The sequence below is a fragment of the Leuciscus leuciscus genome, assembly GCF_965113295.1.
Source record: "Leuciscus leuciscus genome assembly, chromosome: 4".
Classification (NCBI taxonomy): domain Eukaryota; kingdom Metazoa; phylum Chordata; class Actinopteri; order Cypriniformes; family Leuciscidae; genus Leuciscus; species Leuciscus leuciscus.
The window spans coordinates 22,866,603-22,927,550 of record NC_138728.1 but is presented as its reverse complement, the minus strand read 5'-3'; the positions used below and the strand labels follow the sequence as shown (position 1 = coordinate 22,927,550).

The 60,948-nt window shown below is 41.3% G+C and overlaps 3 long non-coding RNA genes across 3 annotated transcripts; 2 read left to right on the top strand and 1 right to left on the bottom strand.

The window, feature by feature from the left end:
• Positions 1–8,539: 8,539 nt before the first annotated feature.
• Positions 8,540–9,496, bottom strand: LOC309496517. Its single transcript, XR_014205146.1, has 3 exons — positions 9,348–9,496; positions 8,797–8,999; positions 8,540–8,627 (listed from the first exon to the last, which is right to left on the bottom strand). It is a non-coding gene; the product is annotated as an uncharacterized lncRNA (long non-coding RNA).
• A 16,450-nt stretch (positions 9,497–25,946) lies between these two features.
• Positions 25,947–29,247, top strand: LOC309496786. Its single transcript, XR_014205238.1, has 3 exons — positions 25,947–26,769; positions 28,525–28,545; positions 28,978–29,247. It is a non-coding gene; the product is annotated as an uncharacterized lncRNA (long non-coding RNA).
• A 2,710-nt stretch (positions 29,248–31,957) lies between these two features.
• LOC309496880 lies at positions 31,958–32,228 on the top strand. The gene is made up of 2 exons (XR_014205268.1): positions 31,958–32,039; positions 32,189–32,228. It is a non-coding gene; the product is annotated as an uncharacterized lncRNA (long non-coding RNA).
• The last annotated feature ends 28,720 nt before the right edge of the window (positions 32,229–60,948 follow it).

Below are 60,948 nucleotides of genomic sequence, written 5' to 3'. Positions count from 1 at the left end.
AGGTACTGAATACTGTTGCTCCGTAGACAGACTCCAAGATCTCTTGTATCTGAGGCATGGGAAAACCATCCAGTGGGGTTTTGGCATTCAGTGCTCGAAAATCCACACAGAAACGTATACCCCCATCCTTCTTGGGCACTAGCACTACTGGAGCTGCCCATGGGGAGACAGATGGTCGTATTATACCTTTATTCAGCATGGCTTTGACTTCCTCATCAATGAAGTTTTGCTTATTGATTGGAACGGGATATGCTCTTTTCCGTATTGGAACGGGGTCATTAGTTATAATCTGGTGCTTAATGATAGAAGTTTTACCTAATGTATCTGTACAGACAGTCGGCCAATTAAACAGCAACCCCTCTAAACGCCTCTTCTCTGTACGGGAGGCATCCGCAAGACCCACCAAATCCTTGATGGCAGCTGTGGTATCACTAGATACTTGCACTATCGGCAGTGCACAGTGTATGTTAACTGATGGTGGTTGGTCATAACAAGAGAAAGGATGTACTGTTTCTTTCTCTCCAGGCAATGAATATGTGGAGGAGTCAAAATCCAACTTGACTCTGCATGTTATCAGGAACTCAAGGCCTAATATGAGCTGAAAGGCTAAGTCCTCATCTCTCATGATGAATAGTCGCAACGGGTTTGTGCATCCTTGCAGGGCACACTCCCAAGTAACTTCACCCAATGCCCTCTGGATATGGCCATTGGCAAGGGTAAATGTCTGTCCCCGACTGGACTGCCAAGACTCCGTCTCATCCTTCCATCTCCTCCACAATGACTCCTGGATTAATGAGTAGGAGCTGCCTGTATCCAGGATGGCTTCACACGGTTGGCTACGCAAAGTTATAGTCAAGGTTAGAAGCTTGACATTACCTCTGGTCACTAATGCCATGCTGTGACTTCCAGGCTTACCTCTGCTGTGTACTTATCTTGGCCTCCTCTTCTGGAAGACTGTTCAGCCTGACGTTGCTTCCAGAAGGCCCTCTCCTCAGCAATGTCCCGCTCTACCAAAGCTCCTGTGCGCACCAAGTCATCAAAGGTAGTCACTGTTCCTCTCAAAATACTAGCAATACGGGGATTACAGTTTCTTAAGGCAGCCTGTAGAATCTCTCTCTCAGACATCGTTGGTTTCAGTCTAAGGCATAAGGCTCGATACTGGAAAGCGAATGTTCGAAGATCCTCATCAATCCCTTGTTTTCTCTCTCTTATCCTCCTTTCCGCTTCAACCTCATGATCATCGGGTAAAAAGGACCGCAAAAAGGCAGTTTTGAACTGACTCCATGTTTTAACTTGTGCTTTTTCAGCCACCCACCAATCCTTGGCGGTATGTGTCAGTACCGATGGCAGAGTTGCTAATATTTCAGCGTCACTCATGGGTCGGACAGCTAGATACTCTGCACATTTTTCCAGATAAGCTATCGGGTCTTCAGCTCCTGTGCTCCCAAACTTAGGGAATTCGATTTTAACGGCCATTCTATAAGGCAGCTGGTGTAGCATGGGAGTTGACTGTACATCTGGTGCTGAGGTGGTAGTTGGTGTGGAAGTAGCTCCAGGTGTAAGACAAAGCAAAGATTTAAGATAGTTATCTCTTCTTTTCATGCAATCCATCACAGCTTTACCCATCTCTTGTAGCTGGTTTTCTAGGGTTTTCTTCAGGCGGCCACTCTTTTCTTCTACTGAATCAACAAGCTCTTCCTCCAACTTCTTCAAACTTTGGTTAAGTGATGATTGAGTGGTCATTAGATTTATCAAGTCTGGCATCAGCCCCTCTATAGCAATCAAACGACGGTCATATTGCTGAAGATAATTCTGAACACGTTCTATACTCTCTTTCTCCATCTTCTCCATTCTGATTTCCAGTTGTCTCACCTTTGTCGCAATAGTAAGACTGATCAGACATCCTCCTCTTCAGGTGGTGGTGGAGGGGGTAGATAACTTGAGTCATTGTCTTCTTCTGGAACAGCCACTCCTCCTTCTGACTCTAAATACAAGCTGTCAAATGAACATATCAGCTCTCGAACTGGTTCACGTCGGGTTAAAAAAGGTTCAGAAGTATAGTCTGGATCCATTTTGGGACTAGACTCAACGTTGTCTCATGCCAGAGCCTCAGCCAAGTATTAAACCCAAATATGAGGAAGTTATCGGTCACAACCCGTTCATATATTCTTAAATAATTGCAACCAAGCACTTGGGTAAACACAAATGGGGGAAAAATAAGCTTATCTAAAGACAGCATATGTTTCAAAAAAGCATACTCTCATTTCAATCTTGAGGAAAATTGTTGGGATGGTGATTAAGGTCCCTGTTCGGGCGCCAAAATATGTAACACTAAAGTCAAGGGTCACATAAATAAATGAGGAGGGATCAATCACCATTTACCAACAGTTATATTTCCCTTAAGTACTGTATACATTTTTAGATCATACAAAATGTCTTGACAAAATTACATGAGGCAGAGCATTTGGAAGTAAAATCTTATAAATGTACACCCAATATTAAAGTCCAGAGTTACCACAAATGTCCTTGGTCCATCACACCATTGTAGATGTTTAAGATGTTAAAATAACATCATCCACATTTGTTCAATCAAGGGTTAATCCAAGGAAAAAGTGTCTCTTCGTTCAGGAGTTCGGATATACTTCCACGTTGAAGACAATAACACAAAGAACTTGAACCAGTTGAGAAGCCCTCAATATCAAGCAGATACCAAAACCCTATTGAGATATTGAACACAGATGTTCCTCAACAGGGTTTTCCAAACGAAAGCATGGAAAAAGCATGTGCTCTCAGCTAACAGGTATACCTAACTCACACTTCCCTCTTCCTTTAACTATCTGGCCTGGAGAGATCTCCCAGATAATGGCTCCCTATTGCCCTCTAATGGCAGGGAGTGAAATTACAACTTGCATTCAACATAGGAGACAGGTAACAGTTTACTAGAACTGTTACAAAGTGATAATAGGAAATGACCGTAAAAGATTGTTTAGGCTTTACAACAGCTCTAGGATAAAGTTATTGTCCAGCTAAAGTTAGTTTTGAGTGATTGATTCACTTCCGAAGATCATTAGTTATTAACTTAGGGGCCGCTAACACAACACTGTTCTAACAGGAAAACCCTTAACACGCTCCAGCCGCCCATCCGCACAAAACAGTGCCTGGTGTCTCGAGAACGCACTCCCTGAAATAGGTTAGAAGGTGCAAACGATTATCCGTTATCTCTGCGCAAACCTCAAAAATGCAAACATGCGAAAACGCAGACGTTGCGCAGATGCGCATTACGTGTTCAGTCCAAAGGTATGCGTGTTTGAATATATATGTGCGCAGGCGTGTAGTCCTTCTTTACAAATCAACCCTCAATAAACTACTTTTTTTTCCGCATCTGCGTAGCCACGCAAACCGGAATTATCCTGACAATATTTTATCTATACTGAGGTAAAGGGAAGGGAAGGAGGCCTTCACAGGGGAGGGACTGGTTGACACTTCAGGACTGTGCTGTCGTCGTGTCCAGGTGCAGGTCCTTCATCAGATCTGGATACGTCCTGGATCCGGCGGACTGCGGTAAACCTCCCATAAGCAGAGAGACTAATATTAGCGTAGACGCCATCCTTCTTATGATGTAACAAGTACATCAGGATTTATGGGGAGTGTTCCCGGTTCCGGCTGACCTAATCTATGCAGCCTAACATTGAATTATAGAAGTCTATAATGTGTTATGTGTATGCTTGGCCAAAGAGATGTGTTTTTAGTATAGATTTGTGTGTCTGCTATGTTAGGAAGATTGTTCCAAAGTTTTGGTGCTAAATGGGAAAAGGATCTACCGCCAGCAGTCGATTTTGATTTTCTAGGTGTAATCAACTGGCCGGAATTTTGAGATCACAATAGACATGAAGGACTATAATGCGTTAAGAGCTCGCTCAAGTACTGGGGAGCTAAACCATTTAGTGCTTTGTAAGTAATCAGCAATATTTAAAAATGTATACGATGTTTAATAGGGAGCCAATGCAGTGTTGACAGAACAGGGCTAATATGGTCATACTTCCTGGTTCTGGTAAGAACTCTAGCTGCTGCATTTTGGTCCAGCTGTACTGGACCATACTGAACTTTTGATCGATAAGACATCTCTTAATTTACTGCTACAAACTGATAACGGTCAGATAAGCATGATTTAAACCATGCTAATGCATTTCCACTAATGCCAACATAATTTTCGAGCCTATTTAAAAGAATGTTGTGGTCGATAGTGTCAAATGCAGCACGAAGATCGAGTAACACTACTAGAGAGGTACAACCACTGTAATGTATTTGAGTTGTTACAATACCTGAGGGCCACTAGAGGGCACCCCCGTGCTGTTGTTTGTTGTTGTTGCAGTGTGCCGAATAAATCAGTCGAAACAGTGCAGTCAGATCTCCGGTTTCCCTCGTGTGTATTCTGAAACACAAATAGAATAATATATGTTATTATAGCATATTGATGCATACATAACACAAATTGGCGACGAGAATAAAGTTCCCACTGCAAATATCGAGTCATCGGCCGAGTAAAAAAAAAAAAAAAGGATGGCTACTACGATCATCGGACAGATCGAGGCATTCGACGAGGCAAGAGAACAATGGCCTACGTATGTTGAACGTTTTGAACACTTTGTGGAGGCAAATGACATTAGTGAAGAGAAAAGAGTGTCAGTTTTTCTCAGTGTAATGGGGGCATCGACTTATGGACTGTTGCGTAGTCTAATTGCACCAGTTAAGCCCGGGACGATGGAATGAGGAGATTGTGAACACACTTCAAGCACATTTTACCCCCAGGCCCACACTTCAAGCACATTTTACCCCCAGGCCCATTGTGATTGCAGAGAGGTTCAAATTTCACAAACAAAATCAAGCAGAAGGGGAAAGTGTCGCACAATATGTGGCGGTGTTAAAGAAACTGGCGGAGCACTGTGAGTTTGGCGACAATCTAAATGACGCACTGCGAGACCGATTCGTGTGTGGGCTGAGTAGCGAATCAGTTCAAAGGAAGCTATTAACTGAATCGGAGCTCACGTATAAAAAGGCTGTGGATATAGCGATGTCAATGGAGGCTGTATCTAGAGAATCACAGCACTTGAGCAACTCATTGAAGGTAAATGCCATGTCTCTGTCGTCAGAATCGTCAAGGCAAAAATTTTATAGATGTGGAAAGCCCAACCATATCCAAAATGAGTGCTTTTACAAAGATCAAGTGTGTCACAAGTGTGGGAAGAAAGGCCACATTGCACGAATGTGTAAAGGTAATAAGACAGAGGAGAAAACATTTAAAGCTACAGTAAAGGGAAAAAGTGCAAAATGGAAGGGACAGACAAAGAAAAGACCAATTCACAGAGTGGATGCTAATATGGAAAAGAGTGAGGAAGAGACAAATTCGGACAAGGATACCGAACTGACTTTACACAAAGTAACAGCAACATCGCAAAATTCTCCACAGGTGAACAAAATGAAAAGTGAAACTGAGTTAGTGTCATCTGTAATAAAAGTGCAACCAAAAATTTAAGGATTGCCAGTCGATATGGAAGTGGATACTGGAGCGGCGGTCTCTATTATCTCAAGTGAACTGTACAGAGATAAACTGAGTCATGTTCGATTACGCCAGACGAACGTTGTCCTCAAGACGTATACAGGCGAGGTCATCCCACCAGAAGGCGTCATCAAAGTGCGTGTCAAGCTAAACAGACAAAACGTACGTTTACCTTTGTATGTTGTTGCAGGAAATGCAGCTCCTCTGTTGGGACGAGAATGGCTTCGCAGAATCCGTCTAGATTGGCATGAGATAAGAACTGTAAGAGCAGTGAATCAAGTTAACCCCTTAACTGTCACCGTCCCGTATACGGGACGCCTACGTTTACGTCACTATATTACAATTAAATCCTAATTTAATCATGACAAACTATATATTGTTGGAAAGGTCTAAGACTCCTTAATAGATATTTCAGCACTGTTTTTTGTTCCAATTTATGCAGGAACAGTAATAGATGAATTTATGACAAGAGTGCACCTCAAAAAAATCGACATCATAACTGGAGTTCTGGCGTTTGTCACAAAAAGTCGACGCACACACTTTTAATAATTGAAACTTTGGTTTTCATGCTAAAAGTTCATAATAAAACATTCAATCTAGTATTTGTCAATAAAAAAATATAAAATAATATTATTTTCTAAAAATTATGACATATATATTATCCTCTAAAATATTATATTATATTTTTTTATCGCCTTTTTTTATTACATTACATATTTTAGTAGTTATCATAAATTAGGTATCATTTGAAAGCTTACGATCTCAGAATTCATCCTGTGAAAACTGTTTTGAAATTGGACATTGTGTTACCATAGAAACGGTACTATAAATTATTTTACCAGGCTCCTCCCCTTTTGGGCATCATTATGTTTCATAATTTATGATAAAAATATTTCCTAATCTTGACAAAACACATATTGTCAGAAAGGTCTGAGTCTCAAGGTTCCATATTATGTGACAGAAGTGATATTTGGACAGAAATGTATTAATTTGTTATGTTAGAATGCATACAGTTAAATTCAATGGAATTCAATGACACCCGGTGGCTATTTTTGGTAATACGCCTAAACAAAATCTCATGGGAACTTACATTTTTGTGATATCAACTTCAAATTTGGAACACAACTTGGTTAGATATATGGCTTTCATTTTATAGTATTTTTTTTGTAAAACATATTTTGTAAAATATATATTTTATATAAAATAAAAATATTAAATAAATTATATTTGATTTAATGTAAATTTAAACTTCCATAACTTTTTCATTCTTTAATTTTTTGAAGTGCTTTCACTTCAGCAATAATCTGCTATTTTTCCCCTTTAAAACAAGACCAAACTTAGGTCTATACTCCAAAGCATTCTTGAATTACAACCATTTAAGCTTGAATAGTGCATTTTAATGTACATTTTCAAAAAGGGGGGTGAAGGAACATTTGAAAGTCTTCTAAAAAGGTATGCCAAAGTATTCAAAGAAGATTTAGGGACATTCAATGAGTATACAGCGACCTTGAGTCTAAAACCGGGAACCCAACCAAGATTCTTCCAAGCTCGGGTGGTACCGTACGCCATCAGACCCAAGGTGGAAGAAGAAATTGATCGCTTACTGAAGGAAGGAATCATTTCACCTGTGCGATTCAGTGAATGGGCAACCCCGATCGTACCTGTAATAAAAAAAGGTGGCAATGTTAGGATCTGTGGTGATTTCAAGATAACCGTGAATCCAGCTCTGTGTGCAGAACATTATCCATTACCCCGGATTGAAGATCTGTTCGCTTCACTGGCTGGAGGACAAAGATTTAGCAAACTAGACCTTTCACATGCCTACCTACAGATTCCTGTGCATGAAGATTCACGTAAATATCTCACCATCACGACCCACAAGGGGATGTTTGTGTACAACAGATTACCCTTCGGTATCACTTCAGCTCCATCGATATTTCAACGAGTCATGGAGCAAGTGCTACAAGGGCTACCGGGTGTACATTGTTTTTTGGATGATATCCTGATCACAGGAAAAGATAATGCTCATCACTTAGCTAACCTGGAAGCTGTGTTAAGTCGGCTGGAGAAATGCGGACTTCGTGTGAAAAGAGAGAAGAGTGAGTTTTTCAAAACTTCAGTGGAGTATTTGGGACACGTGATCGACACATCAGGACTTCACAAGTCTCCAGACAAACTGCGCGCCATCGCCGAAGCACCAGCTCCTGTTAATGTTAACCAACTACGATCTTTTTTGGGACTGGTTAATTATTATGCAAGATTTGTGCCAAATATGGCCACAGTTCTTCACCCCCTGAATGCAATGTTACACAAGGAAGTAAAATGGATGTGGTCGCCAGAGTGTGAGAAAGCGTTCCAAGATGCTAAAAATCAGCTGTTAACACCCAGTGTACTCACACATTATGATCCAAGACTCCCAGTTCGTTTAGCCTGTGATGCTTCACCATACGGGGTGGGAGCCGTACTTTCCCACATGATGCCGGATGGGCGGGAAAGGCCCATAGCCTTCGCGTCCCGAACTCTGAGTAAACCTGAGCAAAACTATGCGCAGCTAGAACGTGAAGCGCTAGGAATCATCTTTGGAGTAAGGAAGTTTCATACTTACCTATATGGACGTCACTTCACATTATTAACAGACCATCGTCCGCTTACTACCATACTCCATCCGAACAAAGCAACTCCATCCATGGCTGCTGCAAGACTTCAGAGGTGGGCTCTTCTGCTAGCTGCACACAACTACACCATTCAAAATAGAAGTGCTAATGACCATGGGAATGCTGATGGGTTATCGAGATTGCCACTGCCGGTACAGCACAGAGACAAGAAAGATGCAGTGGACACTTACCTCATAAATAAAATGGATGCACTTCCAGTGTGTAGCAGCGACATCAGTAAAGGAACCAGAGCAGATCCGATCCTCTGTCGGGTGAAAGAGATGGTATCCACTGGATCATTTCCATCAACAAAAGATTCAGAAAATGCACTGAGGCCATACCTCACAAGAAAGGAGGAACTCTCACTGATGCAGGACTGTCTGATGTGGGGACAGCGAGTTATCGTTCCATCAAATCTGAGACAACGAGTGTTAGAGGATTTACACACAGGACATCCAGGTGTAGTAAAAATGAAAGCTCTAGCACGTAGCTACATCTGGTGGCCAAATATTGACTCACAAATTGAAGAGAAATCAAAGACATGCATGTCCTGTCAACAAAATCAAAAATCTCCGTGTCTCTCACCTCTACATCCCTGGGCATGGCCAGAAGCTCCTTGGCAGCGAATTCACATCAATTTTGCTGGCCCATTTGAAGGGCGAATGTTTCTGGTAGTTGTGGACGCACACTCAAAATGGCCAGAGGTTCATGTGATGGATTCGACAACTTCCTCCAAGACAATTCAAGTGCTGCGTGGTCTATTTAGTCGCTACGGTATACCTGAAACACTAGTTAGCGACAATGGCCCACAATTTACTTCAGAGGAGTTTGGATGTTTTCTGAAATCAAATGGTGTTAAACACGTCCGCTCTGCACCATTCCACCCAGCCACCAACGGGCTAGCTGAGCGTTTCGTGCAGACTTTTAAACACTCACTTAAAGCATCTAAAGAACCAGTACCATTACAGCAGAGATTAGACTCTTTCTTGTTACAGTACAGGAATACACCACATAGCACAACAAAAGAAGTGCCTGCTATGTTATTCTTGCATCGCAGATTGAGGACACGGCTGGATCTACTGAAACCAAGTGTGAAAATGACTGTGGAGCAAGCACAAAAAGTACAATGTTCTCACCGTGCCCTCCATGCCAAACACAGAGACTTCAATGTGGGTGACTCAGTGCTGGTCAGAGATTATCGACGGGGAGAGGAGAAGTGGAAAACCGGTACGGTTTCTTCTCAGTCAGGACCAGTGTCGTACACCGTTCAGGTGGACAGTTCACGAAGCTGGAAAAGACATGCAGATTAAATATGTTAGACTGTCATCCAGAAATTACAAAGAGCACAGAACATTTGTCAGCTGAAAATAGTACATCACCAACACTGGATGTTAAGGGGCAAGAATTGTCTTTAACAGCTAATGATACTGAACCAAATGTTCCAGATCAACATGTAACCAAGCTTGTTGAGCCAGTTACTGTTTCTTCCCCAAATGTGAGAAGATTTCCCGTTAGAACCCGTAAACCACCTAACAGACTTGATCTGTAAAATGTGTAAATGTTCTATACACAGTTGTATTATGTTAAAAGTGTTACATACTTTTGAGTAAGTAGCGAAGTGAACATTGCAAATAATATTGCTTGAGGGTGGGCTACTAATTGTTGGGTCCTAACTGTTATTTCCTAAGAAATAGAGGTTCTTACTTTAAAAAGAAAAAACGGGGTAGACTGAAATAAGGAGGGAGAGATGTAATGTATTTGAGTTGTTACAATACCTGAGGGCCACTAGAGGGCACCCCCGTGCTGTTGTTTGTTGTTGTTGCAGTGTGCCGAATAAATCAGTCGAAACAGTGCAGTCAGATCTCCGGTTTCCCTCGTGTGTATTCTGAAACACAAATAGAATAATATATGTTATTATAGCATATTGATGCATACATAACAACCACGATCAGATGATAAGAGCAAATCGTTTGCGACTCTAATGAGAGCTGTCTCAGTACTATGGTACGGTCTAAATCCTGATTGAAAATCCTTGCAGATATCATTTCTTTCTAAAAAGGAACAAAGTTGTGAAGATACTGCCTTTTCTAGTATCTTTGACAGAAAAGGTAGATTCGAGATCGGCCTGTAACTGACTAATTCTGTAGAATCAAGTTGAGTTTTTTTTAACAAACGGTTTAAACATAGCCAGCTTAAAAGTTTTTGGTACATATCCTAATGACAAAGATGAATTAATGATATTAAGAAGAGGATCTATGACCTCTGGAAGCATCTCTTTCAGTAGCATTCTTCCTCTCCTAGCAATGAATCAATCAAATTTTTCCTTAGGGAGAAAACAATGCACTGCCTGATGCGATACTGTAGTAGATGGTTGCATATAATTTTCTCCCTGATATTATCAATCTTATAAGTGAAGAGGTTCATAAAGTCATTACTGCTATGCTGCTTGGAAACGTCTGGACTAGAAGCTTTATTTTTTCATTAGTTTAGCCACTGTTTCAAATAAATACCTAGGGTTTTGTTTATTTTCTTCTAACAGGGTTAAAAATAAGCAGATCTAGCAGCTTTTAAGGCCTCTCTGTATGCAATTGTGCTCTCTTTCCATGAAATGTGAAACGTCTCTAGTTTTGTTTTCTTCCAGTTGTGCTCCATTTTTCTGGCTGCTCTCTTAAGGGCCTGAGTGTGCTCGTTGTACCACGACGTTGGACTATTTTCTTTAAGCGCAAAGGAGCAACTGTGTCTAAAGTGCTGGAAAAGAGAGAGTTAAAAGTTTCTGTCGCAATATTGAGTTCTTCTAAGCTATCTGGGATGCTGAGATGATGAAACTGATCAGGAAGATTATTAATAAAGCAATCTTTAGTGGCAGAAGTGATAGGTCTAACATATTTGTAACGCGGAGTCGGCTTTGCAGCCATGGCTAAATGAAGTTTACACGAGACTAGATAATGATCTGAGATGATCTGAGATTATGATTACGACAATGAGTGGGTCCTGACACGTGTTGTCTAACTCCAATAGAGTTAAGAATGTCTTTAAATGCCAATCCCAATGCATCTTTTTCGTTATCTACATGTATATTAAAATCACCAACAATTAGGACTTTATCTACAACCAGTACTAACTCAGCAAATTCTTTGATAAAGTCTGTATGGTGCCCTGTATACAGTAGCCAGCACAAATCTCAAACGTGATTTATCATTTACACTATATATCAGGGGGTGCCCAATCCTGCTCCTGCCGTGACTGTCCTGCACTGTTTATCTCCATCCCTAATCAAACACACCTGAAGTAACCAATTAAGGTCTTCAGGATCACTTGAAAATTAAAGGCAGGTGTGTTTGATTAGGGTTGTAGATGAACTGTGCAGGACAGTCGATCAGCAGGAGCAGGATTGGGCACCCCTGATATATATTGTTACATTAAGCACCAACACTTCAAAAGAATTATATTTGAAACTAAACTTCTTAGTAATTCTGATAATATTACTATAAATTACAGCAACACCTCCCCCTTTGCCTTTCAGACGAGGTTTATGTTTATAACCGTAATCTTGGGGGGTGGACTCATTTAAAGTCATGTAATCGTTTGGTTTTAGCCAGGTTTCTGTCAAACACAGCACATCTAGATTATAGTCTGTAATCATATCATTAACTTCTGAAGTAAGGGATCGAATATTCAGCAACCCAAGCTTTATCATTTGCTCATTTGTATTATATTTGTTTTTTATTTGTTGAACATCAATTAAATGTTTACCCTTAGATGGGTTTGTTAGTTTTTTGTATTTCCTAATTCGGGGAACAGACACAGTCTCTATTTGATGATTTCTAGGTGAAAGAGTCTCTGTGTGATGGGATTTATCTGACCTCAGTGACGAGAGACAGCTAGCAGACGATCGGTTTAGCCAGTCTGTCTGCTTCCTGACCTGAGCCCCAAAACCTGAGCTTTTTGTTGTGGGAAAGTGTTCCTGGTTCCGGTTGACCTACTTTATGCAGCCTAACAATCCTTTAACAGATTTGAATGTATAGAAATGTGATAGTGTGTTATGTGTATGGTTGGTTAAAAAGATGTGCTTTTAATCTAGTTTTAAACTGACAGAGTGTGTCTGCCTCCTGAACAACGCTTGGAAGACTGTTCCAGAGTTTGGTCGCTAAATAGGAAAATTATCTACTGCCCGCAGACGATATTGATATTCTAGGTATAATCCACCCAGTAGAGCATTACAATAATCTAGCCTTGGGTTCATAAACACATGAACTAACTTTTCTGCATTTGTCATTGATAGTATATGTCTTAATTTAGATATATTTTTAAGATGGAAAAATGTGGTTTTACAAATGCAAGAAATTTGGCTTTAAAGTTAAAGATTGCCATCAAATAGCACACCCAGGTTTCTAACTGACGATTTAAAGCACATTAAAAACACCACATAGACAAATGAACAACATTAAAAACTTCATATTCACCACAGGGGGACTTTAACTGATTTGAATTATAGATTTTAACACCCCAGTACGAAACAGCATTGGGCTGAACTCTGGTGTGAGAATGATAAACCATAAGTAAAAAAAGTCAAATTAAATCAAGTCACCTTTATTTATATAGCAGTGAAAATAGGAAAATAATGCAACAAAGATCGTTTTGGCTTTACAGCAGCTCTAGAAGAAAATAGTGCCATTGTCCAGCTTAAGGAAGTTGCTTAAGGAAGTTGATTCATTTCAGTCGTAAAAATCATTAGTTATAAATTCAGTTAATTTATCTATACAGCAGCTCTGGAGAAAAAAGTGATGTCATCGTCCAGACAATGGTGTCAATGCAGTCATATCAATATAATTGTTGAATATTAAGTGTCCCCAACTAAGCAAACCAGAGGCGACAGTGGCAAGGAACCCAAACTCCATCAGTTGGCAGAATGGAGAAAAAAAACCTTGGGGGTAACCAGGCTCAGTCAGGGGGCCAGTTCTCCTTTGGCCAATGAACGAACAGTGTATGATTATGATTCAGGCAGCATTACAGGTCAGAAGTCAAATTGGGTTCGGAACATTCAATATATTTAATCCAGTTTCATCTAGTTGAAGATCAGATTCATCATGCTGGTATGGAGACAGGTCTTGTTGAAGATCTGTGATACTGGCTGTCGTGCCGATGAGGCCTTCACAGGGGAGAGTCTAGGTGACACAATCTCTGCACTTCTGGTCTGCGTTGTGGTCGTGTCTAGGCGCAGGTCCTCCATCTGATCTGGATACGGCCCAGATCCGGCTGACTACGGTAACCTCAGGATAAACAGAGATTATTTTTAGCGTAGATGCCATTCTTCTTATAATGTAACAAGCACATTGGGCGTTAAAGGAAGTGTTCCCGGTTCCGGGTGACCTAGTTTATGCAGTCTAACAAACATTTAAAGTCCCCCTATAATCAATAATTTTATCCCTTAAAACTCATCTTTGATCACCAAAATGACATATTTAAAAGTTTTTTCCTGTGAAAATTTTTCTTCATGCCTTAAAATAGCTTCAATGTAACTCTACATCCTTGCCTTATTTAGTATACACGGAGCCATGAATATGCTAATTAGCCCCACTTCCATTTACTCGTGCCAGCTCAGAGATCCACTCGGCCAACTTACTGAGGTAAACGCTGCACAATGGTATCGCTCTTTACAACGTCGGACACATATCGGAAATGAATATGATTAGCCTTTTGCTTGGTTAAGTTATCAAAGAGCAAATAATGTGTTGCTAATGTTACACAAGCCATGTTCCTATTTGCCATCTCAGAGTCAGACAGCTGCCTTCTAACAATCAACATCCTTAGAAAGGCTTTGAACAACTCAGAAAGTCAATGGAGAAAGGCATATAGTTCATCATAACATTGTGACATTCATCATGCAACCGCTATATTGCAAAATCTACCCAATTTTTCATATCAACAGAAAAAATACCAGGATAGCCTGGCTTCTCTTGAGATTTCCTTGCTTCACGGCATAGAAATTATGATACGATAAAGCCTGCCTGCACACTGACGTGATTGGTTACAAGGTAGCTTGTGACGTAAGAAACACCTGCGATTTCAAACCGCGTTTTTGAGGCAGTCTTTTTTTTCACTGCAGTTTTAAATCGCCAGCAGTTGCTTTTGATATTCTAGGCATTATCAACTGGCCAGAAATTTGAGACCGCAATAGACGTGAAGGACTATAATGCATTAAGAGCTCGCTCAAGTACTGGGGAGCTAAACCATTTAGTGCTTTGTAAGTAATCAGCAATATTTTAAAATGCATACGATGTTTAATAGGATAGTATCAAATGCAGCACTAAGATTCAGTAATAGAGAGATACAGTACAACCATGATCAGATGATAATAGCAAATCATTTTTAACTCTAATGAGAGCAGTCTCAGTACTATGATACGGTCTAAAGCACGGCTGGAAATCTTCGCAGAGACCATTTCTTTAAAAAAAGGAACATAGTTTGTGAGGGTACTGCTTTTTACAGATCAGCCTGTAATTTACTAATTATCTAGGATCAAGTTGCATTTTTTAATAAGAGGTTTAAAAATAGTCAGATTAAAAGTTTTCGGTACGTATCCTAATAAATGACAAAGATGAAATAATGATGTTAAGAAGAGGATCTATGACCTCTAAATCAATCATTGACAGAATTTCGATGCATCAACATTGATTCCTTGTGACAATATTAGATCTGGTCAATCAAAGCCAGCTGATTTCTGTGTGAATGAGGTTTGCTAAATGAAGGAAAAAGACAAGCATTTGGCTGAACTCATGTGTGACGTGTGCTTCATGTTTACTCTGGGAACTGCAGTTCTACCTGAAAGACTCGGAGAAATAATAATATAACAAAGTATAAATTTATTGACAGCTCAGTAAGCAATTATTTATAAAGTTCTTTGGCGTAGGCCCCGTCCGTAGTGCATAATCCGAGGGTAGCGGATCTTTCCTGCCTGAAGACGAAGGCAGGGGCGCAACCGACCCCCCGGTAGGTAAGGACAGGACCATCCTGGTGGTGTTGGGGAGGGTGGAGGTGATTGTTGCGTCAGCATCTGCAAACTCAACCATGTGTAAGTACCGATCTTTTACACAGCAAGTATAAGGAACATGATTGGATAGATGTGAAGGTAATAAGTGACGTAGTAATTAAGACTTCCTGGCAGAACTTCTGCTGAAGCTTCATTTCCGCTATTGCAGTTGACAACATTTTTTTTCCACTTGACATCTGCATTTTCAACTTCTCACCAACTGCAAGTGGCAAATCTCACCGATCGGTTACATCCAGCTAAAGTCGAATACGCCTAAAGACATGTATTCAGCTGAGCTGTGGTACAAGTGTGTTCACAAGAGACAAACAGAATGTGTAATACATGTTTTTTGACACCACCAGTATATTTAAAACTGATGAATAGCTACAGAAATAATGTTAAATTTCAGATTTTTCTTACAACCAAACTTAAATTATGACTAGTACAAACTATTATGGGCAGATATAGGGTGTGTCTTAATGCTGAAAAATGCTGCTTCTGTTGGCAGAATACAGCTGTAGGACATCCGAATCCAGTTATTGCAAGTAGTGCTCGTTGCATCCTGTGGTGGACATCCAACCCCGCCCACATCCAAGTGTGACGTCAGAAGCAACGCACGTATCCAATATGTCACCTTGTGACTCCCCTTCCCCGTTTCGCCCCGGAAACCCGATTTGTTGTATGTAGGTTTCAGATTTAAAGGGTTTTTAGGCATAAGGGTAGATTTTAAGTGGGTTTCTGGCATAAGGGTAGGTTTTAGGTGGGTTTCAGTATGTAGGTTACAGATTAAAATGTTTTTTTAGGCGTAAGGGTAGTTTTTGAGTGGGTTTCAGTGCGGTCTGTCATAAAAAGAGAAATATAAGAAGTAAATGAAAAAGATTTAGGTGTGAGGGTTAGGTCTTCTTGGTGCTTTTTCCTGTTTCAAAGTTAATGAGGAAGCGCATTCTAGTGACAGGATATAACATGGCATCTGAAAGTTGTGGTTAGTGGTCCACTCTGACGAAGAGTTCCTTTCAAGGGAACTCGAGCTGCGTCGAAACGCTGTGGGAACGCCGAAACGGCGTGACGAAACGTCATGTGACGTCATCGACCAGGAAACTATAAAGCACACCTTAACCAAACAGCTTGTCTTCAGCAAGCGTTCTATGTGAAATTGTGTCCCTGGTGTTTTTTGTCTGTCTTAGAATTTGCTAGGCAGGAATTTTCACCAATAAATATATTATATATATTATATATATATTATATATATATTCCCGTGGGGAAGACGGTTTTCACCTCATTATGTGGTGCCCATCTCCCCTCGGTGCCCTCAGGGGGCCGGTCTGCCAACCCCACCTTCATGCTTGCTGAGGTAGCGCGTAGATTATGGGTCAACAAAGAATCTACGGCTCGGATCTCCAGATCTTATGGGTCCGCAATATATTAATAAAGCGGAGGAAACGGAGCTCAATAAGGATTTCCCCTTTCTCTCTTTTTCCTATTATCACAACTAAAATGTGTGTTTGCAAGCTATGATTCTTTTGTATTCAAATATGGATATTCAGCCTGCAATTCAGACTATGAAATACTTCTGATTGTTATTGGCTGCATTTAAATTTGAGAAATTAAATTAAATATCTTTCTGGCCTTTTGCATAAAATACTTTGCACTTTCTAAAATCCATGTTTATGGTAAGGGCACGCGCTGAGTGCTTCGTGCCCTCTCTAAAATCTATGTTTATGGTTTTTTTTAATTTTGAGAAATTAGATGAAGTATCTTTCTGGCTTTTTAGCTGTATAAAATACTATGCACTTTCTAAATCAATGTTTATGATAAGAGCACGTGCCGAATGCTTCGTGCCCTTTCTAAAATCCATGCTTGTGGTAAGGGCACGTGGCAAGTGCCTTGTGCCCTTTCTAAAATCCGTATTTATGGTAAAACGGATCTGAGGATCGTTATTATCTATAAGTAGGCCAAGAAGCCCTGACGCCAGAGGTGTCGGGCTCCGTGGGGAAGACGGTTTTCACCTCATTATACAGTGCCCGTCTCCCCTCTGTGCCCTCAGGGGGCCGGTCTGCCAACCCCGCCTTCATTCCAGGGCGCAGAGGGTCCCAGCGAGTTTTTACCCGAGGGTTGCTCGCTCCCTATCAGCCTATCAGAAGCTGACACTTTTTGGTTAAGGTGTGCTTTATAGTTTACTGGTCGATTACGTCAAATGACGTTCTGTCACGCCTTTGGACTGGTTTAATACGTGCTTCATGACGCAATCACGCAGAGGCGTTCCCACAGCATTTCGACACAGCGTCTCGTTCCCTTTTCAGGGAAATGTAAGCTTAGCGTTAAGTTCTGCCAGGAAGACTCAATCAGCGCGTCATGAATTAACTTACTTCTAACCAATCATGTGTTAACACTCTCAGTATAAAAGAATGGTACTTACATCCGTCTGAGTTCGCAGATACTGACGGCGCCAATTACTCTCCCCATTCGGTTCGCAGAAACCGACACCGGAGTTCGCTCTCTCGCGTTTTTGATTCCAACCCCAACAACACAAGTCATATCGTTGATTAGATCTCAGCAACTTTCACGGTGCGCGAGTGCGACACACTTGTGTAGGAAACAAGAGCCTGGCACAGGGTGGGAATTATACCGCGGCCACGCGGCCATGGCCGCCATTGCCCTACACTTTGGCCTTCATGCCCCGTGAAAAAAAAATCATCGTACGGCCACAGTGGCCTGTGTGCCCTGGCCCTGTCCAAGTTCCATGTATAAAGCGCCAGTTCGGCATAGTGGGCTTGCTTTGAATTACAGCGAGCCACCCAAGTAGTCTCTGAACTTCAATTAGTTCGTGGATTCGCGCAGGTGCAGTGTAGGGCTGGGCTATATATCGATATAAAAAAAATTTGCGCTGTGATCCTTGCTCCCCGCGCCTCTTTTTCCACTCTGCGTGCGTGTTTAGAGCATATATGTTATGAGAGGCGAATCATGACTACTTCAGAAAACCCAGCACAATAGGAACTACCAGGCAGTGACATAAGTGTACGCTGAGATAAAGTTTTTCACCTCAGAAAAACTGACTTTCTTGTCCTGTCAGCCGTTATCCTGTTCTCGTAGCGCACACTCTTCAATTGCACGCGCAAATGCGACGGCGCGCGCGCTGTATCTCCTCACTGATCAAGTGCAAAAGAAACTACGAGCATGCAACGCCGTTACGTTGTAAATTACACGAAATAAAAGTAATTCAGGTATGATTTTCATTCTATTCTATTCACCAGGAGCAGTTTCCATGTTTCATTAACAGTTATTGTTAATATGTGTATTCACCATGGTAACTGTCCTTTCCATATTAACCCCAAAATGCCACTATTTTTTCTTTGTGTTATTTTTTATATTTTTAAATGACTGTAGTGGCTCATACCAACATTGTATTAACAAAAACTAGTTTGGGACTGCTATTTAATAACTTTAGCATAGGCCTAATGTTTATTTATTAGTACTAGTCTTTACTATTGTCATATTCTTACAATTTATGTTATATATATATATGTATATGTATGTATGTATATATATATATAGGCAAATTATAACATGTTTACACAAAATTTGTTTATAGCTTTTATAGCTTTATAGCTTATTTGTTTATAGTTTATAGCTTATTTGTTTATTTGTTATATTTGTTAAAAAAAAGTCATAATCCATGTCTTATTCCAAATTAGGATGTTATGGTATCAATCTGAATGGGAAAACCATCGAATTGTACTCAATGGCCTTTGTGCCCTGTCATATGGCCTTGGTGCCCCCCCAAAAAAAGAAAAGGTGGAGGCCAAATGGCCTTGCCCCTAAAATTACATAATTCCCACCCTGGCGTGGCAGCTTGAAATCCCATGAGAGACGATTTCCACACAGGGTTTTTTCAAGTTCAAGTTCTACATTCAAAGTTTTACGTTGAGCTTCAGCGGCCACTGTTTACATGTCCCCATTATTTACTATGATTAAACTTCATTCAGGTAAGTATATAACTTGCTACTCTACTGTTCCCTTCATCAGCGGTCAAGTTTAAATGGCGACTGGTGACGTGGTAGTTTTCATTATATATATATAAAATATATATATGGGTCAGTGACGTTTTAGAATTTCAAAACAGTAAAAAAATAAAAATGAAAAGACAAATTAAATATAGCATTTTTTGAGTAAATCTATGTGTATATTTTTTGTTTTTATTAGTGCCCTTTATAAAAAATAACAATATATGACATTTTAATGTGTTTCTTTGTATACAGTCCTTGAAAATGTCATACGGTAAAACGAAATGATTTTTAGAAATAAATTAAATTTGATATTCATGACACGGTTAAATACAACCAAGAATGTAATAGTTGATCTGTAAGTATTATAACAAGTTGCAAAATATAAACACCTACACCACAAATACTAGATATTTTGTTTTTTAACGACTACAGCATGTCATCTATGGACATTTGTTCAATTTTTTTGCTAGAAATTAGTCAAAAATGCCTTGAAGTTATATACATATATATATCATACTAGCTCTCCTCCATTATTTTCATGAACCATGTAAACAAACAAAGTATTTATTTTTATTTCTTTTAAAATTCAATGTTTTACCATATGACATATTTTGTTTTACCGTATGACATAGTACAATTTCAATGTTTCATTGCATTTTTTATGTAATAAATTGATGTAGGCCAATTCAGAATGATTTCAAAGAAACACAAGTGAACCTTTTATTAACAGTAGAATATATTTCCCAACACTTGAACATTTCTTTTAGCTCATATCAAAAGATTCATCACTTTTTTACGAAAAACGTATAACAAATAACAGTAACATTGTGAGAATGTGGGAAAACCTCTTTTCCGCGAGATATTGAAGCCAAAAATTATCCTTAATTTTGAATTGATGTAAAACGCGTTGCGGCAGCATGCAGACATAGGCGAGACGGCTCGCGCGCCCATTGGCTGCCCTGTCGCAACTGCAGCAGCCTATCGAGAGAGGCCCCTCGTGACGTCAGATCCAATGAGGGCGCTTCACGCCCACTGCGTCACATCCCGCCGAAACGGGCGTGCTTGGGCCTATAAATATAGCTCGACAGGCTGTAGAATCTGTTTTTTCATCGCCTAAGCGAACCAGAGCGTGTTGCATGCACGGCAAAGATACGCAGTACTCGTTCCCTCTTCTAGAGAGAACCGAGGTTACGTTAGTAACCGAGTACGTTCTCTTATGAGAGGTCTCGTACTGCGTAATATCTTGCGCTAGGGGAACACAGTGTAAAACGCTGTGCGTGCTGAGATCCAACACCAAAGTCCCAAGGGCAAGTGCCCAGGGATCATATAGTGCATGATCATCAGGGACTCGCAGAGAGTCCAGGAAAGAGGGGCTGGAACAGCATCATTCCTGTAATAAGTAGCGTCCTATAAGGAGCAAATTATATCACTAGTGTTTCACACAGTCAGGGCGAAAAACTCTGCCTGGTCTGATGAATATTATGCGTCTTACACACTGCCCATAAAGTTATTTAATTGATCAGCGAGCTGCGCTCGAGCAGTTTCAGTATTCTGAGTTGATAGCCTCGGGCAGACAGTACTGATTTTTAGATCGAAAGCAGCTTAGCCTACAAGGCGGGAACCTCTAGGTTATAAAACCTTATAAATGTAGACGGGGAGGCCCAGCCTGCCGCCATACAGATATCTTGCAAGGCAATCCCACTAGACCACGCCCACGACGAGGCCATGCCTCTTGTGGAGTGCGCTCTGACACCTAACGGGCACTGCAGGCCCTTAGAGGCGTAAGCCAGCGCTATAGCGTCAACTATCCACCTGGATAGACTGTTTCGAGGCAGCTAGTCCCTTAGAACGTCCGTTGAACGAAACAAAGAGCTGCTCTGTCTGTCTGAAAACAGTCGAGCGAGACACATAAGCCCTTAATGCCCTGACCGGGCAAAGAAAGCTTGCGTCCTTCTCCTCATTAGAGGCCGGCAGGGCCGACAGGGAAATCATCTGAGCCCTAAACGGTGTGTTGAGGGATTTAGGAACGTACCCGTGCCTTGGTTTGAGTATGACCCTCGAGTCATTTGGCCCAAATTCCATACACGTTGCGCTCACTGAGAGTCAAGTGAAAGACAAGTGTTTGAAATCTATTGATTGGATTGGCTCGAATGGGGCATCTTTCATGGCTTCCAAAACCGTAGAAAGGTCCCACATGAGAACTGAGGGAGGTCTGGAGGATTCAGCCTCTTAGCTCCTCTAAGGAAGCGAATGACCAGATTGTTTCTTCCAAGTGACTGGCCAAGCGTCGGTTTAGAAAACGCTGCTATGGCCGCCACGTAAACCTTGAGCGTGGATGGGGTTCTGCCCTTATCCAGTAGCTCTTGCAGGAAGGAAAGAACCTCCGTCACCCCACAGTCTGAGGATGAAAAGCCACGAGCTGTGCACCAGCTAGAGAACACAGACCATTTAGAGGAATAGAGCCGTCTAGTAGACGGGGCTCTAGCCTGCGTGATCGTCTTTAGCACTCCCACCGGGAGGTTAGCGGGTACCCGTTGATGGCCCACGCATGTAGGGACCAAAGCTCAGGGCGAGGATGCCAGATCGAGCCCTTGGCCTGAGAGAGGAGATCCCTCCTCACTGGTATCGGCCATGGGGCAGTGCTCGTCAGCTGCATCAGAACCGGGAACCAAGCTTGGTTCGTCCAGAACGGGGCCACGAGTAGCACTGAGCATCCGTTTTCCCTGATTCGCTCTAATACCTGAGGTAGGAGCGTGACGGGGGAAAAGCATAGAGCGGGCAGCGGGGCCAGATGTGGGCCAGACAGTGAGCGTGTGACAGTGAGCAAAAACTCCAGACAGTGAGCGTTTTCCTGAGACGCAAACAGGTCTACCTTCGCTCTGCCGAATGTCTTCCACAGCAGTTGGACTGTCTGTGGGTGTAGAGACCATTCCCCTGTCGGAACATTGTCCCTGGACAGTCTGTCTGGTCCCACATTCAGGTGGCCTGGCACGTGCGCTGCTCTCAGCGAGCGCAGATTGTGCTGAGCCCAGACCAAGAGGCACTCCATCAACCTGTAGAGGTTTCGGGACCTGATACCTCCTTGGCAATTTATATAGGCTACCACTGACATGTTGTCCGAACAGACCAAAACATGGTGTCCTTTTATCAGAGGACAAAAACGCCTAAGCGCGTTGTCGACTGCCATAATTTCCAAGCAGTTTATGTGTAGAAGCTTTTCCCACTGGCCGAAGAACGGTCTGCCCTTGAGCAGCGCTCCCCATCCCGAGGTGGAGGCGTCCGTAGACACCACCTTCACACTCGAGGAAGTCCCCAGGCTTACACCTGAACGGTACCAATCGGTCTCTCTCCAAGGTTTCAGAGCTCAGACATCATATACTCTCACAGTTATACCTTTCCCTCCTCTTAGCTAGGTTCTCCTCTCTAGCTGCAGGATCTGCCCTTAGCTTTGCACGGAAACGTGCACCCCTCTCCTTACTAGAAAGAGGCATCTGTAATTAATCTGTAAGAGGCATCTGTAAAAATGCTTGAAATAGGCAGAAATATATTATATATGTTAATATTAATTCATAGTAGTTGTACAAACTATATATGTGATAAAACAATTAAGAAATAACTAAATAATTCAGTTAAATGCTCTGTGTCATATGGTATAACAACATGTCATATGGTAAAATCGTTTGTCCGTATGACATTTTTTGTTTGCCCTTATGACAGTTCCATGCTTTGTCCATTATAACAGGCAGTTGCTTGGCCACCTCCTTCCACCTTTACCCTTGACCTTGACTTTTAAACTTTATATTTCACCTGTAAATCAATATTTTTTCAAATTTTAAATGTATTAAACCCTTTTTTGACGTTTGACCATATGACACCCAAATCTGTGACACATGGTAACACACTTGGAAAAGGTGAAATTACCTGAAATTTAGGAGCAAAATCTTAAAGTTACTTTAAACTTGGCTGGTCTTCAGGGGTCCTCTGAGTGATGTCATCACATGTCACATGACTTAAGTCATTAATATTCAGTTCCAAAATGGCTTCCAAACTTTGTTTTACCGTATGACATAGGGAAAATGTGTCTTTGCGGAACAATTTGTTTTAGATACTAATGACATTTCTTTAAGGTCTATCTCACTGACACTTTAATATGCTTATCTTAAGACTTGAATAAATATGCCAAATGAAAAATTTGATGATTTTTAAACATTTTTAATCATTTTAAATGCAATTGTCTTAAATAACTTTAAGTGAATTCCGTTTGACCGTATGACATTTGACCACATTAATAGTCTAAAAGTTACCTATTTTTGAATTTTTCACACAATTATGAACAGTGAGGAGGACAAATGATGTGAGATTAAAGCATATATATAATTTTAAACCTATTTTATATAAATATATAATATTTATTGCTCCTGGAAGTGCAAATCAGTGCGGCACGTCACTGACCCATATATATAAAAAAAAAAGTCTACTTACTACACTACACTACTTACTAGGGCCGGATAGCTCGCTGGTTGTAGCAAGTGTATGCAAAGACTTGCGTAACTGATATCCCACAGCTCAATGGTAATCTATTTTCAGCATCGTTGATCCCACGCACTCATGGGCAGTTGCAAAATACTAACAACTGGATGCTGAATAACATTTAAAACAAGCTTTAGAGCAACTAAGATATTAATCGGATTTATATGCATAATTATGCTTACAGCTCGCGCTCCTCACCCGCTCACTCACCATCGTGAGAGTGCACTCCGTCTTAAAGGAGCAGTAGCTTAGCCTACCTATCCAACTTGTTTTACGCCTTTTCTGAATTCGGTATTGCTTCGGCATTTATGGACTGGAGATGTTTTTGTCAACCACTTCCCGACCGCCGGGAAGATCTCGACTTATATACCTGGATGATTGCAGACTTAAACCAATCAATAGGGGGAATATATATATATATACATATATTTTTATGTATATCTCAGCTCGTTTTCAAACATAAAGCAACAGCAATTAATGCTGTTAAATTATAACTTATTTTTAACTTTTATTTTTAAATACATTTGAAAATGATTCATGGAAATATATGACTATATCATAAAGAAGAAGCTGAACCTAAAGGAAGCAAGTTGTCACTGGACGTTATGCATTAGTAGTCATGGTTATGAAGGATGTTGGGCTTATATGGGTAGGCCTATGTTGCAGGAGTACATAATACAAAGGAAATAAATTATACATTTACAGTGCTGATATATTTTTCTTCATATCAAGATTTTTTAATACTTGCATTTAAGTTCTTCAGTAACAGAAATATTGTACAATCGCTGTAACGCGTTCTGTTCTCGGCGACTACGTTAATCCACCAATATGTGTCATAGAAATATTTACGTAATAGGTATTTGATATTAAATGTACAAAGAAGGCAGACTAGGATGCTCAGGTCAAAGGTCACGGACTTTGCCAATGTGATTAACACAGTAGACCTAATAGTTATGTTTAAATTATATCATTCAACCAATCACCAGGAATCTTAGTCAAGAAGACTCGAGTGACATTATATTTTCTCATCTGTATGATTTAAATGTTCAGAGATTTTTCTATTCAAGGGACTCACTTGGCTGCCATGGCCAGCGATCTCTCGGCCGTGAATAAAACTTCACTCGTACAAAGGCAACTCGAGAGTAATGTCAGGTGTACACTGCACAGCTGAGAAATAGATTCTGCGCTCAAAAGTCAACAACAGAATATCAAGTGTGATTGAGGTTGTATCTTATCGGTATGCCGTCACCTTACTTCAGGTAAGTATTGTAATAGGATTAATAAGATTAAGATTTAGTGGTTATAAAAAAAAAATAAAAAAAAAATTATTGAGCCTGCTCAGGCTTCGTTCATTCACGCTTTACAGAAATTATCCTATAGTGGCTGCTAACATCCTTTCTGGTCCGAAGTGGTGGAAAAAATTACGTTGTATGTGCTAACAAAGATCGGTTGCATCAAGGCAGATCTTCTCATTAGACGAAAATGCTATTCCTGAGATGTTTATCTGGCAATCAGTAGTCTCCAATTTCATGATTAAGGTTGCTTGAGCACATTCCTGACCACTGCAGTGCTATAGCTACACACTAGTCTACAGGTGGCTCTGCCCTTCAGCAACCCTTGTCCATCACCCCGTCTCCTCTAACAGTGATCATGTAAATTAGTCGCTCTGCTCAATCCAGCTAGTCCATATATCACTGGAGGCCTGGCTCCCTACATCTTAAAAGCTTATATTTCTGCAGTATTTGTTTATAATGTTTCGGTTTTCTTTTCAGATTCCTTTATTTCCCATCCTCATCACGGCCGGTTGTTCCTTCCAAGTCTACAATTACGAAATCAATGTCTGGTGGGTCTCCAGTGTCCCCAGGGTGTGTGTGAGGGGTTTGACTTGGAATGCTCCAAAGATATTTTCTTCTATTATGCTGGAATTGTCATTTGAGTGTGAGTACAGTGCATTGTTTTTGTCTGTCCCTTTGGACGCAGTCAGGCTGCTGCTCCCTGGCACAGGGGGTGGAGTTTCAACAGCTCGTTTTGCAGCTCCGATTACTCAGACATTTTCAAAACTTTTAGCTTCGTCAAACCTACTCAGAGATGGAGAGACTCAGAAGCGTCAACAGGTAGACACCATTTCCGGATGGTTAGTCGAAGAATTATGCGTAGTAATCTTCTAGTCATTCACTATGTCATCCTGTCTCGATAGGCTATAAATCATATTCTGGGAGCTGGATTTATGTAACTTTAGGGTTTGCAATGCCACTTATCCGGAAGGAATGCCGCTCAGTCCCTCTCAGCGTTGCTGTAGTCCTTACAAAGCAATCTCTTTAAATTAAGTCCTCCATGCTCGACTTTGTGCATTGTAACTTTGCAATTGTTGAAATGCTTTAACAGCAACATTACAGAAAGTGGAATCCATTTAACCCCCCTTTTAATTAACTTCCATTCGAAATGGTCTTCTCTTTCTATTTTCATATTCGATTGTAGCCATGTTTTAACAGCATTCATGGCTCATGCACCCAGGGTAATTTAATTCAGATCTAACACTCCGATCTTGCCATGGTCTTTCTTTTTCTGATTTGCGTTCTCACTTAATTTCTTTACTCTTTCTTAAGCACTCCAAATGACTAAAGTTCTGGTATCACATTAACAAATTCTAAAATTAGCAATAAATGTTGTCCCTTCTATCTATGAGTAAATTCCTAAAATCCTCCCTAGATTCTCAGATCACTCCCTCTATTTTCCTACCTAACGAAGCATCTCTCTCTAAAGTCTGGTTCAGGACTCATCTAGTTTCAGTCCTCAAAAGCTACAGCTGTCTCCCTTTCAGCATACCGGTCATTCCTGCAGGATCGGGGCAGCCACTACAGCAGCCAAATGCGGCATTTCTACTTCAGCTATCAAGATGCTGGGCAGATGGTTTTCCTCTGCATTCAAGTCTTATTTAAGAAATGATTCTAAAATCATTCTGGAAGCTCAGCAAGCTCTTCAGTAACGATTCAGGTAAATCCTCATGCAAATACTGGTGGTGGTGTCATGTTTCAATTAATCTGTGCTGGAACTCTAGCTTGCATCACCCGATAAGCAGATAATGTGGTCTGTCTCCATGTGGCTATTGCAGCCTCGTTTCATGTGGCTGTCTGGTCTTGTCTCTCGTCTATGTGTGGTCCATCACGGCCTTGTGGCCGTTTGTGGACATGTCCTGAGTGGCTATCATAGCCGCGTTCTGTGTGGTCGATTTTGCCCGTGTAGCCTATCGTGGCCTTGTCCTTATGGCCCATCGTGGTCTTGTGGTCCATCGTGGCCTTGGTTTTGTGTGGCCTAGCGGCCTTGTCTTGTGAAACTTGTCTTTTGTGTGGCATTAGCGGCCGTTGTGGCTCCTAAGCGGTCTCGTCTCTGTGGTCTCCCATGGCCGTGTGGCCTATCGTGGCCTTGTCCTGCAAGGCCCATCGAGGTCTAGTGACCTCTAGAGGTCGTGGTTTCATGTGGCTTTATGGCCGTGTCTATGTTTAGCCTGTTTATGTGTGGCCTTTAGTGGCTTTGTGGCTTTTTGCGGCCTTGTCCTATGTGTGGCCATTCGTGGTCTGTGGTCCATCGCGGCCTTCGTTTTGTGTGGTCTATCATGGCCGTGTGGCCTATCGTGGCCTTGTCCTGTGTGTGGCCCATCGGGGTCTGTGGTCCATCGAGGCCTTGGTTTTGTGTGGCTTAGTTGCCTTGTCTTATAGGCTTGTCTCTGTGTGGCATTAGCGGCCGTTGTGGCTCCTAAGCGGTCTCGTCTATGTGGTCTCCCATGGCCGTGTGGCCTACCGTGGCCTTGTCCTATATGTGGCTATTATGGCCTCGTGGCTCATCGAGGCCTTGGTTTTATGTGGTCCAATGGCCGTCCGGTCTATCGTGGCCTGTCTCGTTTGTGGTCTTTTGTGTCTAATGGCCATCATGGCCAGCTATATGTGGTCTATCATGGCCGTGTAGCCTGCATGGCTTGTCTGCATATGCCCATTGAGGTATGTTGGTCCATCGCGGCCTTGTTATGTGTGGTCGAGCCGGCCTTGTGGTCAAGCATGACCTTGTATTTATGTGCGGTCCATCGTGGCCTTGAGGTCAAGCATGACCTTGTGTTTGTGTGCAGTCCATCGTGGCCTTGTGGTCAAGCATGACCTTGTGTTTATGTGCAGTCCATCGTGGCCTTGTGGTCAAGCATGACCTTGTGTTTATGTGCGGTCCATCGTGGCCTCGTGGTCAAGCATGACCTTGTGTTTATGTGCGGTCCATCGTGGCCTCGTGGTCAAGCATGACCTTGTGTTTATGTGCGGTCCATCGTGGCCTTGTGGTCAAGCATGACCTTGTGTTTATGTGCGGTCCATCGTGGCCTTGTGGTCAAGCTTGACCTTGTTTATGTGGTCTATCACGACCTGGCGCCTCAATGGCTTTTATGTGCAGCCTATCAGGGTCAAGTGGTCCATCGCTGCTTCGTCTCTATGTGGTCATCACGACCTCGTGCTTTATAGCTATTATGTGTGGTCTTTGGACCTTGTCTTTATGTTGTCTATCACATCATGTCTATGCACAGCAAATTTGGCATTATGGTCCATTGAGGCCTTGTCTAAGTGGTCATCATAATCGAGCAATATTATGGCTTTCACGTATGGTCTATCGTGACCTTGTCTTTATGCAGTTCATTTTTTAATATATAAAAAAAAAAAAAAAAAAAAAAAAAAAAAGCTTTTTCACGTTATTAACTTTTCTTTCTCATTCCAGGAACTGCAGGATCCACGACTGGTGGGTACTCTTACTTACAGTTCTTCGGGGGTGGGCTCCGTCCCGGCGGAGGTATTCCTCCACCTATCTTTGGGGGTGGGCTCCGTCCCGGCGGAGGTATTCCTCCGTCCCGGTGGAGGTATTCCTCCACCTATCTTTGGGGGTCGGCTGCGCCCCTGCCTTCATCTTCAGGCGGGATTTGCAGATTCCGTTACCCTCGCATTGCTTGCTAAGGACGGGGCCTACGCCAAAGACTATGCTTGCTGAGCTATTAATAAATTTACTCGTTATATCATTTTATCTCCCGAGTCTTTCTGGTAGAAATGTAAGCTTAGCGTTAAGTTCTGCCAGGAAGACTCAATCAGCGCGTCATGAATTAACTCACTTCTAACCAATCATGTGTTAACACTCTCAGTATAAAAGAATGGTACTTACATCCGTCTGAGTTCGCAGATACTGACGGCGACAATTACCTCCAGCCTCCCCAACCACCTCCAAGATGGTCCTTTCCCTCCATCCTCCCCACCACCACCAGGATGGTCCCTTCCTTTGCCTCCAGGGGGTCGGCTGCGCCCCTGCCTTCATCTTCAGGCGGGATTTGCAGATTCCGTTACCCTCGCATTGCTTGCTAAGGACGGGGCCTACGCCAAAGACTATGCTTGCTGAGCTATTAATAAATTTACTCGTTATATCATTTTATCTCCCGAGTCTTTCTGGTAGAACTAGGGTTACATATGTAAGCGAGACGTTTTGTGTGAATGTACATTTTTGACCAACTTATTTTAATAAAAATGTTCTTACTTTTTATGTCATTTCTAGCAAGAAACTAATATTGTAGTAATTAAATATTTGCTTCGTTATTAACCAAAAAACTCTTGCCATAGAAAGATATGGTAAAAATCAAGAGTAGTATGCGGTTCCGATTTCATCAATAGAGTTGTGCTGGAGTATATAATGTTTACTTGCTTAACTTTTGAGGCCTATATTCCATGCCTTCAGGGTTAAAATCTTTTACACAGGTATAACAGAAAATAGAAACACACACATACACCAGTATAAGTGGTACGTTTTTAAACTTATTCTGTATGTTTTTTGACTGGGTAATGAGCCAGTGGAGGTATTCCTTTCCTCCTTTCATGTGACTCACTTTTCACCTGTAAGTTGCCACATTCACATTCATGTCACACTTTCAATTCCCCTGAAAACTTTTGGCATCCCTGTTGAATAGCAATAGGGGCTATTAAATAGGGGCAGTTGTGGCCTAATGGTTAGAGCAGGGGTGCCCAATCCTGTTCCTTGAGATCTACCTTCCTGCAAAATTCAGCTCCAACCCAGATCAAACACAACTGAACCAGCTATTTAAGATTTTGAGGAGCACTTGATAATTACACAGGTGAGTTGGATCTAGTTTGGATCTGAACTCTTCAGGTATGTAGATCTCCAGGAAAAGGATAGTTAGAGAGTGTTAGAGAGTTGGAAACTCTGGAAGGAAACTCAGCAGGAAACGACTGAGGTGCCTTGAGCAAGGCACCTAACCCCCAATTGCTCCCCGGGCACTGTAGACTAGAGAATGGCTGCCCACTGCTCCAGGTGTTTGTGTGCACTGGTTGGATAGGTTAAATGCAGAGGACAAATTTAGAGTATGGGTTACCATACTTGGCCTTCACATCACTTCAATACTTTATAAACTTTCCTTTTCACATTTTTGTAATAATTGTTTTGTAGTGTTAATAAATGTGTATGTCAATGCTTTCTTTTTAAGGGGGCACTGCCTCAGTTGCCTTGCAGCCTGCTCCACACTCTCTCCACACTCTCTAACATTTCTCTGCTAAACTGGATTACTACTGCACTAGCTATTCTTAAAAAAAAAAAAGAAAAAAAGTCTGCTACACATCTGAGAATAGAACAGACCCACTGACATGAGAACAACACACACTTGTCTCATTCCCATTATTTTAAATTTCTCAAGTAGAAAGTTAATTTAATGAGAATTATCACCGGCTAATGGGAATTAGAATTAGTCAGATGAAGAAGATTATCTTGGCATTATTAGCACTATCTGTCAACCTCAATTAAAATGATGGTAATTAGGAGAAGGCTCAGTATTGCTACTTGCAGACAATTATTTGCTGGACAGAGGAAAGCCAAGTTGCACTTTTTTTCTAGTAAAGATTCTTCTATAGGCACACTTCCTCTTCTTCTATATAATTGCTGACATTTCACAAAATTATTGGTCCAGATGGCCTTGTTCTTCTGGTAAGGTAGTTTCAAATATCTTGTGTGATATTATATATTGCTACTGAAACAAATATCAAAAAGTATCAAGTTGAGCTCTCTCTCTCTCTCTCTCTCTCTCTCTCTCTCTCTCTCTCGCGAGCTGAGAGACCGGCGTTTAGCTCTTGAAACATCACGCGCCGATGTACACAAATCAGTGATTAACGTTACTAACCCGCTGACTCCGACTTCGTCTACTCCGTGCGTTTCTCAGCATCGGTCCCGATCAGCCATGGTCTCGTTCACTCCGGCTCCAACATGCCACCACGAAGCCTGGGTGGTTCCGCAGCGGAAGACGCGAGTCAGGTCTAGACCAAGACTCTCTCCGACCCTCCCGGTTTTCGAGTTATCCACACAAAACCGCTTCTCCCCTCTTCGCGAAACAGAACGCGATGCTATGATCATCGGCGATTCCATCGTTCGGCACGTACACGCTACGTTAGGTAAAAGTAAGTGCACAGTCACTGCTTTCCTGGTGCTCGTGTTTCTGAAATCGCTGCTCGCGTTCCCGAGATTCTGAACGGTGACGAGCGCTTCGGAACTGTGGTCCTGCACGCGGGAGTGAACGACATCAGGCTGCGCCAGACGGAGGTTCTGAAGGAAGACTTCAGGAGCCTGATCGATACGGTACGCAGCACATCGCCTGAAACAACGATCATTGTGTCAGGACCGCTTCCCACGTACCGACTAGGGCATGAAAAGTTCAGCAGATTATTTGCGCTAAATGAATGGTTAATGTCATGGTGCAATGAGCAGAAACTGCTCTTTGTAAATAATTGGAATCTGTTTTGGGAGCGTCCTAGGCTTTTCCGTGCTGATGGCTTACACCCAAGCAAATTCGGAGCAGATCTTCTGTCGGATAACATCTCCAAAATGTTAAATACCGCTTGACTAGTAACCAAAAGTCCAAATCATAGTCTCTGCTGCACCAATTTAACTGATATAAATACTAGTGTAGAACATTGCATAGAAACCGTGTCTGTGCTGCCTTATGGCAGTCTATAATTTAATAAATAAGTTAAATGGGTTAAAATGTTTAAAAAAGCATTTCTAAAAGTTTCTTATAGTATTTCATGTTTATTTGTAAGTTTTATTTAAAAATATTAGCGGACAATTTCATTTCCGCTTCTGCCGCACTAACTTCCGGTTTCGGTTTCATGGTAAACAAAGCAGGCGGAATCCAGCATGACACGGTCAGCGATCTGTCGCCATTCTCTCTAAAGCTCTGACAAGGCAATGCCGTAAGTTTATATATGTGTTTATAAGGATCTTAAGTAATGTATTTTTGTATTATCTGATTGGGAAATGCACTTTAAAGCGCCGATGTATGACTTTAGTTTCGTCTGTATAGAGCTCAGTTTTTCTAAGAGCATGTTGTGTATGCTTTCAGTTTTCACCATCTGGAGAAGAAATTAAAATGCAAAAACGTCCCTTGTGGTCCTGGTCTTCTTCAGTGGTTTATCTACGTGTCATTTGGCAACATTATAGTGAAAAGGCAGCATTAAGAGCTTCATCGTGGTCAAAATGGCAGCTAGCAAAAGATCTGCTACAAATGCTTCAAGTCTTTCATCCTCATCTGCAAGCAGTGCCGCTCGTGCTCGGGCCAAAGCAGAAGCCGCTAGTGTAAGAGCCTCATATGCAAGCAAGGAAGCACAGTTAAAAGTGGAAAAAGTGAAAATCGACACAGAGCTACAGGTGCTAGAATTACAAAGAGAAGCAGATGCCGCAGTAGCTGAGGCAGAGGTGCTAGAAGAAGCAGAGGCAATACGAGATGGGCATGAGAGCCGAAGATCAGAATCAGATAGAGTTAAAAAAGAAAGAACATGTGAATATGTGAAATCTCAAATGAATGTGAATAAACATAATGACCCCGCTCCAGTCACCTGCAACCGAAGTGTTGAAATAGAGGGCACATTCATCACATGGAATCCTTCTGAAAACGACGTTTCAGACGCAGAGCCTTCACCTGTTAACACTAGGCCCAGGCACCACAACCAACACACATCTGTGACTATCCAAACCACATCTTCCTCTCCTAAAGGTGAGAATAAACCAAAAAGTAATCAAACAAAGAACGCACTCAACCCATTCTCCAGCCCTTTCGTGCCTCTTTACAACTCACCTGGTAGCACGTCACACCAAGCAGAGCCACTTGCACAATATATGGCACGCCGTGACCTCATCACTTCAGGTCTATACCAATATGATGACAAACCAGAGAACTTTAGAGCGTGGCTATCCTCATTTACCGGGGCTACAGCAGACGTTCACCTCACGCCAACACAAGAGCTCGATTTGATGACAAAATGGTTAGGAAAGGAGTCAAGCAGTCAAATTAAACGCATTCGCTCTGTGTATGTCAATAACCCTGCATAGCTTTACAGAAAGCATGGGACAGACTCCAAGAGTGTTATGCGGCTCCTGAAATCATCGAAAAATCGCTCTTCCAGAGATTGGACAGTTTTCCTAAAATGACAGCAAAGGATAATGTGAAACTCAGGGAACTTGGGGATCTGTTACAGGAGATTCAAGGAGCAAAAGAGGATGGGTATCTGCCCGGTCTTCTCTATCTTGACACGTCACGCGGAATCAGGCCAATTGTGGATAAACTCCCATATGGAATTCAGGAGAAGTGGATGTCACTAGGTTCACAATATAAGGAGGATCATCATGACTGCTTTCCACCTTTCAGTTACTTTTGTAAGTTCATATGCAAAGAAGCTAAGAGACGTAACGATCCAAACTTTAACCAACAGAACAGCCAAACACAATTAAAATTAGAAAGACCCAACCTGAGAAACTTTAGCTCCGCCAAACCCATCTCCGTAAATAAAACTAATATTACACCCCCCAACAAGGACTTTAAAAGCAACTGCCCGCTGCACAATAAGCCCCACCCACTCAATAAATGCAGGACATTCAGGTACAAACTGCTCGATGAAAGAAAGGCCTTCCTCAAAGAGAAAGGAATCTGTTTCAAGTGCTGTGCTTCGGACACTCATCTCGTTAAGGACTGCAAATCCACAGTAAAGTGCTCCGAATGTGAAAGTACGAGCCACGAAACAGTAATGCATCCTGGCCCTCCACCACAAACCTTCAAGGCTCCTGCTCCCGCACAAGAGGGTGGCGGGGAGGGAAAATATATCTCAGATAGCATCGCAGTAACCACAACATGCACCAAAGTGTGCGGTCCAGGTCAGTGGGGTCGTTCTTGTTCAAAAATATGTCTCACAAAGGTGTATCCAGAGGGTCACAAGGACAGTGCGGTTAAGGCTTACGTCATACTTGATGATCAGAGCAATCGTTCCTTAGCCAGGCCAGAGTTCTTTGATCTGTTCAAGATCAAAGATAAGCTAGTCAGTTATGATTTAAAAACATGTTCAGGCCTCGTTGAAACATGGGGGAAAAGGGCTGAAGGCTTTCACATTGAGTCTTTAGATGGGTCTGTGGTAATCCCACTCCCTCCTCTCATTGAATGTCAGGACATTCCTAATGAAAGAAGCGAGATCCCTACACCAAACGCTGCACGGCACCAGCCACACCTTCGGTCCATAGCAAAGTACATTCCAGAGCTAGACCATAAGGCAGAAATACTTCTACTGCTTGGGCGAGATGTTCTACGTGCACACAAAGTTAGGGAACAAGTTAATGGCCCTCATCATGCGCCCTTCGCCCAGCGCCTAGATTTAGGGTGGGTCGTAGTCGGGGAGGTGTGTGTAGGTAAGGTCCACAAGTCCACAGTCAACTCATTCAAGACAATTATTCTTGAAAATGGCCGCCCCAAAACTTCCGTCAGCTCAGGGAAACGCCATGCATTAACAGGCACTCTAAGGCTCCAGAGCAAAGTCTGGGACAGTCAGTTTTCAACCACAGCAAAAACGACAATGAGCCAGCTCCCTCCATAGATGACACACTCTTTTTAGAGATCATGGGCGAAAGCATGTACAGAGACGATGACAATAGCTGGGTCGCCCCACTTCCTTTCAAAGAGCCTCGCCGGAAAATGCCTAACAATAGAGAGCTAGCAGTCAGACGTTTTTTGTCTCTCAAACGGAGCATGCAAAAGAAACCCCACATGCAGCAGCAATACGTGGAGTTTATGGGAGGGATTTTCTCCAACGGTCACGCTGAGATAGCGCCCGCTCTTAAGCAAGGAGAAGAATGCTGGTATCTCCCCACGTTTGGGGTCTACCACCCTCAAAAACCCAACAAGATCAGGGTAGTTTTTGATTCCAGTACCCAAGAGGACGGTGTCTCACTCAATAGTGTACTCCTCACTGGCCCCGACTTAAACAATAGTCTCATTGGGGTACTCCTCCGCTTCCGTAAAGAAAGCATTGCTGTTATGGCCGACATACAGCAAATGTTTCACTGTTTCATGGTGCGTGAGGATCACCGGAACTATCTTCGCTTTCTGTGGCACATGGACAATGATGTTGAAAAGGAGGTCATTGACTATAGGATGAAGGTCCATGTGTTTGGGAACTCTCCATCTCCCGCTGTGGCTGTTTACGGATTGCGCAAGGCCATTGAAGCTGGAGCGAAAGACCATGGAGCTTCTACGTCGACGATGGACTGATTTCTGTGCCTTCTGCAGCCGAAGCGATCGACTTGCTCCAAAGAACGCAAGCTTCACCTGCTGAGTCCAATCTGCGCCTGCATAAGTTTGCTTCTAACTCACCATCAGTCATGCAAGCCTTCTCTCCTGAAGATTGCGCAGCAGTCTTGAAAGATCTGGATCTGAGTGGTGAGGAAACACAATCACAGCGCAGTCTAGGCCATGTTGTGTATGCTTTCAGTTTTCACCATCTGGAGAAGAAATTAAAATGCAAAAATGTCCCTTGTGGTCCTGGTCTTCTTCAGTGGTTTATCTACGTGTTCATTTGGCAACATAATAGTGTCTATTCCTCGTTTAGTGAGATCAAATAATAAATCTACTGCAGGATCTAGGAAAAATCTAATTGTTATTAAAACAGAAAATGTTGCTATTAGTAAACAAAAACAATTTCTAAAGCTAGGTATTCTAAACATTAGATCACTCACACCTAAGGCAGTTATTGTAAATGAAATAGTCACAGATAATAGCTTCGGTGTACTTTGCCTTACTGAAACCTGGCTTAAACCAAATGATTATTTCGGTCTAAATGAGTCTACTCCATCTGGATACTCCTATTAAGCATGAGCCCCGTCTGATTGGCCGTGGCGGCGGTGTTGCAACAATCTATAGAGATATTATCAATGTTACTCAGAAAACGGGTTATACGTTTATTTCGTTTGAAGTACTTGTACTGAATGTTACGCTCTTAGATGTTAGAAAAACATCCCTATTATCTCTAGCCTTGGCTACCGTATATAGACCGCCTGGGCCTTACGCTGATTTCCTAAAAGAGTTTGCAGATTTTCTCTCAGACCTATTAGTCAATGTCGATAAAGCATTAATTGTTGGAGATTTTAACATACACGTAGATAATCCAAATGATGCGTTAGGGGCTGCGTTTACAGATTTATTCAATTAATTTGGGGTCAAGCAAAACGTCACCGGACCAACTCATCGTCTTAATCATACACTCGATTTAATTATATCACATGGAACCGATCCAACCGATATAGATATCATTCCACAAAGTGATGATGTCACTGATCATTACATGGTAACTTGCATATTACGTACTGCTGTAATATGTCATGCGGCGCCGCGTTATCAACCAGGCAGAACAATCCTTCCATCCACCATAGATCATTTCTCAGCTGCTGCCTGAACCCAAACAAACAGATGAACTAGAAGAACTAACTAGCACTATGAGCACCATTCTCTCTAGAACATTGGATGTGGTTGCACCTATTAAATTAAAAAAGGTCAGAGAGAAAATTAAAGCACCATGGTACAACAATACTACGCATGTTCTAAAGAGAGAAACCCGTATTTTAGAGCGTAAATGGAAACAAACTAATTTAGAGGTCTTTAGAATTGCGTGGAAAGACAGTATGTCACGTTATAAAAAGGCCCTAAAAGCGGCCAGGGCTGAGCACCTCCGCAAACTAATAGAAAACAACCAAAACAATCCAAGGTTTTTATTTAACACCGTGGCTAGACTAACAAATAAACAGACGTCACCCGAACAAAATATCCCGTTACAGTTCAGTATAGTAATGATTTCATGAACTTCTTCACTGAGAAAATAGAAAGCATCAGAACCACAATTGTAAACGTTCAATCTTCAATTGCGCCTTATAATTCAGCCTCAATTATCACCCCGCAAGAACAATTACAGTGCTTTACAACTATAGAACAAAAAGAGTTAAATAAACTTATCACTTCATCTAAAACAACAACATGTTTATTAGATCCTATACCAACTAAACTATTGAAAGAAGTGTTACCTGTAGTGGAAGAGCCTCTCCTCAATATTATTAACTCGTCTTTATCTTTAGGTCATGTTCCAAGAACATTTAAACGGGCAGTTATAAAACCTCTCATTAAGAAACCACAATTAGATCATAATAACCTAGCAAATTATAGACCCATTTCAAATCTTCCATTTATGAAAAAAGTTTCAGTCTGGATTCAGACCGCACCATAGCACTGAAACTGCGCTCGTTAAAATCACAAATTATTTACTTTTAGCTTCTGACCAAGGCTGTATCTCAATACTAGTTTTACTTGATCTTAGTGCTGCGTTCAATACTATAGATCACACAATACTCTTAGATCGACTACAAAATTATACTGGTGTTCAAGGACAAGCATTAAGCTGGTTCAAATCATGCCTATCTGACCGCTACCATTTTGTCTATTTAAATGGAGAAAAATCGATCATAACTCCAGTAAACTATGGAGTGCCGCAGGGATCTGTCTTAGGCCCTCTGTTATTCTCAATATATATGATGCCACTTGGAAATATTATAAGGAAACATGGAATTAGTTTCCATTGTTATGCTGATGACACTCAAATATATATTTCATCACGGCCGGATGAAAACGCTAAATTTTCCAAATTGACAGAGTATGTTAAAGATATAAAAGATTGGATGCGGCGTAATTTTCTTTTATTAAATCCAGACAAGACAGAGGTAATACTTATCGGTTCAAAAAACCGCCCACAAAACCTCGCACAATACAACTTTAACATCATAGGATGTCCTGTTACTTTATCCTCTACAGTAAAAGACCTGGGTGTTATACTCGATTGCAACCTGTCTTTTGAAAATCATATTTCATATGTTACAAAAACAGCCTTTTTCCACCTTAGAAATATTGCTAAGCTACGTAATATGCTATCAGTTTCTGATGCAGAAAAGTTAGTTCATGCATTCATGACCTCGAGACTAGATTACTGTAATGCTTTATTAGCTGTTTGTCCTGCATCCTCAATAAACAAGCTACAGTTAGTCCAAAATGCCGCCGCTAGAGTTCTTACTAGATCAAGAAAATATGATCATATAACACCGATTTTATCATCACTGCATTGGTTACCTATAAAACTCCGTATTAATTACAAGGTATTGCTACTGACTTATAAAACCCTAAACGGCTTAGCTCCAGTCTATTTAACGGATCTTCTATCGCCCTATAATCCATCGTGCTCTTTAAGATCACTAAATTCAAGGCTTTTGGTCATACCTAGGATATCCAGAACCACCAAAGGAGGGAGAGCATTTTCACATTTAGCTCCTAAACTCTGGAATAGCCTTCCTTCGTTGCTCAGACTCACTCTCCCAGTTTAAAACTAGATTAAAGTCGCATCTCTTCAGCCAGGCATTCATATAATATTTTTCATCTTACAGTTCAAACTACAATCCGGCCTCTAGCTCATAAATGCCAGAGGAGAACTGGCCCCCGACTGAGCCTGGGTTCTCCCAAGGTTTTTTTTTCTCCATTAGGTCACCTGATGGAGTTTTAGGACACCATTAGGTCACTTGATGGAGTTTTTCGGTTCCTTGCCACTGTTGCCTTTGGCTTGCTCAGTTGGGGATATTTTGGGGATATTTTATTTTATTTTATCAATCAATAAATTCCACTAGTAACAAACCTTGTTGTATTATTTTAATTTAATACTGTGAAGCTGCTTTGATACAATCTGTATTGTGAAAAGCGCTATACAAATATACTTGACTTGACACATCAGTGTTCAAACACCATGTAAAAGTGAATTTTGCATAATAGGTCCCCTTTAATACATTTAAAGCCCCTTTCACACAGATATTCCGGAAAATACACGGATAAAGTGACCCGGGATTTGCCCCGGGTTCGTTTGATTTTGGTTCATTCACACTGCCAGTGATTTTCCGGAATCAGAGAGTGCGTTCACACACAACCCGTAAAAATTCCGTAAAGACCCGTGACATCGATGTGACTTGTAATGTATCAGCAGCGTCTTAAGTTTGCTTATGAGCTGCAATTTCTCTCTCTAGAAACCACGCTTGTGCATTTTTTCTCTGATTCGGTCATAAACTTGCATTACGTACCATTTCACAGCTGGCGAACGATCCCGGCTTCAGCGTCATCACTACAACACGGCATTATTACGGCTTTTGTTCACACAGCGCGCGTTCCGGGACTGAACACGGCAATGTTACTAGGTCCCCAACCCGGCATCGATCCCGGCATCAATCCCGGGTCGTGATTGCGTTCACACAGAAGGTGTTCTGGCAATTTGCCGGCAATTTGCCGGGTTCAAAGCGCTGTGTGAAAGGGGCTTAAGAGAAATGCAAAGGGACCTGCATTTATGGAATTAATTTGGCTTACGTCAAGTGTGATTCTGTTAATTTAGCGTGGGTTAGTCGAGAATGCGGTTGTCCTGAAAATGTGCTGGTGTCCATACGGTTATAGAATAGGATTGTCACACTCAGCGCTGCCATAGATCCATTTTTGTTTTGTGTCGGATTGCCTCCGTCTGCTTCTGGGCGGCTGAGAACTGCTGGGCAAAGCTCTCGACCGCTTCGCCGAATAACCCGACCTGGGACAGATATTTCTCCAGGAACCAGGAACCGATATTTATCGGTGTCCCTCATATCGGCCAGGTTGAGCCAAAGGTGGTGCTCCTGGACCACCAAGGTGGACATCGCCTGACCGATAGAAGGTGCGGTTTCCTTTGTCACCTGGAGGGCGAGGTCAGTTGCCGCATGGAGCTCCCGGAGGACCTCTGGGTCAGAACCGCCCTCGTGCATGTTCATGCAGGGCAGAATAGACGCTAGATCGGGGCATAGGCAAGGGGACTGCACCTCCCTTGAGGTAAGCGAGTCTCGATCTTAATGTGGTCATAGTCATATTCCTGCAATGGGAACATGAACTATTCACAAAAGCTGCCTCAGCATGCTGAATGCCCAAACATGTGAGACAACTATGTGCGTGTGCCCGCTTCCTGTTTATACCCGCGCTGAATTCACTTATGCCAACGGTCATTGGCTCTTCCTGTAGACACTCGAAGATGATAGGGCTCCCTATAAGTGATCCCAATGTCGTCACGTCGACGTTACGTTGAACGTGAGCGACTGAAAGGGAACTGTTTTTGTACAAAATGCCTGATTTGAAAGAAGTGAAGGTGGCTGCTGGGTAGTAAAGACCCCATTTTCGTTTAAAATGATTAACTGAGAATGAGGCCCTTTGTCAAGCAAATGTTGGATCAGCGGAAAAGGAGAAAAGGAGTAAAAAAAAAAAAAAAATTTATATTTGAATGACTTCTAGGGAAATTAGCAACTCTGTTGCCTGGCAAGGAAAGCTGAAAGCAAATTACATTAAGTATTGCTTGGATGATATCTCATTATGAACCTAGGCAAACATCTCTACTGTAGGATTAACTGCAACTATTCCAGTAAAGGAATTTTGTTAAATTTACAATCCCAATACTATTGTGCCAGGCAACCATCAGAAACTGATCGCTTGTGATGTGCAGATGCATAAAATTATATAATTCACACCAACGACCAGTTAAGCTTTTCCAATTCACCTATACTGCATGTTTTTGAATTGTGGGGGAAACTGGAGCACTAGAAAGCCATGCAGACACCAGGAGAACATGCAAACTTGAACCGGGGACCTTCTTGCTGTGAGGCAACAGTGCTACCCACTGAGCCACCCTAACTTATTTTTATTCAACGTATTAATTGGTGAAATGTTAAAGAATAGCGAGCCTTTTTTGCCATGTTCTTATACCAAATTGATTTTGTCTGCATGGTTGGCTCAAAGCAGATGAGTTTTACTTTGGGAAATGTGGATTAACTAAGACCTGAACTTGAAATGTGAAAGGATAAACCAGTCAATATGCACTGATTACTGATAATGGCATGCAAGCCACGGGATAATCTTTATAAGCTTGTTTTTATCTTAAGAGGGAAAAGAGACTGCAAACAACTCAAAGCAAATGAAATACTGCTGAATACATTTTTACTGTATGGATGCCAAATGCGGGGCAGCAGAAGACAGTTGCAAAGTAGATTTTTACGCTTTATGTACGATTTTGTGAGTGGTTGCTTACTGACCTGCGTCAAAAGAGCCCACTCCCAAATCTCTATGAAATTTTGATTCTTGGATATGGCTTGGGTTTACTGACTATTAAGTGAAATCTAGTTTCTTATAGCAGTAATGACAATTACAGTGGCAGCACACCTAAAAAAAAAAACAAAAAAAAAAACAACCATCTCATTTGGGCATTCATATCTGTAACAATATGTTTAATTATGTACCACAATGTACTACTGAGGGTTTGTGGTTTGCTTAACTCCAAGGATAAGCAATTAGCTCAGATAATACAATGTTGGTTATTTTGAGATTTTATTCCAAATGCCAGTGTAATGGATAAAATATATAAATAGACTTAAAAACAAAACAAATTTAATGCCAAAGACAACATTTTCACACTCTTACAATATAACAATCATGACCATGTAATCTCTGTCATGTAATCTCAGTCATGACCATGATTATAATCAAATGCTCATTGACAGGAATAAAAAGGAAAGGATAGTTTATACCTGGATTGATCATCAGTCTTGCACATCTGAGACTTCTATTCAAATTTAGGACTGAAGAAAATTATTCAAAACCAAAGCCTGAGCGATTCTCCTTGGGATATGCAGTAATAATAGCTAATTTATGCACCCTCATGGATGCAATTATTTCTTTCTGCTGAATTTGTGACTGTGGCACAAAACCAGTCACAAGCTGAAACATGACACACAAATATCCTGTTTATCAGCAGATGAATTATCACCATTTTTTTGAGATTAGTGACCCTGGCTGACACCTCTATGGATCCTGGTTTCTTTCTCTTTCCATAATCCCCTTGCCTGAGGATTGTTGAAGATTTTAGTCTTTGCGGATTTTATCGTCTTTTAGATCCCCTGGTAAAGCTTAAGGCACCATCTTACCTGTCACTTCTGGCTTAGATTGTTCAATGAATATAGAAAGTCCTGATTTAGAGGATTGAGGCATGATTGATCAATAGTGCCTGTAAATGATTGGAATTGGGAAAGCTACAGAAGAGAGTGCTGAGATGATCAGAATTGTTTAGGTTTGTAGATAGACTAATGGAAGTTATTGGGGTCAATAACTGAAAATATGCTAAGCTTAAAGTCAACATGAAATGAAAGCGAGCCTATTTTCTTCGTTCCCAGTGAACATTATTCTAAAGAAAAATGTTTTCATCTTTCATTAAAATCTGATAACTTGCTCCAGCTCTAAAATTACTTTCTTTTTCAATTGACGTAACCCAATGTTACTCAATTCACAGATGACGTAGTGATATTTGATCACATGTAACTTAAGGTATCAGATGACCCCTCCCCCTCTGCACCAGTCAAGAATACTATCTTAATTTAAGAACACTCCCAAAAGAGATGTTCGATAATTTAGAATTAAAGTAAACTAGAGGGAATTGGTCAGCTGATTTATCTGAAGGATTTGTAAGAATCTGGACAACTAGTAGTGATCATCAACACAATGAAGACACAGTTGTGATAAAATGAATGCAATTTATTAACAATAGATATGCAAGAGTAGATACCATAATGATTAATAATGCTAATAATGAATGCACAAGGGTGTGTCTACCCGGGGTACATATTTAAGCGTTTTCAGGCCCCCAAAATGCTTTTGTCGTGTAAATGAATGGCCAAAACGCATAAAAAGTTTTACATTTTGGTTGAAAACGGTATCATGTAAACAGCCCTTCAGATCCACACCAAGATGCTGGATCAAGTCTCTTTACCAGAACCCGTTAATTTGCAAGCATGGTTTCAGGCCTATCCACAATTCACTATCTTGTACTTACCCCACTGTCCTTTCCTTAACCCTCATACTGCCCCATAGTGTACTTAGCCCCATACTGTCCTTTCCTTAACCCTCATACTGCCCCATAGTGTACTTACCCCCATACTGTCCTTTCCTCATATGATTGTCCTTGTCATTCTGGGACGACATTCATCTTCATTCTTGTCCTCCCGAACAAGGCACCCTTCTCATCCTCTTAAAACGTCCTAAAACAACCTGTTACTTGGAGCTTATGATGTGCTTAACAAAAGGTGTTTCACACAAGGTCTGGTGGTTAGGAGTTAATGAAGCTTTAGTCTCAACTAGAGCTGTATTCTTTGCCCCCTTCATTTTCATTCCCGATGTTATATCTTTCTATCACACGACAAATGTGTTAAGAGAGTTGAATGGTCATTTGACACCTTTAGCCACTGCTCCCAAGAAAGCTGTAATGTGAGGGTGTGAGATAGGAAATTAAGAAGCATAAGTCTCCTGATCATGCTTTGGGAGCTTGGCTTGTCACCTGCATTCCACTATGTCAGTTGCCACAATGTGACAGTTGATGGATTCTGGGAGATATTAGGAAAGAGTAATCTTAAACACACAGCCCCTTTACCCCAATCTCCCAAAGCTTGTCTCAGCAAATATAACAAGGTGCTGTCTCCACTTAAGGTATCTGTTTTTCTATGGCATGAGATGATACACTTATTTCGGAGCTGCTGTAACTAAAATTTGTAAGAGATTGTAAGACAGTGGTCTCAAACTCCTCAAGCTCCTGGAGGGCCATTGTCCTGCAGAGTTTAGCTCCAACCAGCTCCAACTCACTGCCTGGAAGTTTCTAGAGGCGTTTCTCAATACCAATTATGCAAAGTTTGGACTTGCATCCTTGGTAGTTCGGATTTTAAAAATATTAAACATATTAATATGTGCAGGCAATATGTGCATATGTACTCTGATTATCTTCACTGTAGTAAAATGAAATATGACATAAAACACAAACATGTATCTTTTTGTTAAATGTCAGTTTTAGTGATCAATAATAGCCATTATAAAAGTATAAGTAAAAGGTATAAAAAGCTATACAATAAGAGATAAAGCAAACAATTCAGTCAAACTTACAAAGTCAGCGTAGGCTAAAACAGTAAAGATAAATAGCCTATATCTAGAAAGTTATGAAACTTCAATTTGCCCTCAGCCAAAACGATTTGCCAGGGAATAGATTCATGAGACCAGAGATCGCCAGTTAGATATACACAAGATTAATTATATCTCATGTTTAACCACTACAGAGACATCAGAGCCAGCTGCAAATGTCATAAGGTAAGGCTGTTCTCGGCTGGGTTAATGAGCGCTGAGTGCCCGGTGATCGCCTGGATCTCACAACTCTAAAAACGTCAGATCAACTACTTTCTTGCCTGAAAAACTCTTAAAACTACATTTTGTGACACAATAAGAGGATCACGTGGATTTTCTCCTCTGCTATTGACTCTTGCTGGTTAGTGCGAGATGCATTCTGGGATACCTGGCTGTCTCAAGTCCGCACAAGTTACCTCCGATACATTGTTGATCAAGAACACATTTGGGGATTTGAACTGAACTTGGCTAGATGTGAACTTTAAATTGGAACAGTACTTGGGCAGCGACTGATGATGTTTCATGAGTCCACAAGAACATACATGAACGCATATTGAGAAATGGCCTATAGTAATCCCGAAGACCTTGTTTAGCTGGATCAGGTTTGTTAATTAGGGTTGGCTGGGCATGTCAGCTGGGCAGTCGCCCTCCAGGAGCTGAGTTTGAGACCACTAATGATAAAACATTCCCATGAAATCAAAATAATGTTTTTTTTTTTTTTGCCTTTTAGCATGAATATGTTAGCCTTAAGGAGGTTATCTATAATGAAGTGTACTCAACAAGGACACAATTCGCATTTAGAAGACAGATTAAAAATGTACAGCCTCTCATTTCCGCCAACACAGATCAATGATTCCGATGGCATCATTCTGCATTTCAGCTTCTCGACAGTTTTTGTGTCCAATCAAATGCTCTCTAAAATATGAAGCGTCCCACCTCTAGATTATAAAAAGACGCTGAAGCTGAAATCGGTCTTTTGTTCACTCATTTACCATTTTCTATATGGTGAAAATTGAGAATTGATTGATAGAATATTGAGAATTTTTTTTACAATTTCTATGTGCATAGGCTTTCTAGCATTAATATTAGGCTACTATAGCAACAGTTTACTTAAGGACAGCCTGCCATAGAATGCAGTTCTACTGAGTAGGCTAAAGTTTAGGAGGCCTAGATAATTTAACAGTTCCTTTTTATTTAATATTTGTATACTGTATCTCTTTACCCAGTTAAAATTCTGTATTATCTGTTTTACTACTTGAAATATCATACAGGTTTTGTAAATACTGTAGAAATACCCAATCCCATGATTTATATAGTGTTTTATAGGCATAAATAGACATGTGCCAGGAAACACTTTCTTCCCCTTTAAACTCCACATAATCTATGTACCATGTCAGCAATGATTAAATTGAATTGGCAGCATTTCTTTTCATCAGTCATCTCAATATGTGGTGGTGACCACAGAAGAGGTCTGGTCTTGTTGCAAAACTCCTGCCGTGCTAAAGGACCCAGGTCTCATTTGACACCTCTTCTCTCTGAGGAATGATAGGTTGACTTTAGCTCTCTAGTCATCATCCCAACACTACAGGGCTTGTTATGCCTCTCAGATTGGTTTGTGCCGGTAAAACTTCTCTGTGGAATAACATTTTCCGGGCCTTTCTTCTTACCCAAGGGAGGGCTGTTCGGTAATCCAATTTTCTTCACAACTGTGCAAACACTTCTGTCATGTGATATGCTACTTCTATGCCACTGTTAAATACATTAACACATGATGTGTTATGCACATTAATTCCAAAAAGTAATTCGCTTTTTTGTTGGATACTGTATATGATAAATAGGAAGTAGGGAGAATCAAGTTTAACATAAAAAAAGTCAAAAGAAAAAGAAAACTTCTTAAAAACATTATTAATATTCCTGCAAAAATTGGAAGTTTGAATTGAACCAGGTCTTTGGTAGATTTAAACCTTTCTTAGTGATTTTTGTAAAAAAAAAAAAGCCAATTTTTTCATAGCAGATGTGATGAAATCTTTTTTTTTTTTTTACATCCATCAAGATATGCCATCAAGATCATATTACCAGTATAATATGCCATATGAAGACAAAAATAAACATTTTAAAATGTTTAGGTATAGTGGTAAATGGAGTGTACTAGCATGCTTGATGTTTAATGATGTTTTTGGTTGTAAGCAGTACCAGTTTCAGGATCTCTATTAAAGCAGCACTCAGTAGCTTTGGGATTTCTTCGCTGTATTCTCGCTTTTTGCTCGCAGGTTTCTCTCTAGAGCTCCCCCCACAGCTTCGGAATAGATATTTGACAACACTGTTGTAAAAACTCGTTGGTGATTCTCAGACACCAGAGGCTAGTAGATCAACGACATCAAAGCAGGTGGGACATTCTTTAAAACGTCTTCTTCATTCGGGTTCGGACAGCGTGAGGGAGCGCAATAATGACAGCATTTTAGCAGATTTCTTTTGGCCGTAAAGCAATTGTTTACATCGCGAGACCTGATATCACGCAAGACTTCCTGACGCGGTGGCCGGCGGCCCGCCGGCTCAAAGTTGCAAGTGCGTATTTTCCGCTCACGGGCACCAGGGGGGTGCGAAACGACCACCATTCAACCCGAAATAAGTAATATAACCATGCAAATATGAATTTAAGAAGAAACTCATAACTGCAAGTACAGAACACAAGTATAACTGCAAGCAGTTATATATAGCATTAAATATAAATATGTCAAAGCCATTAGAAAATGCCACATTTATACCAATTTTTTAAATGCTTGGCCCTCTAACCTTTAAAGGTAGGCAATTTTGGAGAGGCTAGAAACGTATTTCGGCGTTGATAATATTGCCATAGAAATGCATAAATCTGCATAAAGTCTGAGGATGTAAACAGCTCAGAGTAGAACGTCAAGGGTTGCCATCTCTTAATTACGTTAATTACGAAAGAGTGTGAACAGCATAAACTCGTTTTTTTGGCTCATGAGGAACAGTAAAAGGAGGCTGCTGTTTGTGGCACTCTGACTGTCTGTCTACAAGTCTGCAGTCTCATGGAACACGCTGATGACATGATATCTACACGAGCAGGGTGCGCAGAGGTATGCAAATACATACGTTACAGGCAGGTACAGTATGACATCCTATCATAACATTGGATGAACATTTTTTGAAGATATATGTTATTTTTTAAATATTTCCACTTCTGTTATTGCTATCAAGATGTGAAGAGAGTTTCAACCAGTATAACAAGAAGTATTTATGAAAAAAATGGCCTACACAAATACTCAGATTAATATTGTGTATTTGTGTGAACTGTAACTGTTGTTATTAAACTCTAATCTGCAATGTTTTGTAAAACTGAAACTATACAACCAAGTAAACCAAGTAACCAAGTAAATAATAAATAATATCGGCTCAACAGGGCCATGTTTTTTCTGTTGTCGTTTTTTTTTTTTTTTTTTACATTGAAAACATATATGAAACTGATTTCTGATGTACAAATACAAGCAGATGATGATTGGTTCACTATGCTTGCATGCTATTTTAGCCTGCAATTAGTTTTTTTTATATAATATATATTTGTACAAACTACAATGTAGTAATACTGCATGGCAAAAATGCTACACAGAACAAATTATCACACAACATGTTTTATTATATTTTTATAATTGTTGCAATATTTGGGCTGCAGGTGCTTCCGAGCTGGTGTCTGTTTATATGAGAATGTGCAGTCTGTATGGTTTATATAGGCCACCACTGACATATTGTCCGTCCTCACAAGGACGTGATGACCCTTGAGGTCCGGCAGGAAGCTCCTCAGAGCTTGGGGCACCGCCAACATTTCCAGGCAGTTTATATGCCAGGAGGAATGATGGTCCTGCCATAGGCCTCTCATAAAGCGGCCGTCCATGACCGCGCCCCAGCCCGTGAGGGAGGCGTCTGTCGAAATGGTTTTCCGGCAACATGACGCTCCCAGCACGGGACCTTGGGACAGAAACCAAGCTTTCTTCCACATAGATAGGGAACAAAGGCATCTGCACATAACCCTGATCATGCGAAATGGGTTTCCCCTCGGGGAGAACCCCTTGGTTTTCAACCACCACTGCAGGGGCCTCATGTGCAGGAGACCGAATGGAATGATGTTGGATGCTGCTGCCATGAGCCCTAACACTCTCTGAAAATGTTTTACAGTGATGGCCTGGCCTAGCTTTATGCTGGTCACCGTGGCCAGGATGGATTCGATCCGTGCAGGAGACAATTGTGCCCGCATCGTGACCGAATCCCACACCACTCCCAGGAACGTGGTTCTCTGGGCTTTTTCGTGTTGAGTCTCAATCCCAGGCTCTGGATGTGGGCAAGGACGACATCTCGATGCCGAACTGCCAGCTCTTATGACTGGGCCAGAATCAGCCAGTCGTCGATATAATTGAGGACCCTGATACCCTGAAGCCTCAGCGGTGCTAGAGCTGCATCCATTCATTTAGTAAATGTGCGAGGGGAGAGAGCTAGGCCGAACGGAAGAACCTGATATTGGTACGCTTCGCCCCCGAAAGCGAACCTCAGGAACTTCCTGTGAGATGGAAGGATGGAAATGTGGAAGTATGCGTCCTTCAGATCTATCGTGACAAACCAATCCTCGGATTGAATTTGGTTCACGATGATGGGAATAGTGAGCATCTTGAATCTGAATCTCCTCAGAAACCGATTCAAGTGCCTGAGATCTATTATCGGATGCAAACCCCCATCCTTCTTGGGAACTATGAAGTAGCGGCTGTAAAACCCGGACTCCCTGTCTGGAGGATGAATACGTTCTATAGCCTCTTTTACAGGCAGGGAGTTTACTTCTTGTTCCAATACCCGACTCTGCTCTGGGTCGACTACAGTCCAGACCACCCTGTTGAACTTCAGTGGGCGGGAACCGAACTGTAGTCTGTACCCTTTTTGAATGGTGCGCAGAGCCCAAGGAGAAATATTCATGAGATTTTTCCATGCATCAAAATACTCTACTAAGGGAACCAGAGGCTGGCTTCGGGTATTAATCGGGATTCGTTCTTGGCCCCCTGAAGCGGATCTCCGGCAGGGTTCGACCGAAAACGATTCTCGATGTGCGGACACGAGTGCTGCCTGGCCGCAAGCCTGTGGGGCGGACAGTGCAGGGTGCGTTCGCTGGAAACCGATGCGTCCCGAAGTGCACTTGGTGGCGGGAAGTTGACATCGATTTCCTGCGGGCTCCACGGAGGAGGCAACCTCGATCGCTCCCCCACGGGTGGGGCCGCCCGCAGAGGACCTAGGCTGGCTAGGACCTCTTTGTCGAAGCCTTCTTTGCTTGCAGGACAGCCCTCAGGTCGCCCTGCTTAGGCTGAGGCTTCGGCTGAGAGCGTCGTCTATGCCCCCAGGCTGCTTGAGGTGGGGGGCTCTAGAAGTGACGCTCTCCTTTTGCGCCTGTCTGTAGGCGGAGAAGCTGGTGGATAGCTGCGGCTGCCCGCTTGGGGCAGGCTTCTTAGACTTCGAGTGGCGAGGGAGGTATTGTCTGAAGGCTGCAGACTGTTTCTTCGCCTCCTGAAACCTGTCGACGACGATATTAACTGAGTCGCCGAACAGGCCAGAAGGCGAAATCAGGGCATCAAGGAGGAAAGCCCTGTCCTTCTCCTTGATGCCCGACAGATTTAACCATAAATGTCTCTCCGAGACCACCATTGCCGCCATGGAACGGCCGATTGCACGGGCCATTTCCTTGGTGACTCGGATAGACAGGTATGCAGCCTTCCTCAACTCAATGCGATGTCCTCCGGAGTTGGACCCTCGCCCTCATCGATGTCTTTAAGAAGGTCGGCCTGGTACGCTTGAAGTACTGCCATAGTGTGCAGGCTAGTGCCAGCCCTACCCGCAGCCATATAAGCCCTGCCCACTAACGAAGATGTATCTCAGCATGGTTTAGTGGGCAGCACCGGGGTTTTTAGGGATGATGCGGACTCGGGGGCTAAATAGGTGGCAAGCGACTGTTCCACCCGAGGCATCATCCCATAACCGTTCTCTCGCGCCCCCAAGATATTACTGTAATTTAACACGGGGGGTTGGACACGCGAGATGAGTGTGGCTTGTTTCACGATTTACACAACTCGTGTAAATCGAGAAAGAATGGTAAACCCCGATGATGAGGTTGCTCTCTGTGCTGCAGGAAACGCTCGTCCAACTTGCTTTTAATAAGCGTTTCCTGCCTCTCATGTGGCCAACTGATGTTAAGACAGGCCACTGCACGAGAGACAACCTCCACCAGCTCCTCATATGCGGGGACATGGGGTGGTGAGTCATCCCCAAAATCCCTGCCTTAATGCTGAGCACGTCTACTTCCTCGGAAGCAGACAGCTCAAGCATCGCGCTCTCCACTCGTGCGGAAGAAGCCGCAGAGCGGGCTTCTGTGCGAGACGGGAGAGCATCGGAACTGGCGGATGAATCACGAGAACGTGCCTCGGCAGTCTCGGGATCCCCCTCCAGATCCATCTGCGAGCCCCATGAAGAGCGTTGCCGCGCCGCCTCAAGCCTTGTTTATACGTTCGCCTGGCTCCGCAGCGCAAGTCTCTGCAGACTGCGCGCGCACCTCCCCAAACGGACGAGGCGTTTATACTCGACGCGCTCGCCATTGTACTATTCTTTAAAACGATAGGGGGCGACTCGAGTAATTGTCCTCTAAACCATCAGGAATCAGCGGTTAGAAGAAGCTATACACATGTGACAATGTTTATTTTAGTACACGGCCACCAATACCACACAAAAAAAAAAATCGTGTAAAACACAGTAAACCCTGAGATTATTACTAGTGACAATAAAACAAAATATATGGATATGAGAATGTGTATACAATATAAATAAATTAACAATCTCTTATATTTTCTAATTTCACTAAACATTTCATTAAGTTTTGTGAACATTTTTATTAAACATGGACATTAGTTCATTAGAAATACTATAAAAAGTATGTTCATTAGAAATACTTTTTATGCTATTGTATGCTCATTTGTTAAATGTAAGCAACTAATTTAGACGTGCAAACTGGGTGCCGGTGTGGTGACACACCTCCTGTAACTGCTTGAACTCGCCATATATGCTTGTGACTGTGACAATACAACACCAAATAAGACAGACAAGAGACAGAGAGCGCTTGCTGAAGAACAGAAAGCGCACACACCGCCAGGCGAAATTGGGTATTGCGAACCCAACGCGCACGACCGCCCACACCGCAATGACATAATTTTTGCCGCGCGCACCTTCTCACTCGTGCGGACGCGTCGAGTATAAACAAGGCTTCAGCGCCACGGGGCTTTAAAACGATAGGGGGCGACTCGAGTAATTGTCCTCTAAACCATCAGGAATCAGCGGTTAGAAGCTATACACATGTGACAATGCCTGGCCATCCTCATTGAAAGTGGCCCGGCGGGAGCGCAGCACACGGATTGTTATTGCTTCGCAATCCTGGCAAGCAGCCCCCTCGAGAGCTGCCCGCGCGTGCTGCGCTCCCAAACAGTGTACACACATTTGGTGTGTCCCCACCCGTAATATAACGTGGGCAGGGATGCACACACCTCCTGTAACTGCTTGAACTCGCCATATATGCTTGTGACTGTGACAATACAACACCAAATAAGACAGACAAGACACAAGCTGTGTCCCAATGTTGAAGGCTGCATCCTTCGAAGGACGCAGACTTCAAGGATGCAGCCTATGCGTCCTCTGAAGGACGCTCCATGTAGCCTTCCTTGGATTTCCTAATTGCGCAGCCAGGTGTTCCCGATCACCGCTCCTGGTGCCAAGCAACAGTGCGAGAGGACAGCTACTATCCTGATCATTCATTTTGATACAGTAAACAGCTATGGAGCCAGAATTGGCTATTGTCATTCATTTTTATGTTTTATATTTTACTTGAGGACATGGTGAGGATGTTTTAGCCCCGGCGCTGCCAGGTCATGTATTTTCGGTTTAGCCCTGTTTGAATACAAAACCCAATTGAATATAAAAAGTCCAGTATTTCTCGCGCTCGTCATTGGCAGCTGTCACAGTTGCCAGGCGACAAGAACAGTCCTTCGTAGGCTAGACCGGTCCGAGCGCGTCAAATGCGCCCTTTGATATGGGACGCTGCTGTAGTGAGCAACAATTTGTTAATATTGTGACTAATTTTGTTACTTTAATTTTCGGAACTGCATATTTCGTTAAGTATTCACTTACAAATGTGAAGTAACCTACTGAAGTACTTTTTTCCTCACATCACAATATGATTACATTAAACTACACAAAAGTAGCTATATAATGTAACAACCAGATATTACTGTATATTGAAAATATACAGAAGTAAAATGCAACATATACGCAGTAATGCAGTAGTAGCCTAATATAAATGCAGTAGTTATTAAAAGTACTTTTTTCAGAAAGCCGTCGATTGAATCAGCCCTGCAAACCTGTTGGTAGACAACTTAGTGGATAGTGGAAATATGCACTCAAACGCTCTGGAGACAATCCCAGATGATGTCCCACCAGCAGGAGGCCTTAGGGGCAGCCCATCCCGGTCCAGCAGCTCAGCTCAATAGAGTCTACATCATTTGTTTTCTTATTTTATGTATTGTAAAATTAAATGTTTATGTTGATTTTGATATGTTTAACGTATTTTGTAAATAGTTGGAAAAAGTGCTTTAATGTAGCCTATAGAACAAATGATTTTCATTTACCAATTTTATTTGAAAAAATAAAAAGGTATAGAATTTGTTTCATGCAGAAAGTATTACTGTCATTACAAAAATAAACAATGTCCAGAACAATTCATTCTCTTTTATTTACACAATTAAAGTAGCATAAAAATAAATGTACATCATTTTTCTTTTAAAAAATAAAAGTGAAAAAAGTTAAACAAGAATATGTAGAACATTTTTCAATCATTCTCTCAAGAAGAGAAAACAGCCTGTCCATCCTCTCCCTTCTTTCCTGTGCACTCCTCGCCTCTGCCTCCCTCTGTAGTTGCATTTCTTCTCTGATCAAGTTCAAAAACCCGTCCTGTCTCGCCGCCTTCGTGCTGGTGCTCCTGCTGGTGCTACTGGTGGTGCTGGTGCTGCTGCCCCTGGCTCCTCCTCACCGTGGGCACCCACTACTGAACTCGGCCCTGGTGTGTCCTCAGGGATTGAGGCGATGAGGACAGGGGGGTTGGTGCATTGCCTCTGTCCCAAAACCTCATCCATGAGGACAAACCAGGGCCAAGTTTCAGCAGTGGGTTTCCCACTCACACTCTCACCTGTCCCAGGACACTTGCAATCCTAAAGGCAGAGCAAATGAACCATGGCTTGTTAACAACAACAGGACAATACATTTCAGCAAAGATGTGTGTATTACTTTTCTTATATATATATATATATATATATATATATATATATATATATATATATATATATATATATACATATATATATATATATATATATATATATATATAAACCCATTTTTTCCTGAATTGTTCTAAAAAAGCAGAAAAGGGTACTTAACACAGAGGAGCAAACTTAAGTGCATTGTTAACACTGCAAAATATGACACATCAAGACATGCATACAAAATACTTAAGAAATCATATTTCTGTATACTAAAATTTGGTTAAAACCAAATAGCATGACAGCACTACAAAAACACATAAAAGTGAAACCCCATTGCCTTATCTACTGCTTTTCTTATTGTTTTGGGCTTTATTGGGTGAGTGATATTTCTTATAATACACAAGTGCAAATATTACAAATAGGTCGTTAAACTAATAACGTTATTACCACAAGTTTTGCCTAAAACTACATGATAAATGTAGCCACGCAATGGTGACGAAGGAGTTAAGAAGAAGTTTATAAGAAATTTAACTCTGGTTTCGCTAGCTATTTGAGTAAATTAAAACATAATACTTACATTTAAATGTGAATTTGCTGTCCACCACCGATCTCTAGTCTCGGCCGCCTTTAAAAATAAGTAAATAAATGCTGTCGTCAACGGCGCGCAATGACTTATGGGGTAGAATAGGCCGCTAAGTGTCCATTTATGTATCCTTCTTTTCACGGGGAAACGAAGGGTGCATTTGGCGTCGCTTTTGAATCAGGGAAGCCTTCGTCGCGGCGCGATGACGCAACCGGCCTTCAAATACGGACTTCGGAGGATGCAGAACTGAATTGGGACAGCCTTCATCGAGCCGCGTGACGCAATCGGCCTTCAAATGCGACCTTCCAAGGATGCAGCCTTTGAATTGGGACGTCCTTCGTCGCGCCGCGGTGACGCAATCGGCCTTCAAATACGGCCATCCGGCCTTCAAATACGGCCTTCGGAGGATGCAGCCTTCACTTTGGGACACAGCTACAGAGAGCGCTTGCTGAAGAACAGAAAGCTATCTCTGTTGTGTGCCGGCGTCCTTTTGTAGCTTCCGCATATGCCGTCACACATTACGTCATGACCAATCAGGATTGGCTTAGTTTCATTCATACTTCAGAGGCGCTACGCTGAGGGGCGTTCCCCCAAAGTGTCATTCGACGCAGTTCGAGTTCCCTCGAAAGGGAACCTCGAATAGCCGACTTCCTGTTCAGCCGAGCATATGACTTGCAGTGCAGAAGTTGTTCGGGGACGATGATAACTATATATGTGTACCTAGTTTCATAAACGTGCAAGCATGCATGGACCAAGTCTTTTGACTTTGTTCAAGGGGGCACTGTAGGTCCCTCCCCCATGCCCATTTACCAGCATTTGCACGGCCCTAATGGCCAATGATTCCAACATATGTGCAAAGTTTGTTTTTGGGCAAGAGTTTTTGAGCATGTTAAGAGCCCCAAAAGCCCATGGCAATTTTAAAAAGAAAAAAATCTTTGAAGAACAATAGGGTACAAGCACTGTGTGCTTTGGACACCAACAAATATAAAAAACATTGTTTATTTGTCTTTTTTATGTCAATGTGAAAGCCACCAACCCCCATTCTCTCTCCCTTTCAATTCCTCTCCTATCATTTTTTTCAAACTTCTTTACTCTTCGGTTTTTCTGTACCACCATCTGTCGATTTATCTTAACTGTGTGGATGGCAGTGTGCTGACACTCTGGAGAGATGGGAAATGCTCAACTGAACATGCGCCAGCTATCAATTCCCCCCACCACTTCTGGCCTTCAGCATCAACACCTTCATCCAACCTCTCCTCTCCTCTCTTATCCTCTCTCAGATGTGCCTCTACATATGAGCTTCTGTTATTTTATATCTCATAATAACCACCGTCATATTGTTTCTCATTTACACTTTTTACACAGTTCTTTACTAAGAGTAGCCTATACTAAAGCTAAAGATAAAATTTTGAATCTGTATTTATACCTTAAATATGTGTAATGTTTTGATGTATACAAATATAAACCTCTTTACCTCTTAAAAAGGTACAACATTGTCTTTACAATTTAATGCTACTAGTTAATTTTTTTTATCTGGAAACATAATGAAATCATCTCTCAAACTGTTTGCTCGGAACAAGTGAAATATCACAGGATGCTGCTCATCCAAATTATAATTTATTTTAAATAAATTTTTTTTGTGTGTGCATTAAGTAAAAGATAAATGTTAAGAATATGGTTGACTACAAAGACTAGTTGGTGTCACTTTCACTTTTTTAATTAAAAAAATTGTAATGCTATCTTACAAGAAATTCGTACGTAGGCCTATTTTACGAGATGACTAATTCGTACAAATTCTTACGCCCTCACTTGTACGATTTGTTAAACCCCAGTGACGGGTAAGTTTAGGGGCGGGGTCAGGATTAGGTCTTTCGTACGAATTCATATGAATTGGGCAACTCGTAAAATACGTACAATTAAGCAAAAATACGTACGAATTGCTGTGAGATCAGGTTGAATTTTTATTTATTTTTACAGTTGTTGCAAAAATACTTTGTACTTCTCAGAAAATACATAGAAATATCAAATGCAAGATGCTAACATGTGATGCATGTCTAAGTGGAGCTAGAGGCGGCCGTTGCAGTTGCCGTTTCAAAGAAACAGTCGGAGGCCCCCCAACCCCCTTTAAAAAAACCAGACAAATAGCCTATTAAAATATTGTTGACAGAGTGCTGCAAAAGCTCTGACAAGTGTATCCTTATTATCCAGCGATCTCATCATGTTGTGTTCAGTTGACATCTGGACAAGTGCGTACAGTCTTTCTTGCAGCATGTTGGACCGCAGGAATTATTAGCCGCAAACGCGCGATATGAATATAGAAAAATGTAAAAGGTGGCAGCAAATCATTATCTTAACAAGAGCGTCATTCATTCAAAATGGCTGATACATTCAGGGAATACACAATTGTGACTGCGTCCGAAAGTGACTTGTTGCCTCTCTGCCATATCAGGCAATGACTTTACAGCATTTTATAAATTTCGTTGGCATTTTTGCCCCAAGCCCTGATAATTTCCGACCCTAGTTAGTGTGCAGCGTGATGGAGGGGGACGGAGCTCTTTTTCGAGCACAGGCGGAGGCCCCTTCAGTTGAAACATAGCAAAGGCAGCTACTGAGTGGAGCATAACTCTGTGGCAATTGAGGCACATTTACATCGGCTCACACTCTACACTCTAAAAAATGCTGGGTTAAAAACAACCCAATTTGGGTTATTTGGCAACCCAGCGCTGGGTAAATATTGGACAGAACACATGCTGGGTTATTTTGACCCAGCAGGTTGGGTTTTTATACATTAACCCATCTGCTGGGTTGTTTTTAATCAGTGCTGGGTCAAACAACCCCCATGCTACAGGTTATTCATTTTAGATAATAATAATAAAAAAAAACGAATAAAAAACAAACAAAATTAATAACAATAATAACACTACTGTTTATTGATTCAATTAAAGTGTTTATTCCAGGAAATTAATATAATCATAAATACATTCATGTAAAAAAATCTGCAACATAAACGGAGGCCCACAAAAATCATTTGTGCTAAAATGTTGGTATGTTAAAAGATTATAAAATGGTAAGATTCTCAAAATTCAAAACTCTACACTTATAAACTGTAAAATGGCCTATAGCTAAAGATTCTCTTCACAAAGAATACAATAAAAAACACATAAGTACATACATTGCAATTCACTTAAATAAGCAATCATTTAGTCCTGTGCAGCAAAAATGTGAAGCACATAAAAACTCTGCATATAAACAGTAAGTACATACATTGCAATTAATTTTAAATAAGCAATCATTTAGTCCGGTGTAGCAAAATAAAAACATGAAACTCTATACATATAAAAATTATAAAAAAAAAAAAAAAATGAGTCAACTGTTCCAGAGTTTCCCCATTCACCAAAAAACTGTCCAGCCATTCCAAGCTCCAAGACAAAGGGGAAGGGTTTTGCTTCTCTCTGCCTTTCCAGGTAAAGCACCATCTTGGTTCCAGACTAAATGAGGGAAAGACAATATCAGACACAGATAATTATTTAAAAGTGTGATAATAATAATAATGAAATATTTTACGTAAAGCTACCTTTCGAAAAACAAAAACATTTAAATAATAGGTAACGTTAGACTTACAGCTTCTTTAGCATATCCAACCACTAGCCAGTGACGTAACACTGCATCCATCCAACACTGCCGCGTCAAGTAACCCGCAACATTTCTGGAGATAACAGACACCAACAACTGTACTTAGACATTGTGACCGTGTTATAAGTGGAATAATTGATGACAGACCGTGTAAAAATAATAAATGTTATGTGTAACGTAACGTTAGCATAACGGTCGCTAGTTCGACAGACGCAAAATCTAGACTAGAGCATTTGGTCCGTCGTCAATAATTCATAGTTCATTTCAACATAACGTTAACGTCTTGTTGACTTTATGACTTCTTTGACTAAAGTTACTTAACGTTAGGATAGTTTTAATAAAACAGGGTTGCTCACCTCTACGCTCGCTCCTGCTTGAACCTCTCGTCCTCCTGTTGACGTAGTGATTTGAAGATTTTGAACAGTGTGGACAAAAGCGCGCGACTCGCGAGGATGTAAGCGCTGGGTCAAAATTTCCAAAACAAACCCAAATGCTGGGTCATTGTCAGCTGATTACGGAGAAAATAACCCAGCAACATAGTCAAAATGCTCAACCCAGCATTTGGGTTTAAAAAATAACCCAGCATTTTTTAGAGTGTAGAGGACACAGGTGTGTGTTCATTATGTAATGACATGACTGCAGGTCATGCATTTGAACAGTAGACATGGACCACAGGAAAGTATATTCTGTCAAGCAGCCACACTGCAAAAAAAAAAAAAAAAAAAAAAAAAAAAAAAAACTATGTTTTTTTTCTTCTTTTCCAGTAAAAATATCTAAACATTAGTAAAACATGGTAAATGGAACCGAGAAGTAAAATTTCATACGCTTTACAGACTTTGGAGAGAATATACCTTGAATTAGATTTATTCTTATCCTATTGGAAACCCTCATTCATCTTATTTAAAACACTAATTGTTAATTAAAACAAAATTAAAATTCATAAGACGACCTTGCTTACAGTTGCCATTCTTATATTTTTTTGAAGGGGCTTTTGTTTTTTGCCCAGAGGTAGTCTTGAGGGCATAGGTGAGTTTGTTGCATTTGACATTTTCCACAGGGCTCTTTCAGGCCCACTGAACTGACGGGGAATGACATTTAATTACTGGTGAGCAGTCACGCAGTTCGGCTAATTACAATCCCTGGAGTTTAGTCATCATACCTAATTAACTTTTACTTTCATGAAAGCTTAATGGCACGGGGCGATGGTGTTCCCGCATGCTACACTTTACAAATATTGATAATGAGTTTTGGAAATGACTTCCAAAAATAACTTCTGACTTCCTGTGTACCTTATGTGGAGATCATGCAGATCCATTCGCAAGATCAGATCTATTTGTGAGGTCTTGTAAGAGAGCACCACACTTTGAACTCTCTGTTCACCCACTGTGCTCTCATCAGACACGTTGTTGCCCCCCTCTGATTGGGTGTATCATGAGGATAATGAGCAAGAGAACGCAACATGGTGCATTTCTACCCCTCACCATGGTAACAGAGGGCAGACCACTGGTTTCAAGCTGCTGGTCACCAGAGTGTCATCTATCTCTCGGCAGGTGAAGGCATCACTCTGGTTTTACTCATAAGCATGGGGAAGTACAAGGTCATTTTTTGAATTTGTTGACTCAGTGGTACTCAGAGCTTATGTTTTTGCATAAGTCAATGGAATGGATCGTATCCATGTTTAATAATGAAAAATACATTGTTCTAAATGCCTTTTAGGCAAGGATTTTCTTAGGCGAAAATAGATGAACACAATTGATGATCAATCTTTTCAATAGGATTCCATAATGTAACATTAGTTTAAGGGATAGTTCACACTGCCATCATTTTCTTACTCACATTGTAAAGCCAGGTTACTGATGGCCAGTGTATTAATATAACAACATTTTATGATTGAACCCATTGATGTTTTTGAGATATTGAACCCATGTTATCTAGCTGATATATATATATATATATATAAAAGATACGTTATGTTGTATTAACATTTAACAATGATGTTTACTGTGAATGACAGTAGATATAAATTGTAAAGGCATAAAGAATGAAATTCGTGATGATTGGTGTAGTGCAATAGCTATTAAGATATGAGTAAACTGTACTATGTATGAATATACATTAAGCAAATTAGTGTCACAGGCTGGTTGCAGTAGAGATGAAACTGGATCTAAGTGCAGCAGACTTTATTGATAACAAAATAAAAAAAAAATAAAAAAATTCTCGAGAATTCAAAAAAAGAACTGAACAACCAGTAAACAGTAACGACGACGTTAGAGGAGAAACAAACTAGACATCTGAACTAATCAAATCTGTAACCAAAGAGACAAACAAACAGGCAGGGGAAGGAGGAAGACTGAACTAATGAACAAACTGACAGCAAAACACAATGAAAACTGAATGAAAAACAGAACATACATGTGACAATTAGACTATAGCCGTTTGAGCAAGGCACCAGATATCTAAAGTGACTATAGTAATGTTGTTTATTTATGGGTGCTTGAAAGAAACTTTCTTTTTTCCTAGCGGTTCTTGATCATTAATTCAAGGGTTTAGACTGAAAGATTTTTGTTGATTGTGATGGCCAAGATTTATGCCACACAATTCTTATACATCCATCTTTGCATTGATAAATAAATAAAAGGACATTACTATATTGGTTTGGTTTAAGATCTTTATTTGTCATTGTACCGAGTCAGTGCACGGGCTTAGTTATTTGGCTTAAGGTTAAAACATTAAAACCTATTAAATATCCTCTTTGGCTAAAATGTGATTAAAAAAAAAAAAAAAGAAAAAAAAAAGATTTTTCTAAACTTGTTAAAGTAAATTTTTTTATTAAGATGACATATTTAGTATCTGGTGTGTTGTGGGAATGGACAAGCCTAGTGACAAAGAGTTTCAAACAGGAAGTTTATCTGTTTTTATGGGAATTTTAAAGGAAGTGAAAATATACCAACTTCGATGAATTAGAGGGACATAGGAAAATGTGATGTGACTGATGTCAATGTGACTTTTGTTTAATAGAATTATTTTTTCATTAACTAAAATGTATCCATGGCTATAAATTTAGTTAGATGTATTTTTCATTGTTCATTGTTCACAACAGAGTTTGTGTTGTTACTTTTGTGAGAATTTGTATGGTTTTGTTTCCCCTTTTTTGTTTTCATGGTGCTGGTCACCTCCTATAAATTCAGTGTTTGTATTGTCTAATG